Below are 72,089 nucleotides of genomic sequence, written 5' to 3' on the forward strand. Positions count from 1 at the left end.
TACCAAAACCTACCCACAAAGGCATAACCAAGTGGCCTGTCAAGGCATGAAACTGTTGGAAGCTCTGAGCTCCAACACCCCATTGACTGCTATACAAAATGAGTCTTAGTTAGCAGCTCATTTGCTTATTTATTTATACATTTATTTATTCCTGTCTACTCTCTTCAAGGTAAAAAAATCAACAGGCTATTGATGACTCCTTATGCAAATATTAACACTCCAGACATCCCTTCATATCATTTTAAATGTCAGGGATTTATTATGCTATATATCTTTATTGTCAAGAACATTAATATTACAACACCATGAACACATAATAGTTCATGAATCATAAATAACAAGTTACAACTCACATTCTCTCTAGTATGGGCCTAGAAACAATTAATGACTGAAGAAATAATCTTAATGAAAGCACTATTTGATGCCTGTTTGTATACTAAACAGGGAAGGAAGTATATTATTATTACATTATGTGTCCTTTTTGTGTTACATATTCTGAAAGATTATATTGTCCTTACTATTACAATTCCTAATGGTGTAATGTCCAAAGTAATAAGTTTTGCAAGGGGAGCTAGCTAGAAATGCCACTAAGAGCAAGCTCTGATTTCTAAGATTTTTCTTACTCTATACTAGGTTTTGCAGTGATTACTTGCTGATGCTATGACTGATGTTGCTAACAAAACTACAACCAAAAGTCACCACAAAATATAGTCACAGTAGTTTATGTTGTGCCTGTGTTCTGAACCTTAAGTGTGTTTTTTTTTTAATCACATCTCAGCTGGAGAAAAGTCCATTTGCAAATGAACCCAGAGATCAGTCTGTGAGCAATTCTCATCCATGTCAGGGAAAAATTCATTTCCTCAGTTGAACCTGCTGCTGAAGGCCCTCTAAAGTTAAAGTGGTTGATTCTGTATCTGGCTGAAGCAGATGAGACAATTCGTTCCACTGACTGTGCTGTGGGAGTGATTGCTTGCAGCAAGGGAGTGATAACAAATAGCTGGCAGACAGAGACGGAGAGAAGGAGCTACCCTCAGCCCTTGCAACATGATTGTCCAGCCATTGCCTGAGACTTCTGGACACTGAAGAGAGAAGGATTTGTCTTACCCTTCTTGTCCATGTCAGTCTATTTATAGGGACTAAGCACTTGATAAATAAATGACTTGATAAAAAAGGGTTAGCATTCTATAATTCTATGATTCTTTGACCTTCCTGCATGGGCAGGGATGGAACCACAAATAACTATCCCTGTGCTGCAGCATCTCCCAGGACTAAAAGAAGAGTGGGATATTTATGCATCACTTAGTTCTGGACTATGCCTTTCTTCTCACTCACTCCCTTCCCTTGTCTATGAAAGTAGATTTTTAATCATTTTATTTTTCAGATCTATGCACAGTGCTATTTTAGCCAGATTTCTACAGAGAAATCTTGCTGTGATCAACCATTTGCTCCAGATTCTTTTCATACTTTACTGGTATTTGTTTTATCGTTCCTGATTTTCTTCAGCCTAAGTGCCTCATCCAGTACCATCGAAATCAATGGAAATTCTAAAAGTAATTTAAATAGATGCTTTTAAAAAAGTAGCCAGGAAAATGAGAACAGGCCTATATTCTCAGCACCACCTGATGTCAACATACATGTACTAAAGCCTTCAAAATAATAGGTATCAAATGTTCTCAGAACTCTGGTGTAAAATTAACATTTGCATCAGCTGTTCTGTCGAAGTCAGCAAATCATCCACTGGAAATTTCAGGTCACCCAAGTCTTTCTTAAAATTGGAATGAAATATAACCCTCCCTAAGAAAAATATTTTCCATCTGATTTGTGCTTTTCCATTTAGAATGTGCAATCAGTATCCTTAAGACCTCCTGATTTAGGTTAAAACTATGCACTGCCTTGAGAAATACTTTTTTTTTCTTTGTCAATCAATGGCACTAAAAGGAAAACAACCTGGATATGTTTATCACTAATTTCTGCATTATAAAGAGAAATGTAAACAGGCTTACGATGTTCATAGCGATTTTTTAGTAACAAAGGGATTTTTTATTATCAGACTTGCTATTTACTTATGAAGTTTGACATTGATCAGTTTTGCCTGAAGTCTTTCTCTGATCTAAGATTTGCAATTTAGAAAAGCCTTTGAAAACACTGTAGTTTCACTGTCAGTGGTATGAATAATTAAAAAATAAAGGCTTTCTGAAATATATAAAGTACGGAAAGATTTTTTTACACATTTTAAAAGTCAAGACAAGTTTTAGGCTATCTACATAGGACCCAAAGAAGTGTTTCAAAAGATATATTTTTAACATAGTGTATCAAAGTACTGTCACTTGATTTTTTTACAGCAAGGGTTGCCACGTTAGCAAGATTTTATAAATACTAGGCTTGAAAGTTTTCCATTGCAGCTTTTTGGTTATTCCTTGCAATTTTGGTTTTAGATCTACTGCCGAATCTCAAATGCTGATTCGTTTGACTGAATGACATGCTGAACTGATTTCAAAAGGCAAAATTATTTAATGGAAAAGGTGGATAGTTCAACATATGTGTAAGTATTAAAAACTACAAAATATTCTCTAGATCTTATGCATGCATTTTCCTACTTTATGCTCTGAAAAAACAAAACAAAACAAAACAAAATGCCATCATTATAATGATGAAAGTGAAACTAAGCAAACATAATTACAACAGGATGATCTTACACCAAGGACTGATAGAAGAAACAAAGCCACCACAAAATCAGTAAGGAAACATAATCCACTATTCCATTCCTGGTCTCCCAACTCTGGCCCTTAAAAGAGTACAAAACATCTTCCGAAAGCTAATGTGGGGAATAAAATTCATAACTGTTGAATAGCAAAACATGAATAGCGGTTGAATAGCAGTACATTTTCCCTCCTTGTGTTCCACAAATTGCAAACAAGACACTTGTCTTTTCTCCTTGTCAATTAACCGCTCTTTTCTCCCCCAACCCTCTACTTACATCACTTTTACTAGAAAGATTTTGATTTTGAAAGATTTTTGTATTCTTACAGATGGGACCTGATAAACACCTATGTAAACTGTGAGCACTGCTTTCAGATTTCGTTTGGTTGCTAAGGTTCCTGTTTTATTTCAGAGATGAAGACAAGATAGTGACCCTGAAGACTGTAGCTTGACCACACTGGTCAAGCTGAAAGATTAGTGCTAAATTTTGTCCTTCAAAATCACTTTTTATTAACTATTCCTTTCTAATATTATCATTTACATTCAGAACCATGAAAATGAGGGCTTAAAAATCTTAGACATCATTTGTAAATGGGAAAACAAGATGATTTTCAGTCCTTCTCACAGCTCTGTTGGCAATAAAAAACAGGTTGAGTTATGCCAGTCCTTTTGAATACCTGCCCATAGTATCAGCCTGATCTCCTGCTGCAACCCTGGACAATTCTTCAGTGGAGTCAGAGAGAGCAGCCAGAACACAGGGTAGAAATGGGAAAGCCAAAGATGGAATGGTCATCCGTAACATTCATCTGTCTCTGTTAGTGTTTTGTTTTGTGACAACTACAGGAATTTACTGCATTAGCATTCTGACGTATATACTTCTCTTGTCTCCAACCTGATCCCAAATACTTGAAAATCACAAGTCTTTATAAAAATGAAGATAAGTATCTTTTTGTCCTAATATGATGAATACCTTTGGAGCTCTTGGGCTTCACAGAATTACAGAATGGTTAAAGTGTAAAGGGGCTTCTGGAGGTCATCTGGTCCAAACCCCCTGCTCAAGCAGGGATACCTAGAGCTGCTTTCCCAGGAATATGTCTAGGTGGCTTTTGTAGCTCTCCAAATAGGGAGACTCCACAACCTTTTTGGCAACCTTTGACAGTGCTCTGTCACTTGTACAGTAAAGAAGTGTTTCCCTCTGTGCTGCAGCTTCTGTCCATTGCCTCTTGTTTTGGCACTGGGCACCACTCAAAAGAGCCTGTCTCTGTCCTCTTTGCACACTTCCTTCAGGTATTGATAGACATTGAAAAGATCCCCTCTCTTCTCCAGGCTGAACAGTCCGAACTCTCTCAGTATTTCCTCACAGGACAGGTGCTCCTGTCCCTTATCAGCTTGGATATGCTCTGTTGGACTCTTTCCAGTCTGTCCATGTCTTGCTTGCATGGGGGAGCCCAGAACTGGACACACAACTCCAGGTGTTGCCCCACCATTGCTGAATAGAGGGGAAGGATCACTTCTGTTGACCTACTGGCAATAGTTTGCCTAATGCAGCCAAAAATACCCTAAGCATTCTCAGCAGCTCCTGGCGTGGATGCCATGACCTTGCCATATACCAGAAATTGTCGCATTTCCTGGATACCACTGACAACTGGATTATATTTCATCCTCACTTTATTTCTGAAATGCCAACAGGCAGATCACATTGTTCAGCTTGAACAGAACAGCTCAAATTTGTAGCATGTTGGAAAGCTGGAAATCTTTGATTTACCATCATGTGCTCGTGTGAGGAAGCTTTAATATCAGCCAGCTATCATGCTACCACTTCATGTCAGCCTCAGATAAAAAGAAAGTACAAATATTTATTTACATGACCTATCCTAAGAAGTGTTGTAAAGGAGTAATCATCTTCTAGATATGCCAGTTTTTCTCCTCTGGCCATAAAGGGAAATTTGAATGTTTAAGTTAAGAAAGATGAACCCACCATCGGTACATACATTTCAATGCTAATTATTTGCTCAAACTTGTATCTATATATAAACTTGTACATAAACATATATCCTGACAGCAACATCCATACTGAAGCATTTAGCTTATTATTGTTATTAACTGAGAGCAGACATAAAGTTAGTCAATTATTGGGGATAACAACAGATTTATTGTATTTCTGTTGTATAGTTGTTGGCTAATATTTCCTTGGCCTGCATATTTTAGGCAGGCCCACCCTCCTCTCAAAGAGACAAATTCTTATCAGTCTTTTATTCAATCCTCACATTAAACCGTTTCTCTCATTCAACTGAAATAAAAGCTTTTCTGTGGGATTTTAGTGATCATATTCACCAATCAAATATTTAAAGTTTATTTAAAGAGCAAGCAAATAAATAACTACCTTGATTGATTTATGGCCAAATTACTAAGAGAAAAAGCTTGTAATGGGATAAAATATATGCACCATGTACTCTGAATTGATGAAGGACTGCTTGGTCATCTACTCTGGCCACCTGCAAACCATAGGCATCAGCATCATGTTGCAGCAACAACCCATGGAGGAGAATTTATATTCTAAAACAACAGCTTGGATTAGAAGACTCCAGGGAGCGATTCAATGTTCTCATATGCTCATTGAGAAGACATCCAGAGCCAGAAGTTAGTAAAAGTGAAATGTGATTTTATGTATGGATTCTATCCTCATTTGAGGTTTAATGATTACTCGTGATTTCATGTTATTCCCTTGGGACAGAGCCCAGGATCTTCTCCTGGTGCAAGGCAAAGAGACTTTCTTGAAAAACATTGCCAATGGTGTTTCCAGTTTGCTTGACCTATGGGTCAAAACACCAAATGGGGAAGCTGAGTTCTTTCTCACTGTAGAGGAACAGAAGCAACTTGCATGCCTTAGGTCTTAGCAAACATGTTATGCAGCCTCCTACTCTCCATCTCTACTCCCCATCCAAACCTAATGAATCTTACATTCTCGGTTATACAATATCCAGTTTCATACCACATTCACTTTTTACCGCAATCTAATATGAGAAAATCCAGACAATTTCCCAGTCCACCTTCCTCAGTGCCATTGGATACATCCCATCTTGCTGAAAACTTGTATTTTTACAGTTGGCTTAATGTTCCCAGACTCTCTTTCTCTACTTTGGGTAATGCTTCACTCCCACAGATTCTGCTACTAGCCTCAGGAACCTGGGAGGTCTAAAGGCAGGCCTTACATGTGAAAACCTCAGCAAAACTAGGCACACAAATAAAGCTGTGAACTGTAATATCAGAGATGATTTCCTAACTTTCAGCACCAAACAGTACTGTCCTTTCTTGGATCAGACCAGAAAAGTCCTGCTGGAAAATGTTTTAAATCTTGGTGGTGGCCAGCTTCTGTAGGGAATGTTACAAGTAGTTATGAATCACACATGTTCTGTCCAAACCATAGGTGTGAACCGCCTAGTGGCTAATTTGAGTTGGGTGTGTTAATCCCAGTGCACTCCACACATACCAACCCTTTCTCACTGCCTAGACTCAGTTATTGAATGGAAACATAGAAGCTGGCAGAGCCAATAAACTATTCCTGTAATGTAGATTAATATTTGAAAATTGTATTTGTGCAAGTTTCTTACAACTTCACTACACAGCTCGTAGAGTGGGTACAACCTGCAAATGTGTTTTATGACACAGAATATTCTACCATCCCTACGTGGTGGGAGCTTTTTATCACTTTTCCTGTTATCCATTCATTTTAAATTTAGAGCTTCTTTTTTTGCTAGATGGTGAGGAAACCTAGTGAGTACTGGATGTAAGAGAGAGAGAGGTAGCTAAACAATTCTTCCTTATGTTTTTGTTTTATAGCAAATGGTAGAAAATCAGATGTCAAAATCTAATAACATTTGTAAGGGCCTATTGCAATCTGCAATTCACACTATATTTTTGTCTTTTCATTATTAACAGAGTAAACAATTCTTAGCCCAAAATATTCACTGACTTATTTTCAGGTGTCTTGTATACTTCATATGTCCTATTGTTTATATTAAGTGACAATGCTAATGATGTCTTTAGGTTAAGTTAAAATCAAAGAGTAGCTTCCCTGTGTTTGAAGGGTAATCTGTTATGAATCCCTGAAATGAGGATAGGTGAATACCATACATTTTTTACCTTAGCATTATCCTTGGAGTATTGTAATTAGGAACAAATTGAACAGAGCAGCAAAGCTAACTTCCTATGACTTTACATGAGAACTGCAGACAGCCACAGAGCTGTCAGAGCCAGAACTCAGACTTCTCACCCCATTACTTCAGTGGAAATGGGTGCGATACCAGTGCCATATAGTTTTCTGATTTCTCCTCTTGAGACAGTTCAGGCTAATCCAACCTGCACTACAGCTAAAGAAGTGAATATGTAAACTGTGGCTCCACTACTGCACTCATTTCTGTGCTATGCCCAATGTGTTCACATATAATAGATACTAACACACCTTTAGACTTTTCTTCATCAAACTTTCAGCTGTAAACCAGATTAAACTCTATCAACTGTAAAAATTATTAGAAAATTGGTTTTCAAGAAGATAAAACATGAACTTTAAAAGACTTTCTAACAATCCCTACTCGCTTAGAAAAAAATAATAATAATAAATAAAAAAAAACATTTTCATTTCTTTCTTTTGCGTTGCAGGTAAATGAACTAGACTTAAAGCTTAAAAATGATTCTCGGTCTCTAGCCACAGATTTCCCCAAGTCTGTATATCTCAGGTAAGAATTCAGACGTCTAATCTTCAAAACCAAATTTGGTGTGGTATTGCAGGTCGATTTCTCTACCCAAAATTTGGAGTATATATCACATGAATTGTGAATCAAATTTAAAAGCACCATCTCTCCCAACCTGTGTGATTCCTCAGTGGATCTGTGGATGCTCAGAAAATTACTATTTTAAAATCTTTATTTATTTATGAGGCTTTTACTTGATTATTTTTTTTTGTAGTCATAGCCTAATTCTGTCAGTCAACCAATCAGTTATGCCCATTTGCCAAAAAAGAAAGGTTTCCACATTCAGCTGTTCCATGAACACAACATAAAAACTATATAAGTTTCTTTGGTCAGTCATCTCAAAAAGTCACTAAATGTAGATTGTTTGTTTTACTGATGAATCTTTGCCCCAAAACACTGCATACAGAGCATATGGTTTGAATTTTCTGTATATGTGTAATAATAAAATGTTCCTTTATTTCTAATCAAAACACGTCCTAGTACATTTTAGGACACTTTTCTTCTTAGCCAGCTTGAGAGTTGATTTGTATTTAGCTAAATGTTCTTTTTTATAGGAAGTCCAATTCCATTCTGAAGAGACAAACATCTCTGCGTTCTTCGGATAGTGTGCATTGCAGAAATATCAGAAATGTGTAGTGTTATTTAGGAATGTGTACATCCAGAAGACTATGCATGCTTTCCATGCCTGCATAATCTAAACCAGAGCATACAATTTGAAATGATCCTCCCTATTACCCACCCAGTGCTGATTTAACATTATGTCTTTCCGAATCTTTGGCACTCCAGGAGCGTCATTCATCCTGGGGCTGACAAGGCTGTCTCTGAATGCTGGGATTCATTTCACTGACTTGAATGAGAATGATCTTGTGTCCAGTGCCTGGCTGCTACCTGCAGCTGTCAGGAAGTGGTGATCAAGCAGAACCACCAAATTTCCATGTGGGGTCTACTTCAGTCCTTTCTAAGAAACTAAGTTTAATTGGATAAACTGAATGAAAAAGGAGGGACTGTAACCATCCCTAAATCACAAAGGTGAGAGCTTAGTCCTTAAATAAGCACACTGACTGTTTTTGTTTGTTTGTTTGTTTGTTTTTGTTTTGGTCATTAAACTGAGCAGTTAACAAGTTTATTTACCTTCTCTATATGGTTAATTGGCATTTGCACTGGAGTAGTTTTGGAGAAAAGGGATAGTTTTGTCATTAAGGTTGGGGATTGGGATACAGTAAACACCGGATCATTTACCAGTTCTGCCACAGAAACATTATGCTACAAATGGCATGCTATCCAACTTCTTTGTACCCTTATTCCCCAAATAGGGGATAATATTGTTAAGATGTTGCAAGGCTCAGTTGTAGGTTTCTAATATATACAGGCATTATGATGAGGAGGGCCAGTAAGTAAGCAGACAGTGAAGATATCCTTCTCTGGAGAAATTTTCACTGAATGTGAATTTTGCCCTTATAACAGTAAATTGCAGTCTGTAATGACTTCAGTAGTTGGCAATTTGGTATTAAAACCAGCAGGCCCACAGTACGGGCAGATGCATCTGTAGCTATTATTTCATGCAGCTGAGATCAGGATTTGGCCCTTACATTTAAATTATCCTGATGACTTCTGCTTCTAAAAATAATCTAGAAACAGATTGCTGAGGGTGAACAGTATGCTGAAGTACATGCCCATCTATGAAATCTTCCTTTTTATGAAGACTTAAAAGAGCGTTTGCCACAATGTCTCCCTTTTCTATTTCAGCTTCAGCAGTCTATGGCAAGAAGTGGTGGTGAACAAAATAGTTTGCCAGATGAACAGAAAACAGACCTAGCTTGATGTTGGTTATGGCCTGTTTACAACACTGGCTGCAAAATTCAAACCTCCCCCTACCCCTCCATAAGTCCGAGAGAAGAGTTTTATTTAGACTATGGAAAAGTGGTATTTTTCAAAGTACTCATCCAGAGATTTGGCTGCAAGGGATATTGTGGGTAACAGCATCTTTTGCCCTTTCATGAGTGCTTATAATACTGATACTTTTTGTTCTTGCCATGACTTCTGGCAGGAGATTCACTCTTTTGCCTTTTTGATGAAAATAACTACAACAGGAGTGTTTCTTTGACATATGTGAGTTTTGGACTCTGCTTTGTACCTCAGAGTGAGAACATATGTTGTCTCTGGAGGGCCTGTGTACATTAGCACAACATGGAGGGCTTGCTATGAACACCAAATCTTCAGAAATCACAGTGGGTTTGAGATTGTACTGGTTTGAAACACTACTGCAGCTCTGATGAATTCATTCTTTCTCTTCACTAATACCCATACTTTGTAACAGATATGCAAACCAAGCTGTGGTCTGGACTCTGTCTTCTATGTTCTTCCTCCCTTCTAACTGTTGTCTAAGACTCGATTTCATCCGTCATGGGGCTCCCACAGCCTCAGCCTGTTTATTTTTTTCAGTGCTGAAGATAGTAGGGATAGGGAACAACAATTTCCCCAAGGGCAGTAGGAAATATTAAATGACTGTGGTTAAAAGGCAGAGGAGATGGCTCATAGCTAACACAGCTAACACAGCTAGCTTTCGTAGCTAACACAGTTGTGGTTGTGATAACATTTTAATTTTGATTTATGGAGTTGTTTGTAGAGAGGGTGTGCATAGTAGATAGTTTCTCCATCCTTCAGTGGTGGTGAGAGGCATCAGAGCTAGAGTAATGCTCCTTCTGAAGCTGCCACATAGTGTGATAGGCTTCCCAGTAAACTTACATGGAAAATACACTTCTCCTTCCCAAGGATGAACAGGAGGACACCATAGGAACAGCAGAAGCTATGAGTGAATATTGTGGGGGTAGGCTAAGCTATAGAAGATCAGGGTCTTCACAGAGCATCCAGTTCACAGAATATAAATTCACAGCCTGTTACTCTTTTAAGTGGTCTTTGAAGCATGCTTTGAAGCACCTGTAATTCAGGTGTGGAAAACTGTGGAGTTTTTTTCATTCTCACTATGGTGCATCAGAAGGATCAAATCAAGTATCTGGATCAAATATACCTGTTTCCTAGTTTGGTGGAGTTGCAGAAAGAAGGCAAAAGAAAGCAGTTTGTAAATCAGGATAAAATTTAGAGATTATATTATAGTGCACTTGGCCTGGAATAAATAAAACAAATTAATTCCATTATTATCAGGAAGGGACTTCTGAAGTTGTTGACAATTGTTTTTAAAAATTACAAATAAAGAAAATGTAAGTCCAGTTATGTGATGAGACTGATTTTACATAGAATCTAAACAATGATGTAGAGTTTCTGGAGAATAGTACAACAAGCTACAACTGAATCTTCACAAAACTCAACTTTCACTTTTATTATGTAAATATAAAGTGTTTCAAAGAGTTGTGTATGTTCTTTACTACCTAAATCCAGACTAGGTCCATGTGGCTAAGCAGAGTAAGTTCTTTGTTTTGGACTGACACACTTACAAAGTGAAAGTTCAGTGATTTTCACTAAGAATTTTATATATTAAAAGCTTACTACTGTTCTGCCTACTGAAGCCCAGCCAGGAACAACAGAGGAAGGCACTGTGCTGATGTCATTGTCTAGAGCTGTTGGGACCACATTTATCAAACTAGACATGCTATGTAAGCTAAATAATGGGTTGCAAGTACTGAGGGTCTTAAATCTAGAAAGCCTCATACTGTTTTGATAGCTTTAAATAGAGCTCCACTTAAACTGGCAGTGAACCTAGAGAAAAACCTCTACACTGACTACACTTTCATCTGCATCACTGTTTTTCAGTAGCATAAAAAAGTATGTGAGTTCATGTACTGGGAATGTGTGGAGACGAGATTTCTAACCATACCTTTGCTAGTTCCAGAGGTTGTAATCTTGTTTGAAAACAAGTATTTGTTCTAAACTTGAGACATAGAGAACATTTGATATCAGTCTGGAGTGGTTAAATGGCTTTTCGTATGCATTGCCTAAAAGATTGCTGGTAGAAGTGAGTTATTTTTAAACCCCAAATCCACTAAAATATTGTTGACATTCACAGATAAATTCTGAGACGTGGGAGGAAAAGAAAGCACATAGCCTTTTTTTTTTTATTTAAAGTCTTATCCATTAAAGAAATAGTTTATAACTTATATATAGCATTGTTTTTATTTTGCTTAGATTTTGATTTTCTAAAGATGTGCGTTAGATTATCTCTCTATATAAAGCCACTGCTTTGTCCTTCTCCCTGAAAACATGAAAGCAAAAATGTAGGGTCTTCTTTCCTTTCCTTTATGGCTTCCATATAGGGTGGAAGATCGACCTGTTGTGCCCAGTGAGATAGACCTTTCTGCAAAGTCTAGAGGACAGCAAATTCAGTGAGAAAGTTGCTACTCCTTGAAGACTGTAGCATTTCTAGAAAAATCTCAACTAAGGATAATTCTAGCCAATGTTTTTTTCTGATGTTAAATTCTTAATTTCTGGTTGACTATCACTGCATTGCCTTTTCTTAAAACTTTGTTATATTGGTAATTTATGAGAGAGGAAGCTTCGTTCCCGACTCTATGCTGCTCAAGCCATCCTGGTGATAAGCATAAGTCCTTTATTGTCATTTAATTCAGTAGGAGCAGAAAGCCATATCTTCCACACAGATAAGTGCAATTACTTTAAAACTCCAGATGACAGGAAAAGAGAAATTGACTAAAAGGTGCAGATGTTCAGTTTACATTGAAATATACATACACATCTGTTTTCTGTAGGAGTTATTTGCTTAGCTCACCCATCACAACTGAAAATTTTCCCCGTTATGCTCCTGGGATTGGCATGTAAACTATGCAGCTTTATTAAAATGATGGTTAAAAAGTCATTGCTTGGGAATTACATCTTTTCCCTAGTCTAGAAAGTGAGTGCAGCTTTTGTTGCTGAAATTTCCATGTGGCTAGAGATCTTACTGAAACACGGAATTATCAAAATAAACTTCTCACAAACAAATTGTATGTAGTCAAGTTAATTGACATTTACTGACTGATCTAAATATTGTCCTTTTTTTTTCTCAAATAAACAATACCACTACCAGTAACAGCATCCCAGAACAATCTAAAGTATAGACAAAGATTTAAGGACATTTATTATCCTTAACATTCTCCTGAAATGGAGAACGATCTCATCTTCCTATATAAGTAGCAGGTGGGGTAGTATGTAAGTCTGATTCTTTTAGAAAGTACAGGCACAATGTGTCCAGCAGTTATAAGCTGTGAATAGAACACAGTTTTTACTACCTTTCTCTTGTCACTTCAGATTCTAAGAAGTATCCTTGAGTAGTATTACAATTTGTGATTGATATGGGAGGAAGACTGGCTAGAACAAGAAATAAGCTTTAGATCTATATTTCAATTACATTTCCTGGATAGTAACATTAATATTTTATCTTCAAAGTATATGAATTAAGCTCATTATTTAAGCTCATTGTACATATTCATAACTCCCCCCTCCCCCCTAAAATTTATAAAACTGATAAAGATAACAGAATCTTTAAAAGCATAAGGAAGTTCTCGAAAATGGCAACATTATTCTACTGAGAAACTTTGAAGCTTGCCTAAGTGAGCACACTCTTAGCCTCATTTATGGAACAAGTGCTGCATAATGGACAACCACACTGTTCATTCTGTGTGAGATTATTTTTAATAGTGACATTATAATGCTCTTAGATAACTGACTTTAACAGTTTAATCTTAAAAATCAGACATACTCTGGCTACTGCAGTGGAAACCTTTACCCTCAAAAACAGTTTAGAACAGACAGAATAAATAGCAATTGTAAGATATTGTTCCTTAAACTTACTTAGGTGGCAGATTCTTCTGGGAGCCTCTTAGAATTCTAATACACAATTAAAAAAAAAAGGGGAGAAAAAAAGTCATTTTTAAGCTTCTGACATCACCATGTTAAATTACTGTAGTAATGTAGTAAATGTAGTGTCAGTTGCTAGGAGAGAGACTGCTATATTTTTTTTCCAAAAATGGCTTAACTGTTTGGGACAAAGGAAATGTTTCTGAAGAACTCTCAGTTTCTTTTGCCCTTGAAGTGTCTCAAATTGTACAGAGTTTTTTCCTTTCCTTTCCTTGCCTTTCCTTGCCTTTCCTTGCCTTTCCTTGCCTTTCCTTGCCTTCCCTTGCCTTGCCTTCCCTTGCCTTCCCTTCCCTTGCCTTCCCTTCCCTTGCCTTCCCTTCCCTTCCCTTCCCTTGCCTTCCCTTGCCTTGCCTTCCCTTGCCTTGCCTTCCCTTGCCTTGCCTTCCCTTGCCTTGCCTTCCCTTGCCTTGCCTTCCCTTGCCTTGCCTTCCCTTGCCTTGCCTTCCCTTGCCTTGCCTTCCCTTGCCTTGCCTTCCCTTGCCTTGCCTTCCCTTGCCTTGCCTTCCCTTGCCTTGCCTTCCCTTGCCTTCCCTTCCCTTCCCTTCCCTTCCCTTCCCTCCCCTCCCCTCCCCTCCCCTCCCCTCCCCTCCCCCTCCTTTCCTTTCCTTTCCTTTCCTTTCCTTTCCTTTCCTTTCCTTTCCTTTCCTTTCCTTTCCTTTCCTTTCCTTTCCTTTCCTTTCCTTTCCTTTCCTTTTTCCTTTCCTTTCCTTTCCTTTCCTTTCCTTTCCTTTCCTTTCCTTTCCTTTCCTTTCCTTTCCTTTCCTTTCCTTTCCTTTCCTTTCCTTTCCTTTCCTCTTTTTCCTTTCCTTTCCTCTTTTTCCTTTTCTTTTTCCTTTTCTTTTTCCTTTTCTTTTCTTTTTCCTTTTCTTTCTTTTCTTTCTTTTCTTAAAAAAAAAAAAAAGTAATTAAGGGCATTTTTTAATACCATCACTCCAAGTAGCATCAGAGGAGGGATTGATCTGTTGGGACAACATGAGGGTGTGTAGGAAGATGCAGCTGGTCTACTGTGTAGCCCAGAAATCAATCCCATGGCTATTTTCACCCTTAGCACAATTCTATCAGTAGGTCAAGTAAGTTTTTGTTTGCTTTTTTGTTTGTTTTTCAGAAGTGCAGCTTAATTTTTTCCAGAGAAATTCAAGCAAGCATTAAGCTGTGTTGCTGCTCTCTGCATTTACAACTCTGAGAATATATTCTACTTAAATAGGAAAAAAAAAAAAAGTTTCCTCCATTTGTAGCCCCTTCCTCAATGTGACAGACATCTGATACAGGAAGGTCCTACAAGCTAAGGGGGAGAATGTGGGACCCTAATTCTAACATTTGCCCTCTGTTCTAGGTTTCAAGGACTCTTTCAAGAATCCTTTTGTCCATTATTTGGTAAAAATCATTGAAACTAGTCAGTTTGTTTTGGCCAAGTTTAAAACTGATTCAATCCATTTTGATCTAACTTTTAGTAGTTTCATTATCCAAACTTGTATGTATTTTGAGGGTTCATGCAATGTTGGCACAAGCGTTCTTAGTTTCAAAAGTGTTAAAACATCTTTATCTTTCACCAGGGTCTTATTTCTCTCATTACACCATAGAAAAAGAAGCAAAAGCTCCTCATGCTGCTGCCAAGTTTTATTCTCATAATAATAACAAGAAGCAAACTGAAACAAACAACGCAAAATAGGTCATTTCTATTCTATCTTGCATATATTCATATAATTTAAAAGGCTTACAAGACAGCTGGCGTTCTACAAAAACTGTCAAAGTGTCAGAAGTTAATTCTTATTTCAAGATCTTCATGAAGTCATATCAATTTAGAATAGGTGATTACAATTTTGATGCACACAGAAGAAAATTAAAGAGAATAACAAAAATTTGAGTACTTAAATAGCTTGATAATGTCTTTATCTGGAACATCACCTGTTATTAAGGGAGGTGGAAGGGGTGAGGGGGAAAGGGGAAAGAGAAAGGGGGAAAAGGAAAAGGGAAAGGGGAAAGGGAAAGGAGAAAAGAGAAAGAGAAAAAGAGAAGGGGGAAGGGAAAGGGAGGAGGGTATCTTTCCCAGTAGGACAAATAGCCACAGTATTAGAGAAAGAATAAAGAGAAATGTGCTTTAAAATATTTTCAATGAAGAAGAACATTAAATTAACTAAGAATGCAATATATATATTCTATCAAGAGATTTACAAAAATCCATGGCCTGTTACAAGCCATGGCAACACCATATTTACTGAGCTACAAGGCTACAGATTTTTGGCATAGTTTTGCTGATTTGGGGATTCCTAGTAATCTATACCATTCAGACTGATAAATTCGTCTATCTACCTATCTTCTGAAATGTCATTCCTACACAATGTTCATCTTTTACTGTTTTGTGAAGTTCTTCTCTTTCTCTTTTAATTTCTAATATAACTCTGTTCTGTATTTTCATGTTTCTGCTACACCATACTATTCGACAAAACTGAACTCAGAATTCAAGAGATTACAGATCATGGACTTATACGTGGCTCTAATACTTTCAGTGTTGAAATCTGAGTTTATTTACACTCAGTATCCAGAAGTGGACTGTAGAATCTTATTGTTTTTTTCATAAAATTATGTAGTAATTCACTAAATAGATGACTCTTGATGTACATACCTTGGGTTGAATTATTTATTTAGGACTGATCAAGTGGGTACACATTACTGTTTCTATCTGGGTGAACATGAGTCAGTTTGGCAATAACATGATCTTTTAAAATCCTGTTTTCATCACAAACAGTAGAAAAGTTGCTTTTCATTACATTTTAAAGCTTAAAGAAAATGAACACTTGGAGGGTTTTCAGGAAGTATAATACCAAAGAGTGTGTGCCTTTCCAGAACAAAATTATCTCAGTATTTCAGAAAATATTCACAGTTAAATTGAGTCTGAATTCAATCAGATATTTATGTTATTGTTTTCTCCATCTCTTTCTGAATATAGTTCAATGTGGTTGTAATGTTGAGTCATTTATTTGAAATTCCTGTTTCCAAATTTGATACCACATAGTTGTACTTTCCATGATAATGGCTATATTAAGGTCCATCTTGATTGGCACCATCAATAACAGTAATAGACATGTATCAAAGGGTAGGAGATCATTTTCCCCAAAATACACTAACTTCTATTCATCTATGATTCACCAGAGCTGTAATTATAGCTTTAAATTGTCTTTAAATTGTCCTTTTTAGGTTTAGATGGCCTCTAGCCTGCCTTTGATGGATTTATTCCATAAATCACTGTACTTTCATTTTGAAAAAAAAAAAAAAGAAAAAAAAAAAAGGGTTTTGACATTCACATTGGCTTGAGGAAACAAATTCCATCATTTTGATACTTGCTGTTGTCTTGTTTCACACCTTGACAGCTGTTAATCTGATTTGGTGTCTCCTAGTTCGCATATTATGAAAAACAAGGAAAAAGTTTTCTGTTCACGCTTTCTGTGCCCTCTGAGATTTTACAGACCTCTCCCATATCCTTGCCTCAGCTGTCTCTTTCCTGGCATAAGAGATGTACTTTATTGAATCACTCCTTTTACAGCAGCTTTCAAAACTCTTTGTCACACTTGTCTCTTTTCTCTGAATATTATTCAGTTCTTCTTCAGCATTTCTCAGATGAGAAGAACAGAACAGGGCCCTCTGTTCAAGACAGGGCTGCACTCTGGACTCAGTCACATAAGGAAATTTTCTCTTTTTTACTCAGAGCCCTTCTCTCTAACTCCTACTACTTGGTCTGCTTCCATGGCTGCTACTCACTATTCATAGAACTATGAATTATAACTCCCAGATCTTTTTTTCCTGAATAGTAATCTCTAATTCAGTTTGTCACTGAATATGCATGTGTATATGTGTGTGCAAGTAGTTTATTTAATTAGGATATATTTAGTTATTTTTTTTCTCTTTGTACGTTGCTGTGCATTTATCACTGATTTTCATAACATATTTTATTTCCATCATTACAAACCTTATATACAAATTTACTCCTATGTTGAGTTAATGGAAATTTTAAAGGAATTTTTTCATTAAAAATAAGTTGGTTGTCTTACTTCACCCACCTGTGACTTATTATTGTGCAGGATGAGAATAACTATTAATAAATTATTTTTTGTGGAGTATTTTTGTCTTCAGGAATAAAAATATCAATAATTTAACTTAATCTTATATATATTCGACATGAATTAGGAGAAAATTTTATGAAAGAAAAATGATCTACAACTGATATGTTTTTGTTTGTTTAATATGAAAATAAACAGTATTAATAAAGTTTAAACACATTATTCAAACAAAGCATTACCTGTAATTACTTCAAGGCCTTTTGACAATACTTTTCGTTACTTGGCTGTGTGCTTAGCAGAAAGAAGGACAATATTAAAATGGACATAATTCTGTCATTAGATACGGATATGAGAGGAATTGTGGAAAAAGCAAAGAAAAATGCTTTCAGACTATGTCCTTTTTGAATGTTCAACTTGTTTTAAATTGAGGTTTCAGGCAAGTTCACACCTTGTATAGCTGCAAAACTCCATGATATCAGACTCAGATGTTGAAGGAGGACGATTAACATCACCTTATTTGACTATAACACAAGAGATTGGTCTTCAGTAACATTATTTATGCAGACCTATGACACTGTAGTTATTTGTAGAAGAAAAACAAATAGTGAGGAAAAAAAAAAAGAAAAAAAAAACAACATTGATGAGTATTTGGACTAGTTAGGATTGTTGAAGTACAATGGGAATTTCATGCCAGAAAACATTATCTGACTATAGTCCCTCCTTTTTCAGGTTATATTAAGGTAGGATTAGCTGAGAAAATTATTTGAAATCATCTGACAGAGCTGTAAGTTTGATCCATCACTTTTTTTTTTTTTCCATAATGACTGATGAAAAGCTACCAAACTGGCTTTAAATCCTTACTACCCTCCAACTTGTAAAAGGAAAGGCTCAACTCTGCTGGGCACACAAGCAGGATAGAAAACCACTTTCCCCTCTATATACTCCACCGTTCAGGACCAGCCTTTCACCCTTAACTTGTTCTCAGCCCAGCGACTTGCAGCACCTTCCTTCGTTGTGTCTTCACGCTGAGTTGCAAGGAAAATTTCTTCCAAGCACCTCCAAAGACTGGCGGTCAGCCCACACCTTGCCCATGACCTTCCCAGCCCTGATGCACATTGCCAGCTCCCCACTTGCTGAGCCCATAGCTTCTCTCCTGCCCCAGGAGTTTCTCTCATCTGTGAACGTGTGGGCTGCTCCCCAGGAAGGTGCCACCTTGCTTCCCACCAGCTGTTCCTACCTAACCCAGATTGTGACAGGTGGGATATGGCCACCTTCTCCTTTGACCAGCAACACTTCTTTAGTAAAGCAGAACATATGGTCCACACAGAGTAAACCAGGTGCAAGTGAAGCATTTATACCATCTGTCATGATGTGTGAAAATAGAACTCTGACATGAGCTAGAACATCTCTTTTAGAAAGAAGATTGGACTGATAGTGGTACTGACTTTGGCAATAAGGTTTGAATCCAGATATATGTTTTTTCTTCCTGCAGCACTTTGGGAGTATTTGGAGCCAACTTCTGGGTTCAGGCTGTACCTAGGGGAGGGGCGGGGAGGAAGAAATCACTCACCATTTAATATGGAGCCTTGCAGTTCTGTCAGCAAAAAATGAGAAAAATATTTGCCACCACAAATAATTATTCAATTAGTGATTAACTGTTATTCAATCTGAATTTGAATTGGGTGCCTGTGCTCCACATTGTCATGTGGGTGAAGCTATTTCCAAAACTATACCTGCACTAGAAAATGGGAAAAAATGTTGAAAGGTTTTAAAACAAGGATTTTAATTGTGGTGATACATGCAGTTTTCCAGTAATTTTGAATGAAAAAATAAGTTTGAGGAAAATATAATTAAGTAGAGAAACATGTGAATAGTAAATCTAAGTCAAAGCAAATTCACTGTCCTATAAATCCTTTCAACTTTCAGAAACCTTCATTTTCTGTAATAGGATGAAACTTGGTGCATAGACAAGTATTCAAAAGTGCTTCAGCTGTGACCGTTTGGGAGATTACCTCTCCTAGTTAGAGACTGAACTGACTCCAAGGTGAGTTCAGGGTTGTGCTGTTTACTTATTTTAGGTGTGAGGTGAAATTTAAGAGTCTAGTTCTTTTCCACTGACATTTAAATTACCTCATTTTAACTTACAGCTGGGCTACAAAGAAAGACAATATGAAAATGAACATACAAGGCTACAGCTCTACACACTCTTGGTGTCACAAAAAAAAAAAAAAAAACTTAAAGAAGACCTTGTATGGTTTTGTTAAAAATGTAGATAATTTCCATATTATTAAAATGTCTTTAGGAATGTCGCAGTTCTTGGAAGAAATTAATTCAAGACAGATTTTAAAGAAAATGTGAGGAAGTATTTAGCAGATTACCCGGTGAATTTACAACTGCAGGTGTATATCACAACGATATTTTGCACTAAACAATGAAAGCTGTTGGAAGTACCAGAAAGTGAGACAATGGTGTAGTTCATCTCTGGACACAGGAGCCCTGTACACTGAGCAAGGGCAGTGTGTGAGCTGCAGTAGACTAGGTGCAAATCTCCCATCTTTTGGTTCTGGTATACATCCTGATTTAGTGCCACTTAACAGGACTGTCCCAGACCAGTCCTGCCATGAATTGGAAAAGAGAGTTTCTTGTAGGAGGACAAACTGGGGATCATTACAGTGCTGAAATTGTCATGTGCTTAGATTAGAACATTTGTAGGTTCCTCTAGATCAGCTAAGGTCTTCGGTAGGAGTGTTGAAGTAGTTGAAACAAGGAGACTTATGAGGTCCAAATTGCTACCCAGAGACACATGTGGAATTATTTTGAAGGGTTGCTCTCCAGTAATGTGTGAATGTTTTATAGGTAGTTTGGAATGCAGGAGTCTAGCTTGAGGTCTGGCAAATTTTATTAATCTCAGCAGTTTTGTAAAGCTCATTACTGGAACCTCAGTGACCTTCATGAAACTGGTGCCTTTCAACCATTCCTAATTTGGTCTTGAATGTTCACTATGGTGTTAGCATTTAGTCTTGCACATTTTACTTTGATGTAATCTTTCAGATAGACTTCATTTGAGATATAGCTAGTGAGTTCTTTTGTTGGTAGGATGTGGCAAAAATGCCACAGATCCAAGTTAATTTTAACAAGCTCATTTTAAAAGAAAGCATTAATTACAGCTGTTAAAATTAACTTGGATCTGTTTTTAAAGAAACCGGTAACTATTTTATTTTGGCCATGTTCCAGAAGGATACATATAATGCTTAAGGAGCTTTTATTAAAATGCTAGAAAAAAAGCCAAAACTTGGTTTGGACTGGCAAAGTTTAGGGAAATCATCCTGAACAAGGATGTTACTATTGTTGTTCCTAAATATAATTCTCATGTACGTTCTGTTATAATTTGAAATGGAGAGGATGAACATAGATGCAGAGGATATTTTTAAGAGTTTAATCTCTGGGCAAAAGATATATATATATATATAAATTAAAAAAATAATAATAATATTTGAAAATTTAAACAAAGGAGTTAACTGGAAAAAAAAAATAAATCTGTAGTATTTTACCAAGATTTACAAATTGCTTATGGAAAACACATACTGGATGGAGAATACCCATTAAAGTGAAAGAATAATCTGACGTGTCATTGCTGAAGTGAATAGTGAAATGGCTCATACTAAATGGATTATTTTCTTTCACACATTATAGTGTGTTTTTGAAAGAACAACAAAAAATGGATATACTGAAAATAAAAGTTTTTCTTTATCATTTTATAGATAATATTTTCTATTGGTATATAGAAAAATCTAGAGATTTGCCAATCAACCAAACCGAGGGATTTGCCAATCTATGTAGTGAAAATGAACGACCAGAAGAAACTGCCCTGGTATATAAGAGATATAACACAAATTACACATCTTAATTACAAGTAACTCCTCAAATGCTGGAAATAATATTGACATAGAATACCATAAAAGCTTGTAGCTCTTTGTTTGAAACAGTAAATCTCAATTAATCTCATGGGCTTCTCTTTCTGTAATTAGTTCTTAGCAGTATATACAACTGGATTCTGAGCAATGAAAATATGAGAACATGCATCTTCTTTCTGTGATGAGTTTGTACTAATAAAAGATCAGAGTATACAAACAATTACATTACTAACCTAAAGGTTTGTAAGATTTCTTTTATCTTTGATTCTTTTAGGCAGCAGACATTATCAGTAATTCTAATAAAGAAAAATTATTATTTATATAATTATTATTATCACCATCGCTGTTTGAAACAATTTAGCACTCTGCAGACATAAAAATGTACATTACTATTTGAGGTAAACTACAACTTTTTTTCTTTTTTTTTTTAATTCTATGAAAGTGTGATAAGAAGGTCTGACTCAAAGGGAGAGAGAATGAATCTAAGTTATAGAATTATAAAACAATTTAGGTTGGACAAAACTACTACAGGTCACCTTATGTAGCTCCTGTGTTCCATTGTGAGCTATCTTCAAGGTCTTTAGTAGCTTCTGTCATTAGACACGGATATAAGAGGAATTGTGGAAAAAACAAAGAACAAAGTGGTTCCAGACCATTTCCTTTTTGAATGTTCAACTTGTTTTAAATTGAGGTTTCAGGCAAGTTCACACTTTGTATAGCTGCAAAGCTTCATGATGTCAGACTCAGCTGTTGAAGGAGGACCATTACCATGTGTTTTGCAAACAGCTTGTGAAACCTACTGAAAAGTAGCCTGGGTTTCAGATTCAGAACAGTATGTGAAAATAGAAGTTGCACAATATCAAAGATTGTTTATAAAGAAAAATCAAAAAACTTGGAAAGTAGAAACAAGACTTTCCTAACAGAAATTGAAGTCTCAGGTTTGATCAATAATTCTGATTCTGATTTTCTAAATCATTTCTAAATAAAACAGTACTGGTATCAGCCTCTTTAGTAAGTGCCTTACCAAAATTTAAATGTATAATATGAAGTTGATTTTCACTATTTTCTGAAGGCCAGATTATGGTAGCATTACCAACATTGAATATTACCTTCCTGTCCACCTTACATTAAAAAAAAAATAAACTAATAAAATGGGAAAAGATATAAAAAAGAACCACAGAAGTTACTTGCAAGTTCAAAAAAGAGGACCTGTAGTTAGAAAGCTGCAGAGCTCTGCTCTTCAGTGTATTGAAAGGAAGGCTGTGAAGTGCTGTTTTCAGGATTTTCTTAATGAAAAGAAAACACCTGATGATGAAGTCTCTTTATGTCAGTAGAGCAAGACTACCTGGCAAAATGACATGTCATCAAAGAAAAGTTAAAGTCAAAAAACCAGTAAAGTTGATTTTTTTGTTTTGTTTTGTTTTTAAGTGAAAATGACAAGCTATTGAGGTGAACTCCTGTCCTGGTTTCAGCTAGGACAGAGTCAATTTTCCTCCTAGTAGCTGGTAGGGTGACGTTTTGGATTAGGATGAGAAGAGTGTTGATAACACACTGATGTTTTAATTGTTGCAGAGCAGTGCTTATGCTAAGCCAAGGACGTCATGCTAAACAATATATAGGGGTGGCTAGCTGGGGGGGGGGGGGGGGGGGGGGGGCAGCTGCTCGGGGATAGGCTGGGCATTGGTCATCAATTTTGGCACCCAACATGGGGCACAAAGTGTTGAGATAACAACAGATCTGACCAGAGTGTGCTAAACTAAAATTGGTATAAGTACTAGACCTGCTTAATAGTTGCTAGTCACGATGTTGATTGCTTTAATCTCAGGTCTGCCGTGCCTGTTTTGCAAATTGAGTTGTATAGCACGTTACTTACTGTATGTGCTCCCTGTTGTGCTGTTTATCCTTTCCAGGCCCTGGCTTAAGATCATTATGTTACTGTGTGGTGTAACACTGGCTTATGATATGATGAAATTGCTGGTCATGAGACTAACCTGGTATTTGTACTCAGCACTGTCGTCGACTCTATACTTTGGAAACCATATCTCGGAAACTATCAACAATTACACCTATTGCCTTTTCTTTTCAGGGAGCCAATCTATGGAGGGGACAGGGGGAGATATTTTTTCCTACTTTTTCACTCTTCCTTTCTCCTTCGCCCCCCTCTTATCCTCCAAGCTAGTTACGATAGTTCTTCAAGATTTTGAATATCCTTGGGATGTTCAGACCAGCATGTTCTGATTGTTATGTCTTCTGAATGTGCTTCAGATTTTGTTTAAGGTTAAACAACTACTTAGGAATTCCATCCAGAGATGTCCTGAGGTGGGATGGCTATGAATGGCAGGGAGTGTGGGAGGATATGGGCAGGTTTCTAGAGCAGTGGGCACCTCCAGTGTTTTGGAAATTCACCCCTGAACAACTGCAAAATCCTAAAAAATTGTTAGAATGCTTGAAAAAGAGGTGTCATCACTCTGGCAATTCCAAAGAGACACAAATCACTGCAGTGTGCTGGGGTCTGGCCTATGCTTATCGAGCTGCAATCAGTGCTACTATAAACCTAGTGACAGACCCTGTGGCCACTCCAAGTTCTGTGACAGGCCCATCAACCACTCCAACCCCTACAATGGACCCCGCAGCCGCTCCAGCTCCTGTGGCCGCTCCAACCCCTATAATGGGCCCAGCGGTCATTCCTGCTCCTGTGATGGGCCCAGTGGTCGTTCCAGCTCCTGTGATGGGCCCAGCGGTTGTTTCAACCCCTGTGGCTGGCCCAGTGTGTATCCCAACCCGTGTGGCAGGCCCTGTGGCTGGGTCAGAGAAATGAGCTGTAGAAGTGCAAGTTGCCCCTGTAAACAAGGTCAAAAGATGGTATAGAAAATCAGGTCGTTTTGAACGCAGAGAAAATTCTGCTAAGGCTAAGTATAGAGAAGACAAGGCTGGGCCATCAGAGGAACAGGAGGATGAAGATGAAGATGTCGAAAAAACAAGAGTAACTACCCAAAACCCATACCAGCGTGAGCTATGAGATGTGCGAAAAGATTTTGGTCGCTGTATAGGTGAGCAGCTTGTCACCTGGCTGCTCCGGTGCTGGTACACTGGAGCCATTTGTCTGGAATTAGAGGGCAGGGAAGCTAGGTGGCTGGGATCCCTTGCTAGAGATGCAGGCATTGACAAAGCAATTGGAGATGGAGCACCACCTTACAGCCTCTGGAGGTGTCTCCTGTCAGCTGTGAATGAAAGGTATCCCTTCAAGGAAGAACTTGTATGTCTACCAGGCGAGTGGACCACTATGGAGTGTGGGACTAAAAGGACTGTTTTGGTTTAACCTGGCCGGCAGCTAAGCACCACGCAGCCGTTCGCTCACCCTCCCCTCCCCCCTCCCTTTCTGGGATGGGTGAGAGAAATGGGAAAATGAAGCCTCTGGGTTGAGATAAAGACAGTTTATTAAGACAGGAAAATAGTAATAACAATGATAACAGTACTACTAATAATACTAATAACAATGTGTACGAAACAAGTGATGCAGCCTATCCCTGAGCAGCCGCTCCTGCCCCCCCCCCCCCCACACACACAGCCCACTAGCCACCCCTATATATTGTTCAGCATGACGTCAGATGGTATGGAATACCACTTTGGACAGTTTGGGTCAGCTGTACTGGGTCTGTCCCCTCCCAGCTCCTGCTGCACCCCTAGCCTTCCTGCTGGCAGGACAGAGTGAAAAGCTGAAAAGTCCTTGGCTTAGTGTAAGCACTGCTCTGCAACAATTAAAACATCAGCATGTTATCAGCGCTCTTCTCATCCTAATCCAAAACATAGCACCCTACTAGATACTAGGAGAAAAATTAATTCTATCCTAACTGAAACCACGACAACTCCCAAGGCTGATGATGGAAAAACTCTCTTTTTGTTCTTCAGTTCAAGACTGAGTGCAATTCTGAATACATGTCAGCCAGACAGAAGGCACACAACAACAAAAAAAATGTAAGGAGCTTAACACATAAGACTTTGGGTGAAATGTAAAGTCTCCTGAAAAACAGAAGTATGACCTGGATGTTCCAGTGATCCCTTCTGACCTACATGCTATGAAATTAAAACAAAACAAAAACAAACTATGAGTCATATCACTTCTGATGTAATAGTCTCTCAAATGGATTTTTTCAATCCGATTAGTTTTGTAATGCCGTCAAATAAATTGGTCATATTTTCCTGGTACAATTTGTCCTTTACTTGCTTTTTACCTCTCTGCAAGTTTCGTGCATTAAATTATACCTACATTTGAATTAGTGGAAGCATTTTCCTGAAGAAAGAAATGGGATCAACTGAATACTGCATAGGTCAGCTGAACAGGTCATACTGATCATCTTCTGATTTTCAGTTTGATTTACCAGCAGATAAACCTTCTGTCAGCAGGGCTTTTCCAAGAATTTTTAAATATTATCAGACATTTGGAAAGATCACTTCATAATACTTAATTTACACACAGTCTGGACTGGTTGTTTGTGATATATATAACTGTATGAGTATTGCTTTTTTTGTTCTTTGACAAACGCCTTACCTCTCAAAAAGGCTTGTCCAGGGAAGCAAGAAAAAGAGGGTAAGACTGACTACTGGAAATATGTACTGAAAACTGTAACAGAGAAATATATATATTCCTTTTTTGTGCCTCTTCCCTCCATTGTCTGCAGTTTAGGTAACACAGAGTGATTGCCTTGAATAGCTTCAGGCAAGCCAGTGAGGAGTACTTATTGTGCAAAAGGAAAGAAAATAAGGGAGAAGGGAAAAAGAGAAAAAGGAAAAAGAGAAAATGGAAATTTCTGTGATTAGAAAGTTCACCCAAGAGATAGAACACATCAGTTACACCATCAAAAAACAACCAAAAATTAAAAAAAAAAAATCACTACAATAGACAAACTCAGAGGGTGGTGAGGCACTGGAACAGGTTGCCCAGAGAGGTTGTGAATACCCCAACCCTGGAGGTGTTCAAGACCAGGTTAGATGAGGCCCTGAGCAACCAGATGTAGTGGAGGTGTCCCTGCCTATGGCATGGGGGTTGGAATTAGTTCATCTTTGAGGTCCCTTCCAATCCAGGCCATTCTATGATTCTGATTCTATGATTCTATAATCTTGTGATACAGGATTCACATGGGACAATGGTACATCACAACTTCCTTGTGCTTGCCTGCTTACAGTATAGTTTCAATTGTGCACTGGTCTGCAAATGACTGCATATCATCATCACGAAGTTAATAAAGACTTAATAGTGCTTATCTATTCATTACAAAAAGTTTCCCCTGTTCTCTACCATCAAGGAATTCACCAATGACCAGTGCAGCCCAGCTGGCCTATTGATAGGGACTGGAAACATCCTCCCAGGTTGAACTGAGTTCCCAACTATGACAGGAAACCACAAGCTATGTAAACAAATGGGAAAGGAGATATCCAATTCTGTATTTAGTAATTTTTAAAACAAAGAAATACTCTGACCAATAATAGACAAAATTAATACAGATGAAGGATTTATGGAAAAGTTGGTTAAGGATGCATTTTTTGTTGTCTGATCATAAGAAACACATTTTGTCTTATATTTGCCAAATTCCTATAGATTTTTTGAGAGATCCATGTATATTTCTTCCTTGAATTGCTCTCTTCAGAGTTTTAATGATTAACTATTAAGATATTCCAGGTGTTAAATTTGTCGCAGTTTTTGGCACGTCTGTTTTATGCAGGGTTAACAGTGAACAATATGAATCAAATCTCTATTTACATAGCTGGCAGTTGTATCATATTATTTCAAAGGAAATCATAGGTTATACTACAGTTATGTAAACTGAATATTAGATGGTACTCTCAGTTCTTCTGCTACTTAATCTTTCTAATTATAGTCCATAAAGCCAAGAGACACTCACATGCATTTGAAAACGCTCAGATTCCTGTTATCAAGGAAGAGAACCTGCCCTAACATTTCAGCCCTGTGGGAAAAGAAGCTGTGCATCTGCAGCTTTGACCACGTGGTCTGCTCTTGGCATCTGTCCTGGAAGAGGAAACAATAAGATATATTTTCACACTAAAGAAATCAGAACAGATTGCACATAACACTGAAATTCTGTTTCAGAGGAAAGTTGAAGATTTGGTTCCGTTTAGCTACTTGAATTTACGTTGGCAAAACAAAGTGCATGCAGAGATCCATTCACAGGGCCAGGGTGGGCCTTTCTCACAGGTGCAGCCCACAAAAGTGGAGAAAAAGATGATGTTTTGAACAGATGGCTAACAAAGTACTAAGGATTTGCTCCTTTTCCCTCTTGTCTGCTCCCTGATGCCACATAACAGTATAGTTCCAGCTGAAACACACTACTGAATAGGTCCTACTGGCTGATGACCAAAAAGAGGACATGCATGCACACTAATTTAGATCTTTAGATCACTCTACAACTTCCTGAAGGGAGGTTGTGACGAGGAGCGGGTCGGCCTCTTCTCTCAGATAACTAGTGATAGGACTCAAGGAAATGGCCACAAGTTGCACCTGAGGAGATTTAGATTAGATATCAGGAAAACTTTTTCTCTCAAAGAGTGGTCAGGCGCTGGAACAGCCTGCCCAGGGGGGTGGTGGAGTCACCATCCCTCGCGGTGCTCAAGAAGTGCCTGGACAAGGTGCCGCGAGATATGATTTAGTAGCATAGTGGGTAGTATTTGTGATAGGAGGATGGTTGGACTAGATGTTCTTGTAGGTCCTTTCCAACCTTGTGTTTCTATGACACAAAGGAACCACTTTGTCTTGTTTTGGATCCCATAAGTGTCTTGGTACAGTATCCTAGAAAGAGGTACTACAAATGCTTAATTTCCATATTCACATGACTTCTTTTGACTTCTTCTGAAGTTATCCATGTCTTTTCAGAAAGTTCTCTTGAGTATACCAATTACAGGAAGACACTCAGCAGCTTACAGAATAAAAGCTGTAAAGAAAGTACTAAAAATATTTTGTACTTTATCATGCATGATTTATTTAACTGAATACCCAGACAGCTATTTCTGGCTTGAATTATTAAACACACGTATAATTCTTCAAAATTCCAAAGACAACCACAGTATCATACAGTAGGAAGCATATAATTTGACAAGGCTGAGACAGAGCAAAGAGTATAGTTTTACATGTGAGTGCCTTTAGTAGTTCTGTTTTGGGGTGATACTGGCAGAAACCATGCTGGAGCTAGAAATGGAGCAGTCTGACCTGAACCTGAACACATTCATCGGCTCCTGGAGAAGATAAACTAGTCTCACAAGTCAGGACATTGCAGAAAACATTTCTCTTTGACAAAAACAAAACAACAACAACAAAACCATACAAAAGATGCCTGATATGCTAAAGGCCCTCATTTATAAATCCTTGCAGGGAAAGTAATGTTTTATAAAAATTCAAAACCAGCCAATGAGAAACTTTTCCTTTCAAAATGAAGAAGGCTAAGAGATTTTGAATGGCTCTTTAATGAGCTTCACATTTACATTGATTTTTATATGGAAAATTCATACGTAGGATGATTCTGCATGGCACTATAGCAGTAGATAGTTAGAGAGAGAGGCAGTGAGTAAGCTGAAGGGAGCCAGAGAAAAGTCTAGCTCATATTGTCATGCATCTGCATTTATCCCAATGAAGTTGTACCTCTCCTACCCATGTATATGCCATGTATGATCCAAATTTGAACCTTTTATTTCTACACAAAGCTGCATTTTGTATATTGGTATATTCTCATAGAATATTCTCATATTTATTCTCATATGCTCGTATTCTCGTATTCTCACCTGCTTATACTCTTTACATAAATATAAACCACCAGTAAATTTTTTTAAAAGAACATACCATGCACCTTTTTGCATTGTGTTTTGTAATAATTTCAAGAAATACCAGAGAACCAGTGAGACAGACTTACAAAAACAAGCCTTATGCAGAAGTAATGCTCTTTCCTTCTTGTTTTTAACAATCAAACTAAATGCTTATTGCTTATAGCAAACTAGATTGCTTATTACTACACCTAAGAAATTAAGAAAAAAAAGAAAAAAAAAAGAAAGAATGAAAAGAAAAAGGAAAAAGGCTCTTAAATGCCACTGAGACTATTTCTCAGCTGTTTCAGATAACGTTTCTCATATATCATATAGACAACTGTTTTAAAGAAAAGTGTCATTTTAAAATAATAATATAGTTTTTGTCAGAGGTGACCAATATATCCTGATTGTGTTTCTTCTTGGATCATCAATATAGGATGGGTGGATGTGAACTTTAACCTGTGGTTTGCTAGTGTCCTTTGGCAAAAGGAACTCAAGCTGGAGATCATTCCTGAATTTAGTTTGATTGACCAAATGCTGTGCGATTTACCTTATTAGGAAAGATGGCTGACAGCAGACTCTGTGTCAGCATTCCAGATGAGTGCAGTTAGCCACTGACAAGCCTATGGGAATTGCAATACAGTATTTTAAAAGATGAGCATTCCATTGCCAATGCAACTGTCATTGCTCCTTGATTGGAATTGCATCTTGGAACATGAGCATTACTGGGTTTAGTATGCAGGTCATATTCCTTTTATATTTAATTTATGCAGGTGCAGTTTTCTTCATAGATATAGTAAACAGGAAATATTAGATACAAGTTTGATCGGTTTAAAATAACATCTCATACTGATTGGACTTTTAGGAGACCAATCTTTGGCTACTTCGTCATGCCTTACTTATTTAAAATCTGATTGTAAGAAACAAGAGCAACATTCTGATACAGAAAAAGCATATAAGAACACATTCACGGTAAATAACCACCTTGCAAACTCCCCTGCATGCTGAAGTGAGGCAATTTTTGTTCAAAGTATTTTAGTAGTAGAACTTCATCACCGGAACAGAGATGTAAATGTCACAAGCTTAAACGTTAGAAGCCTCTCTAGATAAATAATAATAATCATCATTAAAAAAATGCTCCTTTAAGCACTGTCTCTTTTTTGGATTTGCAATAGGGGTTCAGCACAACTTCAGCCATTGGATGCATGGTACCTTATTGGTTTCTGTTGGTCTTTGAGAAAGCCCTTCAGTGCTGTTTAGCATCCTAAAACCTTTTCACACACAAGTAAAGAATTCAGCCTTCAGCTTAACATACAGCCATGGTTTTTGGGACCTATCAAAGACATTACTCTGATCTTCTTTCAGGGAGTCTGTATCGCTGAGGTGCCTCAGCAGTAAGAGGATTCTCTGCTGCATGTAACACTGACGAAGGAGAGATGAGAAAGTTGCTGCTATGCAAGGTTTCACAGATATTGTATAGTTTCATCTTCCAGAAGGGGCTCAACCTCCTCGTAAATTTGAGCTGGAAGTAGATTAGGAGGAAGAGATCCCTCGATCAATCTAGGGTGTTGCATTGTGCCTGTTTAAAGAAAAGTGTTAGAAACCCTGCAGTGGGCTGGGACCCAGTCAGAGAAAGGGGAAACAGCAATTCTTTAGGGAGAATAAACAGCTTCATATTGATCCCAAATATGAGAACTACTGCTGCACAATGGCCAGAGAAGTTCAATTAATAAATGTGTAGTTTAAATAAACTGCATTCCTCCATTGTGTTTTCTCATTTCAACTCCAGGACAATGTGTGGAGGGCACAACATAAATTTCACTCCATTTGTCATGCAATACTTAAAATAAATATACGAGTCTTTTGCTGTAAAGGACAGGTCAGGTGTTGAACATTTTGAAAGGCAATAATGCTGTCAAATTTAATAACAAAAATTTAGAAGTGATCTAGCAGTTTCTACTCATAAAATGAGTTTTATTGCACTCAGATATTGAAGCAGAATTTTAAGGTCATTAACCTTCAACATAGGAAAATACCTTATATTTGTTTTTTTGTTGTTTTATTCTTTTGTTTTGTTTTGATGTGTTGTTTTTTTTTCCCCTGTGATTTTATTCAATCAAGTAAACTTTCTGTTTGTGTATTATTACTTTTTCAGTACAAATACTAGAAGTTTTCTAAGGCCTTACGAGTATATTAAGACCCAGAGAGTTGGTATTCATCTCAGAGAGACAGGAAAGGAACAGAAGAAGATATCTCTTCTCATTACTAGGCTGCCTGACCTGGCCTTTTGTGGGAAGTAGTTCAGAGCTTTCTGAGCTGCTGGTTAGCTGCAGCAAAGTACAGCTCCTGTTCCATGCTGTCTTTATCTGATTATGCCAGGGAAAACATAAGAAAATAATATATACCCAGCGTGACCATTTCTGGATCATCTGGAGTTTGCTTTGTGCAGTCAGCTTTTCCAGTTTGGCAGTGAATGAGCTTTAAAGACATTTCATTCTCCTCTACCACCCTATCAAGAGACACGCAGATAGCGCACAGTCTGCATGGGCTTCCAGGAGTATTCCTCTTCAACTATTTGTCAAGTGGAGAGTCACCACCATGCACCACCAGCAGAACCTGCCCAGTTGTGTCTTGCTGGTCTCCCAGACATCCAGACAGCCTTAGGGAGACCCAGAATCTCCCACAATTCAGCTTTAGCTCAAAATACTAAATGTGGAGAAGTTTGGACATCTATCTGGACACATTTTTTGTGTGAAATGTCCAGAAGCTGCAATCCCCACCCAGCCTCTCTGAGCCACAGAGCTGGCTGCATTGTTCCTGCATTCTTCCCCGCCCAAGGAGTTATAACAACCTTTCCATCAGGATCTCAGCAGCTCTCAGCTCTCTCCTACACTATTCAATAAAGAACTATGAAAGAAAGACCTCTGTGTAGTTCTTATAGTTTATGGCGGAATGATATTGTATACTTCCATTTGTTATCTAGACTTTTGGCTTACAAAATTGAGCTACCTTCTCTGTCCTGCCCTGCCTTGACCTACCCTTCCAGCTTATGTTTTTTTTTGTTTGTTTGTTTGTTTTTTTGGCAGGGAAATTTCAGATCATGTTAAGCTCAAAGGATGGAAACCACAAGAATGTAACAAAGTCATGGCAATCTTAGTTTAAATCACAACGATATGATGCCAAACATATTTGCTCCTGGTATTTATTCCCCGTAGTCAGAATCATTGCAAATAACAGCTCATTTAAAACACATGGATTAAGTCACTGACAGAAAGCAAAGCAAGAGCACTGTGCGCACGTCACACTGTCACTGGAAATTATCCACTTGCATTGCCTGAAAAAATATTTATATTCTTTGCTGCTTTGAAAAGACATGACAAGATGCTGATAAACAGAAAAACAATTATGTGACTTGTTATGCAAACAATATGAGTGACTCATTAAAACTAACAATCAAGATTGACTATAGTACCTATTTATTTTTGCAGCCCTCAAAAAGAGGCATAACTGAAGTAAAATTGATTAAAGACAAATATTAATTACTGTGCTTACACCAGAATTTGTCCTAAGTGTTGCAGTCACATAAGAAATCTTATTGTTCATTTCCTCTGGATCAGAAACTGAGGTAATTCTAGAAGAAATTGCTATGCTAAAGACTTTGGTGTATTTCACATTGAGAAAGGACTTACTCCTAAGGTTTACTGCAAAATATTCATCCAGCCAACTCACATAATAGTAATGATATCAAGCAGAAAAATATAGACAATATTTAGAAAAATATAGACAATGTTCAAGCGAGTGAACTATCCAAAAAAGCTCTCCTGTATGTGTCCTTGTCTCTGTTTCATTGATACTCTGCTGGTCAATGCAGAGAGAACAAGGGCCATCTTTACCTTTTGGAATTGGTTTGCATGTTGTTCAACCCTGGGCTGCCAGGCTGTGGTGTGGCTGGCCTCCTTGCTGAAGCTTTGAGGAATGTGTCCGAACAGCTTGGCTTGAGCACTCCATGACCACTGGGAACCTGTCGGTCCTAAAACTCTGTTTTAAAGCTTGAAATGAATCAGCTACTGTTCTGCATGCATACAGGCTTCACAGCCTTAAGTTATTCATGTAGGTGCAGTTATATATATGCCTAAAAGCTTTGTTTCAAATAGATTAATTTAGAAACATTAGCTGTATAAACACTGTAATAACAGTCCCCGTAACCTATCTGTTTGCCTTCAGAACTTTAATATTTTGCATACCAGCTTTTAGTGTTTGAGAATAACCCAGCATGTGGTTTATATAAATGGCACAACAGACCCAGAGAAGCTGTACTGTATGACATAACAAGTCTTTTTTTTTTTCCACAAAACCTAACTGCTGAAAAGGGTGAACCCCTACCTACTTTTGCAGAAAATTTTGTCATGAGGTTAGATCTCCAAGACAACAGAGAATTCTGAACAAGATGAAAAAAAAAAAAAAAAAGTTTTCCGAACTTCATTTTACTCTTTCTGTATTATTCTGAAAATTATGTCCTTTTAATAAATAAAACTATATATACTTCCATTGTGAAAACACTGCCACAACAATCAAGCAGATGTTCCTGTTCTATCTATTCTCAAGTATCAATAACAACAGAAAAATATCTTCCCTCAAATGCCTGTTTTGTCTCAATTAAGAATCACAAACTTTTGTTTTTATTAGGTGATCATTTTACAAATACTTGGTATTTTATATCAGTACTGAAAAAAATGAAAAATTAGAAAAATGATAAACTGCAAAAGAGATTAGAAGTGCTAATCTCAAATCCCATATTAACATGAAAAATGCAATACGGCAAAAGAGTAAATTTAATTATTAATAATGACCACATCACACCAAAAAATCAGCTGTGTGTGTGTGTGAGCAAATACTTTTTTTCCTGTAGGCCAATATCTTCATATATTTTGTGTTTAACTTTCAAATGATTGCTGCAAACTCATTTCAGCTTTTGTGTTTCTTGATTCACAGTGGAGTGTGACTAATCAATCATATACTACCTGATCTGCTTTTTGAGTGAATAGGTAAAACTGCTCACTTAAAAAACAGTAAATTGTAAAAATATTTTTTGAGATGAATTGCCAGACAAGTTATAATTATGTGTGAAACATTCTCATGAATAACTTCATAACTATTTGAACAGTCATGATCAAGAAATGATGGACCTTTGTAAATATTATGAAGTAAATTTTCTTATTTGTCTTCACAAATATCTTAAATTCATTGTCAGTGTTATTTAGCTAGCTTAATCTCCTGGTTTTGACATAAATCAATACTGTTGATGTGTCTAAGAATGCTGTGAAGACATATGTGATGTGAGAAAGACAAGGAAAAAAAAAAACTATGAATTTATGTAAGCTAGTACTTGTTTTATACATCCTAATTTTGCTATTTAAACTTTGAAGTGGCAATGTTTCATTAATAGCATTTTGTGAACACACACAAGTATTTGTATTTTCCTGGCCAAATGCTCTGTAATATGGGAGCTGTACATGGTCTGTGGATAAAAGGTAAGAACCAAGCTCTTGATCCTTGTCTTCCCCCAAGCAGAAGACAAAAACACACAGTCAAGTCCATTTGAAAAGAGATGCTGCAGACCTTCTAGGTCACCATTTAAAGTTAGAGCCAAGTGTAAAAGTTATCCACAAAAGGAAAGGTTTGGGCAGAGCTGTAGTCACACCACTTCGTAGCAGCTACTCCACAGGCAGAGCGCCCCTTTGGAGAAAAGCTGCTATTCCTCATCCCCAGAAATAAATATGCAGCTGGGGTAGTATAGGGAGATACAATGCCAAAGGCCAAGGGGAAAAGGCACAAATCTGAAATAACTGGAGCCTCACAACCTTTACTCTCGGGCAGAAAACAAAATGTAAAAGTAGTTAGTGACTTCCCCCTGGTGGCAGTGAAGGGAACCATCTGTCTCCTAGCCCCGAGTATTGCTGTTCAAAATGTTACCGACAGCTTCAAGAGGCACATCTGGGCTCCTTGTACACTGGGGTGAGCCTAAGCAGACCATAAGTGACTACCATGTTCTGGCAGTGGCAGGGGTTACTCTCACCAGCCCTCCCACAAAATAAATAAATAAATAAAATAAATAAATAAATTAAAAGAAAATCAGGGATCAAACAGGGATAAAAGCCAGGGATAAAAAAACAGGGATAAATATGGCTGTGTAATAATGACAGCAGCAGAGCTTTGCTTTTTGTAAGCATGGATGATATTCTGTGAACTACTGAGAGAGGGTGGACTCCCCCAAAAGAAGACAAGAGCAGCTTTGCACACTTCCAAATGCAATGAGGAATATTTTAAATTAGGACTGGGGTGAGGTAGCAAATTCCTCCAGGTAAGTATAGGACAGAAGCTTAAAAAGGTATTGGGGCAAAGTTATGCACACCAGAGTCAAGAGAGAAAAAGTGTAACAGTGCATCTGTCTGTTACAAATCAGAAATGGCTTTACTCCAATGAAAGACCTAATACATGACCCAAACTAGGATTTAGCTGGTAGAGAAAAGTTGATGGGCTACTTTTTATGCCAGGAATATTAACATGAAAGAAACAACCTAAATTATTTTAAATATGTTTGTTGGCTAGTCACAGGAAAAGAAATAATGTTCTTAAGCTACAACATGGAAAAGGGGGTTAAAAGTGTGAGGGAAAATCCTATGGAGTCTGTGGGCTCTCCAAGCAGCAGAAATGTTTAGGAACATTTCCAACATCTGTCAGAAACAACAAAGACAGTTGATGTTGTCTAAGGCAGTAAGTAGACAGGACAAACTCATGAGATCTGTTCAGGCCAAAAGTTCTGTGATTTTGTGATCTCCCTGTAAACCAAAATGTGATTAAGACATTCAGGGAAGCACCACAACTATTCAGAAAACAGGAATGTCATTTGGTGAAAAATTTCCAGGTCCTTTTATTTTTTTTCTCTCCTATCAGGATGAAGCCAAGTTTCACAAGACAAAAAGAGTCAGAGAGTTCACTTGTTAGATGGTTATAGTGAGCTCCACAGTGGGTGGAGGACTCATGTAAGGTTATCTGCAGCCCCAGACAGGTCTCCGCTCTGTCTGGTTTGAGGCAAAATTTTGGAGATTAGATCACCCTACTTGATTAAATGAGCAAAGAACCCTCTACCTGGCTCTTTGGTCTTACACAGTGTTTGTTTTCAGGTGGACTCTTTTACCAGATATTCCAGCTAGGGCCTGAAGTCAACCATTGTAACTGTTGTTGGTTTTGTCATCTAAACAGATGCATTTCTGCAAAAATTATGGTTTCTCTTAGTTTTGTTTTTGTTGTTGTTGTTTTGTTTTGTTTTTGATTAAAAAAAAAAAAAAAGTTTCATTTGAAGATTTCTGCCCCACTCCAGGAGCAGCATAATGTACTCTTTTAAGTCTATTTTGATGTTTTGTGACCATAGTGTAATACTATGTTGTATAGACTACAGTGTAGTTCTATAGTCACACCTTCTGCTCAACAATGGAAAGATTTCTGAGCAGTTCAGATTAGTATATTAGTAAGGAGTCTTAAACTTTACACCCAGATTTTAAAAATAAAATAGTTTCTACAGACTCAAAGTAATTGACTCTAACAGCTTGCTTTCTGCAGAAGAGATTAAGTTCCATGGAAATGTGTTAATCAGCCTCTGAGGCCTGTATGTAATGATTACCATTGTATGCTTGTAACATGAGCAAAGAGCAATGATTCATGTGTCTGTGAGTTGCTATAAAAGCACAGAAAATCAATCATTATCAATTCATCTATTTTTGATGGTTGGTTTCATACTGCAATATTTAAACTGGTTGAACTTTAAAATAGAATGAGTTAGATTTCTGAAAATATAATTAAACCTCTACCTTTTTCAGTCAAGCTTAAATTCCTTCTGTGTTCAGCCTAAAAAAAATATTTTTATTTGAATTTATATTCCCTCACACTAATTTAGAAATGATATGATGAGTACATATATTCATATGTTGCTATTCCTCTGGCTCCAAAGCACATTGCAAACTATTGAGGTGCTGGATGCAATTGTAACTGACTGAATCAGGGTATGCAAGGGACACTGTGAATGCTGCAGATTTAGACGGTGGCTGCATTGTGATTATTTCAGCGGCACTGAAATTCAGCTCCATATGGAAAGAAATACAGTAACAATTTGCTGCTTGAAACAAAAAAACAAACAAACAAAAGGAACAACATGTACAAACAAATGCATCACCAAGTATAACAAGACAATCCAGGATTTAATTCATGGAAGAACCACTCATTAAATCTGAAGCCAGAAAAGATGACATTTTGTTATTGGAAATTTGGAACTACCTGGCAATTTCCTTTTGTTGAACATGCACGGACAGTCAGTTCAGCAATGGGTGTTGCTGAAAGATGCTCCTCACATCTACCAGAATTTTACAAGTAATTTTTTAATCCTTTCTCCAGATCTTTTGGAAAATCCTTCCATGCTTGCCTATCTTGGTAGAACATGTCTTGATGTCTTCTAGGCTAGTCTGAAGCTGTGTGATCTATCTGGGCACAAAGCATTCAACATCCAGGAAACTCAACCCAGGGAGAAGGTTCTTTGACATATTTTACCTGCAAATACACCATAGTCACCTCCCTACCTGTGGCTGACTATGGGTTACTGAGTCAAACTCAAGCTGACTTCAAAGACTCAGGTATTAGCAGCAGGTTTAACAAAGATCTGAATCTGATTTCTTTTACAAACAGTAATATAAAGAAGAGACAGTTAAGTATCTCTGGTTTAATTAGGGTAATATTCTGCATGGTCACATAAATGTGACTAAAGTTACTATGTGAAATATCACATGTAATAACAAGAAGATATAAATTTCACATTCTTAAGAGTACCATTCCAGCAAACACATACTGATACTTTTTTATCATAGAAACCAAATTGTTTAATAAAAACAAGATCGATATTGAACATTTGAGATGTTCTATTTTGAAGAGTTCTCTAACTAAATCCTCAGGCAGATTTATCTCTAAGCATTCTAATGCATATATATTTTGATGTTTTATACCTTAGCTGCTAATGTTTTCACTCAAGCCATGTCAGCTAACAAACTGTCTAATCCTACTTTCATGTCTCCCCTCATATGGTAACTCTTCAGCTCTAAATTACATACTATAATTGACTCAAACTAGGATATAGATTTAAATATAAACTGAGATCACAAACTGAGATCACAAGCTAAAATGAAAAATAGAAAGTCCCTATTCTTATATCTATATTCTTATATGCTATTAGCATTTATCCCTGTTCTTTCCTTTTGCCTGTCATGAGGTTTGGGTTCACAAGCACTTTCTAACAATGTCTCGTCATGGTTGTCAAAAGTAAATTCCTTGCTATATTCACACACAGGTCTTCTCACTGTACTTGGGTCACGTTACAGCCAGTACTATTTAAGATGGGCATGGTAATTGCTATTGCAGAAATATCCTTGTGCATAATACTATTAATAGTAGTAGCAGTAGTAGAAGTAGTAGTGGCGGCAGCAGCAGCAGCAGCAGCAGTAGTAATAGTAGTAGCAGCAATGTGAAGCCTTTTCCTCTCTATCCCAGAGCTTTTCCTTTGCCAAAAGGAAACAAGGCCATTACTTTATTTTAAATTAGGCATTTAAGATTTGCATGTGTAGCACACATGCCGTTTATCATCCCCAACACTCTGAGGGTTCAGGGGAAAAAAATATATTATTTATATAGCTTAGTTGTAGCATTCTGGAAGTAAATGCATGTTGGAACTTTACTGGTTGGTGTGCCATTTTGGAATATTTCTATGGTGTTGTGTTAATATAAGAAAACTGTTCCAGGTAAAAATTAAACAGCAATAATTCAGAGATTCATTTTCCTTTGTGATTGTAGTCTTGAACGTAATATGATCAATGGAGACATTTACAGTTGATAGTTGAATACAGAAGATATGTTTCAGTATGACATCTGCTTTGACAGCCATTTGATTCCTCTCATGACTTTCTCTGTTGGATGGGAAAAAAAAGTGCCAGGGTTTTAAGCTGTGTACTCAGTAAGTGTGTGTATATATACATGCTTCCACTAAATTCACAGCGTTTTAAGTATTGCGTACTGCCAAGGTTTGAATTTGGCTTTGGTACAATACAGAGAAGACACCTAACACTAGGGTTTTGTATCAAAAAATATTTTTTATAATAAATAAATAAATAAATAAAAATCTAACCATTATCTTCCAGGGCTGCTGTCTTCATTGCAGACAGGATTATGGGGAACAATGAAAGGGGATGCAGAAACTCGACTGGGAAGCCATGCAGCAAAAACAGTAGGAGCACAGGTCTCACCCACCAGACCCCCCTCATGCTGCACAGCCATGCACAGGGATTTCAGCTGGAGAGTTACCTGACCACCTACCACACAAAATTTAATGTCAGATCCACTAAAAATATTGGCAAGAGTCCCACAGGCTCAGGTTGCACAAGACTGGATCTTTAATGAGAAATGGTATTAATGGTAATGTATTTCACTGTCTTTATTACAAAAATGTCATTTTTTTCTAAGACCAACTCATATTGTTGCCCACACTGTCGGCTGGTATACTCTTAGTGCAGCTTTATAGATATCAGTGAAGCTAAATTGTTCTATGCTAACTGACTTTCATTAATTTAAACTAGCAGACTGTATGTATCACATGGATTTAAATTAAATATGTGTATGTGTGACAAAGAGAAACAATGAGATTAACTTATTTTAAAAGCTCTTTCTATCTTTCTTTGGAAGAATTGTGTTTTATACTATGCCGTCACAAATTTTAATCAAAAGAATGTCTCAATCACTTAATGCCTGCTGTTGTGCCTTGGTTGTTGTCTTCACAGAATTTTCAAAACAAGCCAATCCAGAATTGTTTCTGATGGAGACAAACGTCCACCTGGGACTACGATGAGATCGTTGAAGTCATTTCTACTTGCGACTTCAGCAGAAAAACACATTAACTTGTCATTTTTATTACCACAATTTTCACTTCCTACAAGCAACATTTATGTGGTCTGAGAGGGTATTAAACTTTAGATCACATCAGGACCACAGCAATTCAGCATAAGTGACTTTCTATTTCCTCTCAGCTGAAAACAGACCTTTCTTGAACAAAGCACAACAAAATTCAGAGAGCATCAATGTGTACAGCATAGAGTGCTCTTGGGCTTGATGGTGAACATACCGTGAATTCCATTTTATCCACAACTATCATATTTATGCTGTAAAATTCTGAAATTCTGCATATTTAGTGTTCTGTTATTCAGGGTTTACCCTAAACTCTTTTAATATTATCAGCTATAAGATATATGCCCATTTCTGTGCTGCAGAAACCACAAATTCTCTATACGTCATAGAATTATATGTAGAATTATAATATGAAAAATTTCTTCCTTTGTCCAACCTAAATTTTCTGTCTTTCAGTTTACAGCCATTTCCCCTTCTCCTGTCACTACAGGTCCTGATAAAAAATCTTTCTCCATCTTTCTTGTAGGCCTAGCCCTTTTTATATATTGAAAGGCCCAATAATGTCTCCCTGGAGAATTCTCTTCAGGCTGAACAACTCCAACCCTCTCAGCCTTTCTTCATAGGAGAGGTGTTCCAGCCCTCTGATGATAATATGAGGAACTCCACTACTGTTACTGCAACTAGTCTAGATTTTCACCAGTGTATTCAGAAAAAAAAAGCTGTTCTAGAGACAGTTTGAGTTAGCTATGCATTGCCAGCCTAATATAGAACTGTAGGTTGAAAAATTAAGACCCATTGTGCTAAGCTCCAGATCTGGAGTAAAAGAAAACCTGACTTGAGTTCTACTGCTATTATAAATAACATGGCAGAACTTACCAGTCAGTGCATAGTGAATTTTATTGACTACAGAACTGATTCTTAATTGCAGGCATAGGCAATACGCAGATACTGCTCTCACTTTAAGGCAAGTTTGTTAGGGAACCTGGGAGGCTACAGGTTTTACACAAATCACCATTTAGACTGCCCTGCCCATGAAATTGGTGGCAAATTTTATTATTTCTAAGTTGCAAATGTACAGAACATTCAGAAGCGAAAAATATCTATGCCCTCGGCCTCTATTTTTCTTCTGCCTTATATTTGCATGCATTTGTTCTTTTACTCCTTATGTGGTAAAAGAAACACAAAATGTAATGTAACATTTTGTTACATTATGTAACAGGAGATTTTCAAATCTATATGCATAAAAATCTTGATTTATGGTTTTACAAGGCAACAACCTTATCTGAAAATGGTTTATATTAAAAGGAAATTTGTGTTACCAAAAGTAGGATTATTCTGAAATGAACAAAGCAAAGAGTTGATGTGGAGGGAAACCAAAAGCAAACAACAAAAGGAAATGAAAGCCTGGGAAAATAGAACCGAGTAAACCGACACAATCAGGTTCAAGTTGCCAGAGTTTCAGTCTGCATTATTGCTGTTATTGTTCTTGAATTTCAATTTCAAGAATATTTAAAAGTTTCTGTTTTTTCCTTTGTTTACTTGATTTTAGGAAGTTCATGACAACATATTTCTTTCTACTTCATCCTGATTAGCTGGTGCTTCATCACTGTTCCAGCTGTGATATGCTAAACTCGGATTTGGGGGGCAGCTCTCAGCCCAAGTTTGAAAGACCCTGGTCCAGGACAAAACTCCTTGTCTAAAACTATATCACTAGTTCGTTTAACTATGTGCTGAAGAGTAGAACAAACAGAAATTTGCCTGAATTTGAAGGTGGGCGGAAAACAAGTACTTTGAGCAGATAAGCAGAAGGCAAGGTTATGTATAAATGTATCTGTGTTTGGTTGAGGAAAACTGTGGAAATATGAAAAACTCTGTAAATCTACTGTTAAGTCTTTAGTTTCTCATTATATTGAACTTCAATGGTTCATTTCTACTGGCTTCTGTAAAAAAGGGAAAAATACCTGCAAAAGGCAGCACAGAGCTTCTAGATACAAGGGAGAGGGTCGCTTCTGTATTTTTTTTGCTCTTGTTCTGATTCTTCAATATTTCATTTCTGAAAGAAGAAGAACCAATTGTGGATGTAATAGTTGAAACTGGGATGGAAAACTCTGATTTTGTTTTCATAAGTCATCTGACTCATCTATACCAGCATTCTGAACACATTTCACACAATGTTAGACCTGCATATGCTGCAGATTTTGAAGGCGGAGGATCCCTGCCCATAAAAGGGTTGGCCCAAAACAAGTTAAAAAACAAACAAACAAAAAAACACTCCATATTGAAGCTTTTATTGAGGAATAATAAAGAAAGAGTGCAGACCCTTGAGCCTCATGAGAAGTTTAGTGTAGAACACTAATTATTTTTATAGGGATTGCAGTTAAAATCTGAAGACAGAATTCTCTGAAATTTTCTAGAGGACCTTTCAATGTTGTTGGTTTTTTTTTCATTCTTATTTTTATAATCTCACAGGCAAATTTTATGTTCCTTTTAGCAAGAAAAGTGCATCCTTTATCCTCAAATGAAAACAAATGCTTTCATATGCACAATATATCTTCTCTCAGAATTGCAGAAAGAAAAAATACTTAAATTCCTCAGAGAGGTTAAATTACATTATGAAAGTGTCATGGCCATTTAATATATTTATATTCAGCTCCAATTTCTGGTGGCTTGGATGTTGCTACTGCTGTTTTCTGTAGGCAAAATAAATGTGTATGTGTTCCAGGCTAGGGGCTGTCACAGAGATTTACTGTTCTCAAGTGTATCTGCTACAGGGAAAAGAAAAAAAAAAAGAAAAGAAAAAAAAAGTATGCACATATCAATGCTCGTTGCTATACATAATGTACAATATGATGTTGTTTTGGCACAGTACAGACAGTATAGACACACAAAGTCGTAAAGCACAAGGTTCAGATATGCTTACAAGAATACATTCATGAACCAATCAATACATTATGCAGGTCAGATGGATTTATTTGCATGGCTCACAGAAACAAGAAAACGAGATTGGAGCTGTGGGAGCAGATATTTAGGTTAAAAGGTGAAAACGAGGTGGGAAAAGAGAAAGTAGCAGAGGCAGTGCTGCAAAAGAATGGATAACATGAGAATAGATGCTATTCTAGTTGTGTGCCTAAAAATATCCATCCAAAGATTTTGTGTGGCAGCAAGTGGAGGTGAATACCTAGGTATATGTAAAGGTCTTTCAATCAGAGTCACAATTTCAGAGATTCCCCCATTTGGCCAGACTTTCACACACTGTACTCAAAAGCTCTAATTTTAAGTGCCACTTCACTGCTTAAAGCCTGGACTGGCACGTTTGTTTTATGCAGCTCTTCCTAGGACCCAAACATTATTTGGACATAAAGAAGAAATCTGGGTAAGGTATGAACTGGAGTAAAGCATCCAAGCATTCACTTTCTCTTCCAAATCAGAAGCAATCCATAAGTGCAATCAGTTCTCTTTAGTGGCCGCCAACAATTTCTAAATCCGGTGGTCTTGATGCTGCATCTCTTAGGCCTGGGAAAAAGAGAAGAAGATATATACCTATTGGTGTATGAGATAGGAGATCATGAGAAAGTCTTCTTCCCCTAAAAAAAGAAAAACAGAGTAGAAGAGAAAGTGAGGGACAGGTAAAGAAGCAGAGAAGTGGACAACATAAACCTGAAAGTCCTTTGAAAAAAAAATAAATAAATAAAAAATAAAATAAAATAAATAAAATAAAATTTAAAATACTGCTTCTTGGTAATTTTAGGAGCCAAAAAAAAAAAAAGTGCCAAATAACATAAGCATGAAAAGATCATCCTTTTTACTTTCCTTCTTATGAAAATGAAGTTGTGAGTAGTTCAGTTTCAACTGTTCCATGGAATGAGCTACAGAAGGAGAAAATGTGCAAAGAAAAATCTGATATTCACTCAGGAAAAGTAGGGAAATATAGATGATTTATCTTTAATCAGCAACTTTAAGAACAAGAAAGCATTGTACAATGAATCTAGTTTCTGTTTAATATTGTTGAAAGATACCTCCTGAAAAATTTGAAATGTTAACTTTGAGAAAAGTGTTGCTGAGTGGCTGTTTTTAAATCTAGACTTTCCTACATCATTAATCATCAAAGAGTATTGCCTTAAAACTACAAATTCTGCTTATTCTCACCTGAAGCCATCATCTTTTTTCTTTTTTTTTTTTTCTTTTTTCTGTGAAATCACACTTTGTTGCCATGGAGCTGTCTAAGTGCAGAAAGGGATTTGAACTTGAGAAGGGCTGACTACAGAAAGTGCTGCCTTTTAGTTTAGCTTGGATAAATATCAACATGCAGACATTAAATTATCCAAGTTTTTCTCAACTAACTAACCTTATGGAAATCACTCACTCTCTCCCTTTGGCCCTTCATATATTTCTCCTTTCCTACAATCATTCATTCATGCCAACAGCCTCTAACTCAGCAGTGTGCTGCATTGCCTCCTCCCTAATTTGTAATCTTACTTCACACTGCCCACACTTGGGCTGCTCCCAACATCTCTGTGAAGCCTGAGAGCCCACTGCAGCTTTGTGAGGCTCTTTCTTATTTTACTGCTCTGATCCTGTACAATGCAAAGAGTTTTATGTACACTCTAAAGTATCTTTTTGTCATTACTTATCGTTTTTCTTATTAGAGAGGCAGCTACAGCATTATGTGCACTGATAATTTAATCATGACTTTCATGGTGTTTGCTGTCAGTAAAGACCCAACTATTTGAATGCAACTATTGCAAAGGAGTTTTTGATGACATTAAGATGTTATGCACTCTTAAGCCTATGATTCCAACCCCTTGGTGGCTGGAACTAGATGATCTTTGAGGTCCCATCCAAACCAAGATATTCTATGATTCTATGATTTCAAAGAATCTGAAAGTTATGCACATGTGCTCTCTAAAAGGCTCAGTAGCCAAATATATATATATATATATATGTATTTGGAATCAAGAATCAGAAAAAGATGGAATCAGAAAAAGCAAGGAGCTGGAAGGATCTGCTTCCTGAAAGACTTAGCTGACCTTTAATAAAGAGTTAAATTATGCTGAATATTTTATGTAAAGATCTATGACATGAACAGATGAATACTGAAAACAATAAAAATCTTAGATAATATTTTTGGTCTTGTGCATTGTTTATAGCTCATCCAATCCTACTAAAATTATCAGAAGTTTCAAGAAGATATGTGGCAACAATTTTATGTAAAAATCACCATAATCTGCAACAGTGGTTAAGGACATTCCAGTGACTATTAACTCACTGCAAAAAGATCTTTAAGCAGAAGCATCCCACTGTATTTTTTCTCATGTTTTTCTTTCCTTTTTTTTCTTAAAATAAGCATTCGATATTATAACATTTCTGAAATTGCTTCATTAAATATTCCATAAGAGGTAGTACAGAAATTAGCCTGATCTTCCTTAGAAAGACATGCTATTGTTCTTTCAAATGATGAGGTTTTGCTTTTCTCACCAATCAAATAATATTATAGATGAAAGAGGAGGTTATAATATTTTCTTGCTAACTTTCATAATTTTCATTGAATCACACACAAAGGGAAATTAACTCTGTGGAATGATTTTGGCTTGTTGTTGTTGTTGTTTTTCTTCTCATAAACCAGACGAGACATTTTCTCATCAAGTTTGCAATATATGCATGCTGTTCCAGCAAATGTTGATATACTCAGACTGTTAACTCTAAGCCTCTTAATGGAAGTAAGATCAAGACAGATCTGAAGGAAATTTAGAAAGTGGGTAAATAGGAAATTTAAACACAAATGCTGTAACACATACAGCTGAGACACACAAGCCAGAAATCTCAAATTTTTCATCTTTTCAGATGAACTTTTTAAAGGAAATTGACCAGCTTTCAACTTTGTACTTTATGTGGTGGACATTTATGTCAGTATAAGACAAGAACTTGGTTTCAAGACAATCATTTCCAGAATCTGGAATTATTCCTCACTGTACTTTTTGGGACAAAAAGATTACATACAGAACAAGGGATACCATCATGAGCAGAAGATTGTTTCTTATTAAAATGTCTTGGACAGAATTCCTCTGACTTTTAGTTTTCACTAATAACTTTCACTGCATGAATATTTTTCCAGCTTTTCATCTCCGTGCTGACATATCTCACATCTGTGAGCAGTCTTTTTTGACCCATCTTCACTTCTTCTAATATATTACGCTCATATTTTCCCAAAAGTTAGCTTATGTCTGAATCACAGTTTCTTTCAAAATAATCTGGATTTCTTCCATTCTTGTAGATTCCATTGTTTTGTTATTTTGAAGCATACTCACTGAATTATGAAAGAACACATAAATGTATCTGCAGGTACATAAGAAATACAAAAGTGATTTTAATGAAATTCAAAACTATAAATTGTCAATGGAAAATGGGGACATCCATAAGCAATGCACACCTTTGCAGTCTTTTTAAAATCAGTTGTTAGATTCAGATGTTAGACTCAAAGTCTAACGATATAGAATTGATATACACTATGCATTTAAAGCTTTTCAGCACTTTTGACATTAATAGTTACTTTAAGCTGAGTTCATATACTTTCATTTTCATATACTTTCATAATCTTCACATATAGTTTCATATATTTTTCCCATACTCCTTTGTTTTCCCACACAAATTCCTCTCCAAATCATCTAAATCCGCCCCTTTCCCCACCCTTGGCTCCTCCCAGAACACCCCATAATAAGTCCTGTGGAATCCCTAAATGCTCTTCCCCTATATTCCATGACTATTACCATACAGTAGCAACCTTGCAATTCAAAAGCTGCTCTAGTGTTGACTCCTTGTGATAGGTGTCACATGTGGACGTTGGGGCTGATGTTCTCCTTAGATAGCCCTGGGAGGGGCCTGAACAGGGCGTCCCTTCTTCTGAATTCTTAATTTGGGTCTCCTTCCCAAACCCCTCCTGATGACTTCTGTAATGGGCCTGGGAGCAGCTCAGCAGGATATTATTTGAGCTTCCGATCTTGCCTTTGCCTTTCTGTGGTTGTGTAGAAAAGCTTTTATCTCATAAATTAACAGTATCTACTTCTTATAATACTTGAAAAACACTCCACGCTGACAGAAGCCAACTTCTGGGATTCTCACAGTTGCATCTCTGATGACAAAGGAACAAAAGGAAATCTGTTTGATGCTAAAAATTGAAGAGAAATCAAACTGGAAATTGGGCTGGAAATGATGTGAGAATATTGTAATGTAATTTTTCTTTGCTCACACAGATTTGATTTCAGATAACATTATCAAAGTATTTCCATATTTCTGGAATACTGTCTTAATTATATTGCCTAAAACCAATAAAATCAAGAGGATACCTATTACTGAATCTGATATTTTCATAGAGTTAAAAAAAAAATAAATACTTCATTCAGAAAACATTTTATAATTCAAGTCATCAAAATAATTGTTTTGCTTACGTTTTTTCAAATAACAATTGCAGTGCCAATACAGAAAGTTTAAGCAGTTGTGTTGTGGAATAATCTTTGAGGTTTTGGTATAAATGTAGGTATTTGAAATTTGGGACTATAAGAGATCTCCCAGGTAGTTATATCCACTACTCTGTAATTATAACATGCAAGCGAGTCATAACTCTTGTTTAGCAATATACTAGGCTTTATCTTAAGGTCAGTTTAGCAATATAAAACGCTCCATCTTAAGGTTAAATTCTGTGCCCCGGCATACTGGACGTTATTCCAAAACCTCATTCTTCTGGATCAGAACAGAGCTTTCTGAGAAGTGTCCCTAAAATGATTAATGACTAGTGTGTACCAATAGATTTAATCTCTTTCCCTTCTCCTTACCCCGTCTTTGGTGTTCACCCTGATTATTACACCAATCTTTATAAAAACTGCCACTTCTCTTCCTAACCTTCATTTTGATCTGTTAAAGGACCACAAATTTGTCTCTGCTTGCTCTGTACTTTGTATCTGTTAAATCATCTAAGAACCCAATCTACTGATATCTGATTTCTAGGCTTTTCTTTGAATGTGTGAGACCAGAGCTGTTCATAATCTTCCAGTTAAACTGCTCTAGTCCATTGCAGAGGAAGATACACTATCTACTTCAAATCCTCCAGGTATAGTTAATCTGATCATTTATGGAAATTAATTTGCTTTCACAGTATCACAGTATCACAGATTTCTAGGTTGGAAGAGACCTCAAGATCATCGAGTCCAACCTCCGACCTAACACTAAGTACTCCACTAAACCATATCGCTAAGCTCTACATCTAAACGTCTTTTAAAGACCTCCAGGGATGGTGACTCCACCACCTCCCTGGGCAGCCCGTTCCAATGCTTAATAACCCTTTCGGTAAAGAAGTACTTCCTAACATCCAACCTAAAACTCCCCTGTCGCAACTTTCGCCCATTCCCCCTCGTCCTGTCACCAGGCACGTAGGAGAACAGACCAACCCCCACCTCTTTACAGCCTCCTTTAAGGTAACTGTAGAGAGCGATAAGGTCGCCCCTGAGCCTCCTCTTCTCCAGGCTGAACAAGCCCAGCTCCCTCAGCCGCTCCTCGTAAGACTTGTTCTCCAGACCCCTCACCAGCTTGGTCGCCCTTCTCTGGACTCGCTCGAGCACCTCCATGTCCTTCCTGTAGCGAGGGGCCCAAAATTGAACACAGTACTCGAGGTGCGGCCTCACCAGAGCCGAGTACAGGGGGACAATCACTTCCCTAGACCTGCTGGCCACACTGCTTCTTATGCAGGCCAGGATGCTGTTGGCCTTCTTGGCCACCTGGGCACACTGCTGGCTCATATTCAGCCGACTATCAACCAATACTCCCAGGTCCCTCTCGGCCAGGCAGCTTTCCAGCCACTCATCTCCCAGCCTGTAGCTCTGCTTGGGGTTGTTGCGCCCCAGGTGCAGGACCCGGCACTTGGCCTTGTTGAACTTCATACAGTTGACCTCAGCCCATCGGTCCAGCCTATCCAGATCCTCCTGCAGAGCCTTCCTGCCCTCGAGCAGATCGACACACGCACTTAGCTTGGTGTCATCTGCAAACTTACTGAGGGTGCACTGGACGCCCTCATCCAGATCATCGATAAAGATATTAAAGAGGACCGGCCCCAGTACCGAGCCCTGGGGGACACCACTAGTGACCGGCCTCCAACCAGATTTGACTCCATTCACCACAACTCTCTGGGCCCAGCTATCCAGCCAGTTTCTAACCCAGCGAAGCGTACACCAGTCCAAGCCCCGAGCAGCCAGTTTCTTGAGGAGAATGTTGTGGGAAACGGTGTCAAAAGCCTTACTGAGGTCAAGGTAAACCACATCCACAGCCTTTCCCTCATCCACCAAGCGCGTCACTTGGTCATAGAAGGAGATCAGGTTCGTCAAGCAGGACCTGCCTTTCATAAACCCATGCTGACTGGGCCTGATCGCCTGCTTGCCCTGCAAGTGCCGCGTGATGACCCTCAAGATAATCTGCTCCATGAGCTTCCCTGGCACTGAGGTCAAACTGACAGGCCTATAGTTCCCCGGGTCTGCCCTGCGGCCCTTCTTATAGATGGGCGTCACATTGGCTAGCCGCCAGTCAACTGGGACCTCCCCCGATAGCCAGGACTGCCGATAAATGATGGAAAGCGGCTCGGCCAGCTCCTCCGCCAGTTCTTTCAGTACCCTCGGGTGCATCCCATCCGGCCCCATCGACTTGCGCACATCCAAGCTCCGTAGCAGGTCGCCAACCATTTCCTCATGGATAGCGAAGGCCACATCCTGCTCCCCATCCCCTTCCACCAGCTCAAGGCACTGGGTATCCAGAGAACAACCGGTATTGCCGCTAAAGACTGAGGCAAAGGCGGCATTAAGCACCTCAGCCTTTTCCTCATCCTTAGTAACTAGGTTTCCCCTCGCATCCAGTAAAGGATGGAGATTCTCCTTAGTCCTCCGTTTCGCGTTGATATATTTGTAAAAGGATTTTTTGTTGTCTTTAACGGCAGTAGACAGGTTGAGCTCCAGATGAGCTTTGGCCTTTCTAATTTTCTCCCTGCACAGCCTCACTACATCCTTGTAGTCCTCCTCAGTGGCCCGCCCTTTTTTCCAAAGATTATAAACCCTCTTTTTTCTGCTAAGCAAAAGCCGCAACTCTCTGTTGAGCCAGGCCGGTCTTCTTCCACGCCGGCTCGTCTTTGGGCACGTGGGGACGGACCGCTCCTGTGCCATCACGATTTCCTTCTTGAGGAGCGCCCAGCCTTCCTGGACTCCTCTGCCCTTCAGAACCGCCTCCCAAGGGACTCGGCCAACCAGCGTCCTGAGCAGCTCAAAGTCAGCCCTCCGGAAGTCCAAGACAGCAGTTTTACTGGTCCCCTTCCTGGCCTCGCCAAGAATAGAGAACTCTACCATTTCGTGGTCACTCTGCCCAAGACAGTTTCCGACCACCACATCTCCCACCAGTCCTTCTCTGTTTGTGAAGAGAAGGTCTAGCGGGGCACCACCCCTGGTAGGTTCACTGACCAGCTGCATCAGGAAGCTATCTCCCATGCTCTCCAGAAACCTCCTAGACTGCTTTCTCTGTGCCGTGTTGTGTTTCCAGGATATGTCCGGGAAGTTGAAGTCCCCCACGAGGACAAGCGCCGACGATTTTGCAACTTCTGTCAGTTGCCTATAAAACTCCTCATCCGTCTCCTCATCCTGGTTCGGCGGTCTATAACAGACCCAAATGCTTTCATCATTGTTACATCACACCTTTTGATACTCAAAACCATTCAGTTCCTCCTATATGTATTGCAATTTCTCTCTTACTGAGTATATCTACAAAGATTTTACAATCAACTTTTTTATTTACTAAGGTCACTAATGACAATATCAAGTTAGAATTCAGTCATAACCACCATCCAGCACATAGTTTATCACCTAATCCACTATTGTCTCCAGTTTCTTGCCTATATTAAATGAAATAATTATTTGGTTGGATGAGTGTAGTACATCTTTGCTCATATAATTTAAGTCACATTTAATATTTATCTATCTTTTAAACATAAAAGACCCAAAGTCTTCTTCTTTGTTTTATATAATGGCTAAAGTATGTGCAATTTCAGGTTTGGTAACAACAACAATAATAATAATAATAATAATAATAATAAAAAATCTGTTCATTCTTTACAGTTGTTCATCATTAAAACAAGTTTGCATTTTCCTCAACAGAAAGGGCCTTCAGTGGGCAAATATGGGATGAAGGAACAAACATAAAGTAATGACATTAATTTAGAGAAGGCAAATTATGAATAAAATTTTTTGCTTGAAGGGAAAGCATGAGAAGTTAAATGATAGCTCCATGCAATATCAAAGAATAAGCAGAAATATAGAAGGTATGCATGAGTGACTAATGGAGAACACAGAAATTTCACAAACTCATAAAAGAGTACCTGCTAACTCTAAATAAAGGTTTCTGACCGAGTTGGAACGGAGGAAGCAATGTGCCAAATGCCTTCAGTTTAAAACAAGGTGACACAAGCAGTAGGAACCTTTTTCTCTCTTCCTTTCTTCAGTAAATCCATTTAAGATGAATGAAAGGCAAAAGTATAGGAAACCAATATAGACTGAGTCATCTGGTCATTATTGGTCCTCTCCTAGCTGTGATTTTATTATGAACTTACGAAAAAAGATTTATGCAAAAGTTCTCAAATTTATTTAATTTTTTCTCAAGTGACTTTTAAAACAAAATAGGTGAGAATTAATTTACTTAATCCAAAGTTTTATAAGTGCTGTAACAATCACAGTTTTCTCCAGCTTAGTAGATAATCTACCTAAGACAGGATATAAAATATTTTCCTGAAGTACTAATTAGATCCAATGCATTTACAACGCATAAATTTCTTATTTCATCTAGGAAGGCTACCAAGTTAAGTCTGTAATGCTCTAGCTGTGATGAACCCCAGCTGTATTTTTCTCTGTTTTCTACATATTTCCATGTCTGAAATTGTCCTTCTCTTGCAGACTTGCAGTTTAAACTTTCCAGATATTGGAACAGGGCTGAAGAGCCTCCACTTGCCTGGATCATGTTTTCATCTGTATGGAATATATGTGTTTGCTATTCAGCCTAGTTTTATAGATGGGTTAAGTTCCCACTAGCAAACTAAAAAATGTGCAGCCTAGTTATCTTTGAACTCTAGGATGGCAACGAGCTTTTAAAAAAGGGAGAATGAGGGGATCTGCCTAGACCTAGATTCCTCTCAAAATTCTTTGGCATGATTTTCATTCCTTTCATTCATATCCATAATGCACATTGGTTCCCTGCTGTGAAGATCTGTTTGCTTATTGGCTCAGTAGTCTCTAGCTGTTCATTTATAAATGCTTTATCATATGCATGCTCTTATTAATGGCTCTATAACTGTGAAAGCCTCAGCTCCACCAGAACAGTTACCCCAGGTAGATTTTGCAAATTTTAAAGAAAAATATCAAGCAACTGCAAAACTGAGCAGAAAATGACAATGCAATGGATAGTGAACAGTTAAAAACAAAAAAAAAAAGTGATTGCCAGAGTACCATAGACCCTGAGGACAGTTCTGGCTGCCCGTGACCCTGGATGGGTTAAGTAGAATTTCAGGGAACAAAAAAAAAAAAACAAAACAGAGACTGGGAATCCCACCAGAAGGATGGAAGTGATGCCAAGTCTGAGAAGCAAGAGAAGAGACTGAGGCTATTTGCTAAACCGAGCATGTTTGGCTTAGTTCTGGAAAAGTGGCAGGAGCGAAGGGGAATAGGGCATGTGGAGATTCATAACAAGCTGTTCAAGAACCAGCCGTGATTTCATAGAATCATAGAATATCCAAGTTGGAAGGGACCCACAAGGATCATCGAGTCCAACTCCTGGGTCCCCAAAGGACCACACAAAAAATCAGATCACATGTCTGAGAACATTGTCCAAATGTTTCTTGAACTCCAGCAGGCTCGGTGCTGTGACTACTTGCCTGGGGAGCCTGTCCCAGTGCTTGTCCACCCTCTAGGTGAAGAACCTTTTCCCGATACCCGGTTTGAACCTTCCCTGTGTTTAGCTTCAAGCTGTTCCCTAAGGTCTTATCACTGTTCACCAGAGAGAAGAGCTCAGCACCTGCCTCTCTTCTCCCCCTCATAAGGAAGTTGTAGACTGCGATGGGGTCTCCCCTCAGCCTCCTCTTCTGCAGGCTGAACAATTCAAATGTCTTCATCTGCTCCTCATACATCCTCCCCTCTAGACCTTCAACATCCAGTTTGACAAATTGGAGCAAACTATCTTCAGTACAGCCTGGGTCTAGAAAAGAAATGCTAAGGGAACAGTTTTTTACAGGCTTATTTGCTTTTACAATGAACCTTATCTTAGCAAGCAGGAGTTTTTGGAAGCTGGTAAAGTTTTGTGCATTATGGAGATTCTGCAAGAAGAAATCACAGTATGAAGACTGTAGACCAGTTTAGTTTCAAATTTCAACTTTAGGACAATTGTTTTGAACAAATCTGCAACTATAAGTGAATCCCAGGCATTGCAAAATACCAAGCAAAAAAAAACAACAATAAAAATACACAAAATAACATATTGAATCACAAGAACTAAACCCAGCTAGAATAGATGGCTCTACTTGTCATTTTCATAATAAAATTTGTTTGTTTGTTTGTTTGTTAATATAAAAGCTGTTAAAGTGCACAGACTTTCACAGCTTCTATTTGGTTCAGAAGTAAAATTCTTCCTCTTATTTCTGAAAGTCATATGGAACTGTCTATACAATTAAAATCTTGCAATAATCTCTTGTATTTTTTTCCCTAGGATATCTAATTCCCTAACACAGATCAGGAGTTAGATTGGGATGCAGGTCATTCCCAAAAAGTAATTCAGATGTGATTTGGAAAACAAGAGAATTTAATAATATGTGCCAGTTGATCTTAGGGCCAGAAAATGGGCCCTGGGTTGGTTAAGCTAACTAGCAGGGAGACTAACCTAAGTGTCAGAAGGATACAAAGTGTATAAATAATATTTCAAAACACTAAATAAAATCCAATGCTCTTGTTGAGTTTTTAATACTAAACAATTGTTCTAATATTTATGGTTCAAAAAATGTTGTCTAATTTTAGTTAGGCAGAATGACTTAATTTAGTTAAACTGAATGATTGAAGATATTGCTGTTAAATACTGTTTTCTCATGAATCTAACCAGTTACCTTATTGATTCAACATGCAATACAGAATTTTAGCATATCCACTTTGTTTCAGCTACATATTTGTTTCTTTTTGGTTGGGTTTGGTTTTGGAAAAAAAAATATTATAATTTTATTTAGTAATAAATAATTAAAGCCCACTTTTGTCAACCTTTTCAACATGTTTCATCTCTCCACTTACCCAAAGTGCTACTGGAGACCTAAGCTTTCTATAACCCAAGGAACAACAAGAGTTTAATTCAGAGGACATCATCTTTTGTCTGCTCTCCCTGACTGGTAACTTCAAATCAAACTTCTGACTGATTTATCTTAGTGTATACCAAAAAAAAAAAAAAAAAAATGTTAATTCTGAGCCAAGAAAAGGCCTCCCTGTGTTTGTCTTCACTTATTCCTTTATATTATAAGGAGACCTGAGCAATTAATTTTGCTTATATCAGATACAAACAGAATGCAAGAATAGATTTTTCACTAGTTAAGGCCAAGACAAAAAGGAGGAGAAGAAGAGAAGGCTGCATTAGACAAAGTATTGCCAGCAGGTCAAGAGATGTGATCCTGTTGTCAAACTTGCAGTAGAGGAGGCAAGTAAATTGGAAGAGAAAGGAGAAGTAAATTGTATAAATATCTGCCATAAAAATTCACACCTTCCATATCTTCATGTACTTATCAGGAAAAGTAATATATGAGCAGCTGGTGTAACTTCCATTTTTTAATTTTCCATTTTTGAATGTTATTTTCTTTTTACATTTTTCCACCTTTAACTGGTATTATAATAATGTCTTTTTCTTGCCTTCCAGCTATCACCTCTTTCTCCCTCTGTAGACTCATCAGAGTGTTGATTGTTCTGTGAATGTCAGTTATATTTCCTTGTCCTTGAATACTCCCATCTAACATGTTTATATTCGTTATGTTTATGAACACTAGAAACAATCTTTGGGAAAAACCCATGTCTCTTGTTTGACAAAATAAGCTAAAAACAAAGCTGCCAGAGAAGTCTTCTTATTCCATAGCAAAACTATTTTTCCCCAGTCTGCAGTACTGCTTGGTCATGTGTGACTTGTAAACAATTAGGAGTCTGACACATGTCTAGAAACAGTGTAAGCGTATGCTTTCACTAGCTGTATTCAAACGAATATCTGGATATTTATTACCATTGCTCTAGGATACTTTCTAGTAAATAAAATTTTGAAAACAGTTATAAGTAAAATAAAAATAACATCTATGGTATCTAATGCTTTTTCTGTTAGATCACTGGACAATGGGAAATGAAAGCCTATTATGCAATTGTTATCAGCTGCCAAACACACCATTACCGGTAACCATCTTTCCAAACTATTTTGACAGTCAATATGGTGTTGAGAAATGTCTGATCTAAAATGGACATAGTGCATTTAACCCAAGTAGCCAGTGACTCATGGAATAAATCTTGAATGAAGGAATAGAAACTTAGATTACTTAGAGTAGGCTGTGCTTCAGATTTTCCTAAAGATATCCTAATCAATGAAAGCACAGGGGGAAGTTATAATCTCATGACCTTATAAAGTTTGTTGCTATTGAGTTTTTCATTATGTCACCTGACTACTTTGTTTTGTCTCACCAAAAGGAAAAAAAAATAGCTACACGTGTTTGTCTGTTCTATTTTGTCACTTCCTTGGGGAGTTAAACAGAATACCCCAGCACGCTTCCTGGTCTGTGCTATAATGATAATAGGACTAGGAGCCACTACAAATGTTCCATGATATGAGGACTGAGCAAAGGTTTTCCAACAACAGTGAGATTGTGACTAAAAGAATTTTCTAGAAAACTGTCACTTTTTTTTTCTCTCTATCTTATCATATCCTATGATACTAAATACTGTATTTAATTGCAATATTGATATTTTATGAGAATATGTCAATAATATATTATCTCAACAAATAATCCCAGAGATCATAAATTCTCCATCAGCTTTCCAAAGTTCTGCAAATTATGATCTGTATCAAAATAACTTAAGGGAAATGTCATGTCATAGTATACACCTCAACTGAATGCTTTCATTTAGCAATGATTTAGGTTGGGTCAATTCTTAGTTCTGTGCACTCTGGAGGAGTCAGAAGTGACTTAGGTTGCATATCTCCTTCTTCTCAAGGAGAAGTTTTTTGCTCAGAAGGGAAGTCTGGGAACATCTTTTAAGGTTAATGAACAAACCCAGGAATGTAATCAGGCTAATCTGATCTGGAAGGGAATTCAGAGAAAGCAGATAGTCCTTTCCTGGTGCTCCATTTAAAACAAAATTGTTCCAGTTCCCTTTCTGTGCCTATTTTTAAAGTTCCAGCTATCAAAAATCTCTAGCCAATCAAATTTATCTACTAGCCTTTGAAGGGTGATTTACACTTCATTGGTGTAAATCTAGTGAAGATCATAGCTCGTAAAAAACAGTTTTGATTCATAGTAGTGGATCATGAAACAGGAGATTATGAAACATTCTTCCTACAGAAGCCAGATATCTGCTACTCAGATTCTTCTTTATGGTTGAAAAGACTTAGTGTGCTGTTACTGCATAAACTGCATTAGAACATTTATATCTGATCCCATTAACATCACTGCTAGTGTGAAGTAATAAACAGCAGATCTGTCATAGAAGTTTGTCCATGATTGTCATCAAAACCATTTTCTTTCTTCACAAGACAAACATACAGTCCATCATGTCATTTTCAGATGGTCCAGCACCCAAAAGGATGGAGATATGTTCCTCATTTTTCCTTCTGGCTGAACACGCCACCTCTCCTATGGTTTTGAGCCCTTACTCCCAGTGGACAGAGATAAACACATTCTAAAGGAGAACAACCAGTGTACAGCTAAACTTCACTGAAGGGTCAAGATTATTTACCATCTTAAAGGCCAGAACAACTTGCTATACAATTAAATAAATCAAGACAAAGCTTCTCTTCACATTTTTACCAGCCTGTTCTTCTGTATGCTTTGCACGTACAGCCTGTCATGTTACACTCAGGCTGGATTTCAGAGAGTAGCTTATATCATACACATGCTGCGACCAGTTTTGGCTTACACTCTGCTCTGTAAACTACAGAGGGAGCAAGGGGAGTGCCAAAAACAATATTATTTTTTTCAGCTTTAGTAGACAAAGGATAAATGAAAAAAATAATAATTTCAGTATAGGATAAGCCACTTCTGCCTAATAAGCTCTAAATAATAAACAACCTCTAAATTCACTATATAAGCTTTAATAAATAAATAAATAAATCACCTTTTATAAAAGGATTTTTCTTTGAAACATATTTCAACTTTTTCTCAGTCTGCTAGTGCAGGAGTAATTCCTGGAGTGATATAGAAGGGGTGCCAATTCTTGCAGCAAACATGGATATTTTCTGTTTTAAAATTCATATCCAATTTATTGAAAAAAAAAATTTAAAAAATTATTATTATTATTATTATAGGTATTTGGATAAAGATCAATCTACCTTACTCACTGTGGAAAGAAAAAAAATATTAGGTGCCAGTTTGGAAATCCAAATATATAATATGGAACACCTGAAAAATCTGTCTCTTCATAAATTGTGTTAACAGAATTCCTTCATCTCCCTTTTTTGTAGAAACCCCTCTTGATACAAGAATTTGTCTTCCTAGATGTCTTTGAGAGGAGCACGATTATTAGTAGCAATTGAATGAAGACTATAAATATGATGTGCATTCAAATGACTATATTTGCTTATATTGGGGTCCAATACTGCCACAGCTTCTGTATCTCTAGGGAGAGGAGTTGTGCCTTAGTCACTGTAGATTCTTCCGCCTATTTGTAAGAGAATTTTAACCAGAAGGAGTTTTAAAAATAAATGTTACTAGCAGAGTTCATGGAAGAACTTCTAAGGTTTTTTTTTCCTAGCAAAGCCTTCCTTCTTAAGCCCTGGTTCTTTTGGCCAAACTCAGGATTAGAGAGGCCCAGCAGAAAGTATTTGAGACAATTACAGTAGCATAAGCTCTGTATATCATCTGTTTCACCCAGTGTGGGCCAAGGAGGGACTAACTTGCTTGTAGCCCTTGAGACACAAAGCAGAATTCCCAGGGGAGAATAGCCAGGTCAAGCCTTCCTCCCTGTAAGCCTGCCTAGCTGGGCTCAACAGCCTTCCCTGAACTGTGCTGGTGGTATTGAACTGAGTTCATTTAGGGTGATTTCTTCGTCACACAATAAAGGCAATTTAATTGCAAAATCATTTGCAGCCTTGGGAGGAAATGTCTCTGAGAAGAATCTGGAGCTCCAGCCAGCTCCAAAAGGGACCCACCGCTGGCCAGAGCTGAACCAGTGAGCAACACTGGTTGTGCCTCTTCCCTTAAGAAAGGGAAGAAAAAGTGCTGCACAACAGCAGCTGGGAGAGGGAGAAATGAGAAACAGCCCTGCAGACACAAAGGTCAGTACAGAAGGAGGGCAGGAAGTGCTCCAGGCACAGAGCAGAAGTTCCCCTGTGGCCTGTGGAGAGGCCCCGCTGGAGTAGTCTGTACCCCTGCAGCCCATGGTGTACCACAGCAGAGTAGATCTCCATGCTGCAGCCCGTGGAGGAGCCCCCGGTGGAGCCAGTGGATATGGCCTGAAGGAGGCTGTGGCTCATGGAGAGCCCCCGCAGGAGCAGGCCCCGGGCTGGAGCTGCAGCCTGTGGTACGGACCCATATTGGAGCAGTTCTTGAAGAGCTGCTGCCTGTGGGAAGCCCACGCAGGATCAGTTTGGGAAGGACAGCATCCCATGGGAGGTACCCCATGTGGAGCAGGGGCAGAGAGTGACCATGAAGGAGAAGCAGAGACAAAGTGCTATAGACTGACGGCAGCCCCCATTCTCTGTTCCTCTACATTGTTCAGGGGGAGGAGGTGGTAGAAGGTGGATGGGAGGAAAGCATTTTTAGTTTGCTTTTAGTTCTCATCTCTCTAGTCTGTTAATGATAGGTAATAAATTTTACTAATCTCCCTATGTCTGTTTTTCCCATGTTGAATCATCTCCCTGACCTTATCTCAACCCCTGAGCCCTTTTCATCATATTTTCTCACCCTTTTACTTTGAGGAGGGGGAGTGAGAAAGAAGTTGTGGTGGAATTCATTTGTGCAGATAAGTAAAATCAACACATTAACATAAAATGGTAGTAGGTTTTTATCTGAATTCTACAATAAACAAAGCCTTTATTTAGAGTAAATTAATAGCCTGATGCAGAGGGGGAAAAAAAAAAAAAAAAAAGAAAAAAAAAAAAAGTATGTCCGGATGCTATGCCAGGTTTCAACACCATGAAAAGCTGGCATATGCAAAGTAACAGTGCCATCACATGCATTACTGAAGTGGACTTCCTAGAAACAGGGATTCTCCATAACTCTTTCAGGTCACATTTACTTAGGTGAATTTTGTTTTGCATCCTGGACCTTAATATCTATGTTCTTTTCACATCCAAAATAGACAACAAGAATTTCTAATGTAAAAACCAAGTAAGTTAAGTGCAGCATGCACTTCATTAGGTGGAAATTAAAGAATCATAGAATGGTTTTGTTTGGAAGGGACCTTAAAGATCACCTAGTTCCAACCCCCCTGCCATGGGCAGGGACACCTCTCACTACACCAGGTTGCCCAAAGTCCCATCCAACCTGGCCTTGAACACTTCCAGGGATGGGGCACCCACAACTCCTCCAGGCAACCTGTGCCAGTGCCTCAACACCTTCTGAGTAAAGAATTTCTTCCAAATATTTAATCTAAATCTACACAATTTGAGTTTAAAATCATTACCCCTTCTCCTATCACTGTACTTCCTGACAAAGAGTCCCTTTCCAGCCTTACTGTAAGCCCCCGTTAGGTACTGGAAGGCTGCTATAAGGTCGCCCCAGAGAGAGACCTTATAGCAGCTCTTCTCCATGCTGAACAAACCCAGCTCTCTCAGCCTGTCTTCATAAGAGAGGTGCTCCATGTTCACGTTCTAACACATCCATGTCCTTCTTGTGCTGAGGGTCCTAGAACTGAACACAGTAGGGAAAACAATGAAACATCTCAATGGAAATTAATTAAAAGAATGCATATTCCATAACACAACTCAATTATTAGCACTTATATATTGCAATTGCTAATAATACCGAACTTGGCTTCTTTACAAACACACATAATAACTAAATTCTTCCCCTGGATGCTGACAAGCTAACATTTTTTGTTCTGGATCCATTTTCCATCAAGTTAAATAGGTGAGTAGTTCAACTGGTTTCTAGTCTGCCCCTTCAGTTGTCCTTGTGCCATTTATAGAGCTATATTCTTTAAGTTTGGCTCATGGAAGAAGCTGTTGAATTTATGAGAATACCATTTGTACATGCAGTCCTCATGTATATGTCAGTATAAATCAAAAGCAAATCCAAAGAACTCAAAGAGGAAAAGCGGTGTGAGATGGAAGAGCCAGCCCCAACTTGGTTCATTTTTGAATGTAAATGTTACTCCAAATTGCAATATCAGGAATACCACATAGGCATTACTCCTTTTATAAAGGTTGGAGGAGTACGGTTTGACTTTTGCCCTACCCAAAATACTTTCTGTGACAGAAGTAAGGGATCACTGGCATAAGGAAGGCTTTACTCTAGCTTGGGATCCCATCACATATGAGAACACCTCAGTCTCTTCCCTCATCCACAGCTGGCTAAATATTTCTTAATAATATTGAAATAAAGGGACAATGGCAGTGTAACTGACCTGGGAAATCAATACCTCATTTTTCTTGTTTAATGATACTAAAACTGGTCTGGCTTCACATCAGTGAAAATTTAGTCAGAGGCTCCCATCAGCCTTTTTTACATCTCTGACATCTTAGTTAAAGACATAAAACTTGGTTAAGGAAAACTATTTTGCAGTGATATGTTCTGGCAAAAACACTAACAAGTATAGCTAGTATTATTACAAAAACTGAACAAGTAATCATAAATAAATTTCTAGTGAATCAGTGAATTTCTAATATAGCACCATAGAGTCTTGTGCTAAACCTGAAGTCCTAGAGCATTTCATATCGCAAATCTTATAGAGCATTTCCAGAGTTTCATAGATTAAATCATTCCTGATAATCTTTGTTAATAACATTAAGTTTGGTGAAATGGTAAATAGCAAAGATGATACATCAGGCATAGACAGCAATTTGCTGATGAACTCAGGTACAAGCAAAACCTGTACTTAGTGGCTTGATAAATAAAGCCCTTGTTAAAATAAAACAAAATAAACAACAATAAAAAAATCAAACAACCAAAAAAAAATAATAATACACATTATAATAGAGACAAGTACAAAGTCCTAAATCATGAAACCAGAAAAACAGGGCAAATACACAGACTGGGAAAAGAAATGGCTCCAGAAAAGATGGCAACATTTAACAAAACTAATCCATTGCTCCCGATTTAATACTGTGTCAGGAAGAAATTATGGGCTTCCTGTTTAGTCTGCCTGAAAGGCAGAATCATTATTTTCTCAAAGGGTAATAACCAAATATTACAGAACTCTTTAGTCTAGCAAATAGAGGTAAAGAAGGGCAATGGAAGGATTCAGAACACAGCTAACTCAGGTAGAAACACCAAACATTTTAACAGTGAAGCTCGCTAGCTGTTTCTAATACACCAGGAGAGAACTTATAGATTTCCCATCTTTTGCCTTCTCCAAATCAAGACAGGATGTCTGTCTTTAAATTTTTTTCTCATTTAAAAAAAAAAAAAGTTATTGGGCTCAAGCATAAGAGTAACTGTAGGAAATTGAATAGCCTGTTGTATGTCTAAACTAGACAATAGCATCTAGAGATAGTCAGAAGGTTAAAGCATAATCTCCCTTTACAGTAAGTGGAGAGAGAACAAAATCAGAAAGCTTGAAATTTTTCTCTGACCTGAATTGCCTTCAAGAGAAGAGAGAAGAGGTAGTGCTCACAGGCTAAATTTAACATTCATGATGTCTTCTCCTGACAGCCATTTTTTCAGAGTTTGCTACCAACTTCACTGAGCTCAGAACAGAAGATCAGAGTGAAACTAGCACAGGTTTTGAAATGTATAATATGCCAAAGTTGCTTTGACCTAAATTTTCCTCAGGGTTGTTAAAGAGGATTCAAACAAACAAACAAACAACAACAAATAATTTATTTCCAGTGTTTTCCCATCAGTTCTGTAAACATTTTTGCTGCTCTTCTGTTGTTCTTTGTTTACACATGATGCAAACATAAAAAAGAAGAAGAAATCAGCCTACTGACCTTTTCCCCAATTTTGTGGAAAACTATTAAAATCTCTGAATTTCAGCTTGTGGTGGTTTTACTCGGGTGGGCAGCTGAGCTCCACCACAACCGCTCTCTCATTCCCCTCCTCCTCAAAGAGGAAGGGGGAGAAAATACAACACAAAGAGCTTGAGGTTTGAGATGAGAATGATTTAGTTAAAGGGAAAGTGAATGGGGAGAAAAAGAAACAAAAGTAACAATAAGGCCACGTGGAAGCACAGAGAGAAAGAAAAAAAAAAAGTTATTCTCTACTTCCCATCAATGAGCGATGTTCGGCCACATCCTGGGAAGCAGGGCCTCAAAACGTATAGCAGTTGTTCAGGAGGACAGCCCCCTCCCCCATGAGAGCCCCCCTTTTTATTGCTGAGTGTGACATCAGGTGTTATGGAATATCCCTTTGATTGGTTTAAGTCAGCTGCCCTGGCGATGTCCCCTGCCCATCATTTGCCCACCCCCAGCCTGCTGGCTCTTGGGGGCTTGGAGGGAGTCCTGATGCTGTGCCAGCACTATGCAGCAATAGACACAACACTGGAGTGATACCAGTGCTGTTCCAGCTATGAGTGCAGAGCACAGCACTGTGTGGGCTGCTGCAGGGAAAGGTGACTCCATCCTAGACAGACCCAACACACAGCTTCACAAGGCCAACAATAATAATAAGCAAATAAACACTATCTTCTGTAAGTTATTAAAATCAAGTTTCCCAAAGTTCTTCTGACTTTGTTGGACTAAAGTAAATCCTACATGAAACTAATGGAAGCACTAAAGCCATTCTTAGGGATTTAACATGGCTATTTGCTAATCCCAGCAGAACGTCTTTCCAGAATTGCAGCATTTCTGGATATCTGCCTATGGTGTTTGGTGTCAGATATCTGTCTACCTAGTATCTGAAGTATCTACCTATGTCTCACACATTAGTCTTCTGTTTATTTGGGACATCCATATAAAACTTCTCCTTGTCCCACTTTATGATTCCCAGGTAACACTGAAGAACATAAAAATCTACAGTGCCAGAATTCCCTTGTCATGTTTAGCTGTATTTAGCCAATAGACCTAAGAAGAATGACACAGACACAAAAGGATAATATCGGCCTTGTTTCCCTAGCAAAGTATTTTAACAACTCATCAAATAACTTTGTTATATTCACATTGTTTACTGGGGAAAAAAATCTAATAAAAATGTAGCTCTAAGTTTCAGTTACAATAAAAAATGAGGTAAGGAAGCCACATAAATAAAACGTCTTTCTCAGAAAAGAACAGCAAAGCAAGTCATCAAAAAGAAACAAGTACAGAGATACAGAACCCAAAAGTTGTAAGAATTTTAACATTATTTATAGATGGATGTATGAAATAAAGTCTTTAGAAACTAAAAACAAATGAAAGAACTGAAGAAATGAATAGCAAAGCCTAACCCCAAATTAAGTGCTCTCTATCTGCACTAAGGGTAAGATTACTGAGGCTCCTAGAAACATGTCAGTGAATAGGACAGTCACTTGGGGCTCAGGCTGCAGATGAAAGCAAATTAAGGAAAAGATCAGGTCTGTGTTGGCATCCCTGCACTCTGAAAGAAGCCATATGCTGTGTTTTTGAAGGTTTTGTTCTGGTATGGGAAAACAAAACATTCCTGACAAAATATGCCTAAGTAGTGGATATTTGGGAGGGTGTTTTTTTTGTTTGTTTGTTCTCTAACACTGTATCTATCAGTTTGGATCACACAATACACCTTTATGCATTGCATTTACAGTAGGACTACCATTTAAATACTGAAGGTGGAAGAATAAGGTGAAAATCATTGAGAAAGACTAGTGGTAATACAAAGGAAAGAACAGTTTCAAAAATATTGTTTTCATAATGATATATGACTTTTTTGAGTAATTCCTTAACCCCTTCCCCAGCCCTTCTCCCATCCTCTTTGCATGAACTATCAGACTTGTCTTGCATTCAGGCCAAAAAAAAAGACCACAGTTATCTTTAGAAGAAAGATTTCAGTACCTTTAGCACTCTTTCTCCTACCTATTTTGTCATAAATTCATATACCTGTGTTTCAGCCATCCCATTCAGCATGACCAGTGCAGGTATCTCAACTTTCTCCTTCACCAGTTATATTAAAAGCTCAGGTGCCTTTGCTCTGATGCATTAGGTCTTGGAAAAAAAAAAAATAATAAACTTCTTAAAAAAACACTTCTTAAACCATTAACTCAAACCATTACACTGGAAGGGAAAAAAAAAAAAAAAAAAAAAAAACACTGCTTATTTTAACTGAAGAGTCACAGGAAGATTAGCAACGAAAGTCTCTACCTAAAATGGGTTGTTTACATATCAGTTCCATTTTATTGATTACCATTTTTCTTAATCTCAATTGCTTTCTACTGACTTCTCCAAGCTTCAGAAACAATTTAATCACATCATTTAACAAGGAAGAGAAAACCTTGTGTACTTGATTGTTTTCCAGTTGTGGGTGCTCAGCTATGTGAAGAAGTACCCTGGCTACAAATCTCTGATGTAAATTTAGTTGCCTTTGTTGTTTGCATAGCATTTTTACTAAGTAATCTCACTCAGAAAACAAGTGTCTATTCAAACAAATACTGCAGCTGTGTGATGCTGCAGACCTTTCAGAGTCATGGAAAATCATCCCACTAATGTGTTCCTGGATTAATTCTCATGTCAGTGGTGTCAAAACAGATGCTTTTCCATGCCTGTAATAGTTTCTCCACAGCCAACACACAATACCGTTTGTTCTAGATTTTTATTGCTGATCTTTCCCCTAATGCAATATTTGCTAGGGTGTAAATTGCTGGGATGTGTATGTTTTGCCATCAGTGTTCAGTTGCATTCATGGAAATGCAGCTCTCAAATAGCTTCCAAAGACCTTTACTACAAATGCCATGGAGCTGTTCCACTTATTTCTTTGGGTATGTTCTCTAAACTCATACAGAGTAATAATTTTCCAAAGGACTCTCTGCATACGAAGGTCAATAGACTGAAAGTCCTGGAGCAGACTGCTACACATGCTAGGTTTTGCAGCCTGACCCCCCTCGCTATTATTCACTGTAAAGGTCCTTGATGACTACAGATTTCACTACTATTTTGTGAAAATTGTTATAGAAGTAGGGGGACAGACTCAAATTAGATGGGCTTTTGGTACTTACATACAACTCCTTTTTACTTCTTCAATGATAACAGAAGAGGAGCAAGAGGTCACATAATTGCTATCAATCACACAGATAAGCGCAGCTGGAATTTGGTCTTCTGTCAATTGTAGAGAGACTTTGGTACAACACATTTGTGGAAACCTGGGTCTAGACATGAAAATCCACAAGATTTTCTCTATCAAAGCAGACATTTGTAACAATATCAAAACAATTATAATCTTTTTTATGGATCACTCAAAGTAGGAATATATCCTATATTTCATTCACTTACCTTCACTGAAGTAAATTCCTAATTAAGATGACTGCAAGAAAAGAAAGGCCTCTTCCAAATAGTTGCTATGGGGACTAAATTAAAATCTTTAGCTCAGTCTTTAGGAATTCTTAGCAATCCAGAAGCTTACCAGCCACTTATTTTCTAAACTCACTTTCGTAAATAATAGAAGTGCCCTAAGAAGGAAAATATTTGTATGTTGTACACCATAAGCCAAGCATCAGCTTACTCTTTTTTTATTTTTTCTTTTTTCTTTTTCTGTGTGTGTTTTAATGTTTGTTTGTTTGGATGATTTTTGTAGTTTTATTCTGTTTGCAAAATACATGAATCATGAAATGGATTTTTTTTTTTTTTTTTAGTATTTCAGGCAGTAAATCTGCATATGACAGAATTTTGGATCTGCAGTTTGTTAAAGTGCCAAAAGGAACTCTAACCAACCTCTAATTAGAACACAATTGTACTTATTTCTTCACACAAATTTTGAAGAAAAAAAAAGAATCTAGCATATGTCTTTCGCTTATTATGCACAGAAGAGGAAATGCTGAATTTTACTAGCGGTTAGGAAAGCTAGCAGAGGACATACAGTTAAAACCAACTAAAGTTACACTGTTTCCTTTTGCAGCAGTGGCAGGAGCAGCAGCACTGTCGTTTGTCTACTCTACTTATTGATCATCACTCAGGCAAGAATATTATATAGCTGGTCTTGTCTTATTGACCTGACTACACTGCTACCTCTGACACAGCTCCTGGAGTACCACCATGCAGAAGGGGAGTGAAACACTGTCGACCACCATGTCGGAGATGAGTCTGGCATTGTGGAGAACCATGGGAGAGGGACGTGATGTATCATGGAAGGATTCCTGAGCTGGGGGAAAATCTTCTCATGCTCAGACTTTTTGCTACTCATTCTAGGGGAAACAGTGAGACCATCAAGGGAAACTTTGAATGGACCAAGCAGCTAGGGCAAGCGACACAAGAGTGGTGCATCCTGCAGACCAACACCTGTCTGCCTGGATGAAGTCACAAAGGGTTGGCTTTTATTACCAGGGAATGAGAACTGCTGGGAGATGTGAGATCCATCTGAGAAAGGGGGGCATAAGCGTCTTTGCCAACAGTCCGCTAACCTAGTGAGGAAGATTTTAAGCTAGGTGTATCAGGCGTGGTGCCCAGAGCCCAAAGGGATGAAGGAAACATAGGAAATACTCACAGCACAAGGCCATCTCTCTCACTCTACCTTAGAAATTGGTGCTTAGAAATTGGAGCCTACCTCAAGTGTCTGTACGTAAATGCATGCACATGAAAAATAAGTAGGAGGAATTAGAGTCCATGCACTGTCAAAGATCTGTGATATCACTGGAAATACTGAGATGTGGTGACACATCTGTGGGAATGCAGTACCAGTTGCTGTTAGGGAAGATAACAATCAGTGAACACTTGAACATGTACAAATCCACAGGCTGAGACAAGATGCATTCCTGTGCAGTCTTATAGATACCATCACAAAGCCACACTCAATAATCTTTGAAAGGTGATAGTAATAACTGAAGGTTCCTGACAAGTGGAAAGAAGGCAACATCATATGCATCTTCAAGAAGGGCAAGGGTGAAAATCAGGAAGACATAGGCTTGCTTAGCTTAATCATATGAAGACTGCGGACTAAGTCCTCTGGGAAGCCATTGCTAAGAACACAAAAGGGAAGAGAGTGGTTGAGAAGACTGAGTATAAAACTACCCAGGAAAAATCACACCTGACTAACCTAAAAGGTGTTTATGATAAAGTGACTGGGTTAATACAATGTTTTAAAAGATACCTTCATAGTATTTTAACTTGCACAGAGGTGGGAGTAAAAATGTTTCAGTAACAAGAGATTAATACTCCATATTCTATGTTTAGAAAATAGAGGTTTTGTGTAATTATGGAAACCTAATGAATAGATTCTCATATAAAAATATGGAAATAAACAGCCTAACTCTCTGATGCAAGAAAAAAGAAAGAAAGAAAGAAAGAAAGAAAGAAAGAAAGAAAGAAAGAAAGAAAGAAAGAAAGAAAGAAAGAAAGAAAGAAAGAAAGAAAGAAAGAAAGAAAGAAAGAAAGAAAGAAAGAAAGAAAGAAAGAAAGAAAGAAAGAAAGAAAGAAAGAAAGAAAGAAAAAGAAAAAATGATTCTCTTGCAGAACTTGATTTGGATCTGCTCCAAAATTGATTTGTATCTGCTCTTAAGTTTGGGCCCTATGACTTTTGGGACAGCTGACTGTTCAGACAGGAATGTTGGAAATATTTATGTCCATAGATTGAATTTCAGTTCTCTCCTATCCTGGTTCATATGAGTATTTCTGAATTTACCTGCTTCTTAATTTCGTAAGAACTGCAGAACCTCAGGCACCAACCAAAAATACCTGTAAAAGCTCTGAAAGCTAGGCTTAGTTTGTTTGTAAGCATACATTTTCTTGAGCTTTACAGCAAAAATATTCAAGCATTTTGTTCAAGAAGTTCAAATTGTTTTGAAAAATCTGTATTCATGGGAAGGAATATGTAGTAGAAAATTACAGATAGTTCAGTGATAGACTATGAAATAATGCAGAAGACTCTTATAAGCATCAGTAATTACCTTATTATCACTGCGCCCTGAAAATCCAATAATAGTGATTTAAGAATACTGATGTCATCTCTTCTTGAAATACTCCATGTATATGAAGTTATTCTTTATTTTTCACATTTGTTCTGTTTTTTAACACTACTCTCTTAGGATGCTATAAAGGACTCTTATGCTGTCTACAACATATCAGGAAGAAATACACAAATTAGTATGCACATTAACAAGCCTGGTTTTATTATTATCAGCATGAGAACCACATACAGCAGCCATCTTCAAGACTCATTCATACATAATGAGAATTTATGAAAATATTTTATTCTGGAAAATATTAGTTTTGAGTATTGTATATATTTTTTAATTTCATTTAAAATTTTACCTCACTAGTAACATTTTCACAAAGGAGGACACATTTGTTTCTTGATGGTCATGTTAGTTTTTTTGCCATACCTATAAAAATGAACTCTAAGACACACTCAGAGATATCTTCTCCAAAGCCAAATAAAGTTATTTTGCTTCAATATTCTTCAAATAATTTGTAAACATTTTTTCTTCTTCATTTCTCTGTCAAAAGCTGTTATGTTTGTATCCTAGACAAAGTTGAAGTAAATAACTTAATTATTCTTTGTCATTTGTATTGTTATGTAAATCATGACAATTTATTTGAATTTTCTCTTTAACTAAGAAACAGAAACTTGGATTATAAACACACAACTTTAAAGAACTGAAATCTGTGTGACAGCTCTTACAAAGAGCAAAACATATATATGAATTAAGCAGAGACACTTGTCTATAATATCATACAAAAATCCTTTCTTTAGTATTCAGCTTATGTATATCTCTATCAGTTTTACACACTTTTTTTTGTTGTTGTTGTTTCATTCCCTAAGGTGTGCCAAAAATTTATCCTTCCACTCAGGTAAATGGGTATTGAGTCTGTGGGGTCCAGAGAAGAGGTATGCTTTCCTTTCATCTTAAGTTTTAATGATTAAAAAACAAAAGCTGAAACCTTATTACTTCCGACTAATAAGTTGAAACTGTTGAATTAGTGAAAAGCAAACACATTAACTAAATTGTATACCAACCCATCAGTGACCTGTGTCTGTACACATCCATCTCTTTCTCTTCAGCTGAGCTTTTGTGGAATAAAAAATATACTTCAGAACTTGTTAACTTGGCCAAGTGTTCTCTTAGTTGAAAATCATCCTTTGTTACTGCCAAATGGGGACATTTCAAGTGTTATTTGCAGTTTAAAAGAAATGTTTTTAACACATGCAAACTATAAAGTTGATTTACATTTAAAAAGTTAATATACTGTATTTGGCAATGAATCCTGGCAGCTTATAAAGTAGCCATAAATTTAAGAGGTTTTTTTTTTTTTATGATGTAATGTTATCTACTTATTGACAGTTTATCTTGTTAAAAGTATTATTGTGAAGCAGGAGTCTCACATTGCTATTAGTACAATATTTTTTCCCCTTTTTGAAGTGCCACTGATTCTGGAATCCTTTGCTGATGACTAGAACCAGGTGATTTTCCATGTGAGAATATAGATATTCCTCACCCATGATCCATGAATGGTATTCAGTGCTGACTGGAAGAAGGATTGATGATCATAATGTTGAATGACTGGCCAACTACTCTACACCTTAATATCAAAGTTCCACTGGATATATTTTTTTTTTCCTAGAGGCAATTTCTTGAAATTGTCACAACAAAGGGCAGGGATAAAGGACAGGTGTTTGATGCACATGCAACTTTGGCCTGAGGTTTAACATGACTTGGAAATGATACTAGGAATAAACAATCTGAAAAATGGTTTGTGGGGTGGAGGTGAGGTGGGAAGCACTTCTAGTACTGGACTTACAGAACACATTATACCTTGTGTTCCACAGGATAGCATACTTTAACATTAGGCCTTAAGAACTTTCTTAAAAAATAAATAAATAAATAAATAAAATGTAATCATATGATTTATTATCAGGTGGTTTCCAGAAGAACTGAACTTAATGACAAGTGCTTGATGCAGTCATTGTCCATGAAGCCTACTATGCACATTGACTTAATATATATATATATACATATATATATATATACACTTTTTCTCTTCTATTCTTTCACGTGCTAGAAGTAAATCATTAATTGCCACATCTGTGCAACAGTCAGACTGGTATGCTCCAGAGGAAAGGTGCTAGTAAACCAAGTTGTAAAACACTCTGAAAGGATAGATTTTATCTAAGGAACACCATGCCAGAAGGTCTTAGATCGCTGTATTTAGATAGAAGCATAATAGTTCTACTGCTAATATCTTCCCCAGCCATTGGCACAAAACAGGTGTGCTCACCATCAGTTCTGGAAACCTCATCTATACCCTCCTTCTCAGTTCTAAATTAGGCACACTTGCCAGGATTTACATCACTCATTTTAGAAGCAACTCTTGAAACTCACTGGACAGATGTCTTTGATTTGAGAATACTGTATTTAAGTATCATCAGACAAAAGCCAAGAAACTTTTTGTTGTTGTTGTGGAAATCTTCAATGAGAGCAATATTGTTTTTACTGCAGTGCCTGTTCAAAGATTTAGCAAACAGAGACGACAAAGCAGCAAGCAAAGAGATGTAGGATTTCCTTGAATTATGGTGCAGTGGTTATCAGTGGTTGCCTTTCTTCTTCCTTTGCTTATTGCAGTACAAGTTGCTGAGAACAGTTTATGCAAAAAGGAGAGATGATGTCTTCTGATATGCCAACAAATTGGAACTTCTACAAGAAGGGTCGGAGGGTAGACCTGGGGAACTATAGGCCTGTTAGTTTGACCTCAGTGCCAGGGAAGCTCATGGAGCAGATTATCTTGAGGGTCATCACGCGGCACTTACAGGGCAAGCAGGCGATCAGGCCCAGTCAGCATGGGTTTATGAAAGGCAGGTCCTGCTTGACAAACCCGATCTCCTTCTATGAAAAAGTGACAAGCTTGGTGGATGAGGGAGAGGCTGTGGATGTGGTCTACCTTGACTTCAGTAAGGCTTTTGGCACCGTTTCCCACAACATTCTCCTCAAGAAATGGGCTGCTCGTGGCTTGGACTGGCGTACGCTTCGCTGGGTTAAAAACTGGCTGGATAGCCAGGCCCAAAGAATAGTGGTGAATGGAATCAAATCCAGTTGGAGGCCGGTCACTAGTGGAGTCCCCCAGGGCTCAGTACTGGAGCCAGTCCTCTTTAATATCTTTACCGATGACCTGGATGAGGGGATCGAGTGCACCCTCAGTAAGTTTGCAGATGACACCAAGTTAGGTGCATGTGTCGATCTGCTCGAGGGTAGGAAGACTCTGCAGGAGGATCTGGATAGGCTGGACCGATGGGCTGAGGTCAACTGTATGAAGTTCAACAAGGCCAAGTGCCGGGTCCTGCATCTGGGGGGTAACAACCCCAAGCAGAGCTACAGGCTGGGAGAAGAGTGGTTGGAAAGCTGCCTGGCAGAGAAGGACCTGGGGGTACTGGTTGATAGTCGGCTGAATATGAGCCAGCAGTGTGCTCAGGTGGCCAAGAAGGCCAACAGCATCCTGGCTTGCATAAGAAGCAGTGTGGCCAGCAGGTCTAA

At 37.8% G+C, this 72,089-nt stretch overlaps 1 long non-coding RNA gene across 1 annotated transcript; it reads left to right on the plus strand.

The window, feature by feature from the left end:
- Positions 1 to 8,225: 8,225 nt before the first annotated feature.
- LOC136790493 (uncharacterized) lies at positions 8,226 to 42,847 on the plus strand. Its single transcript, XR_010830501.1, has 3 exons — positions 8,226 to 8,480; positions 39,330 to 39,603; positions 39,966 to 42,847. It is a non-coding gene; the product is annotated as an uncharacterized lncRNA (long non-coding RNA).
- The last annotated feature ends 29,242 nt before the right edge of the window (positions 42,848 to 72,089 follow it).

Source organism: Anser cygnoides, chromosome 3 (assembly GCF_040182565.1).
Source record: "Anser cygnoides isolate HZ-2024a breed goose chromosome 3, Taihu_goose_T2T_genome, whole genome shotgun sequence".
NCBI classification, from domain to species: Eukaryota; Metazoa; Chordata; class Aves; order Anseriformes; family Anatidae; genus Anser; species Anser cygnoides.